Below are 72089 nucleotides of genomic sequence, written 5' to 3'. Positions count from 1 at the left end.
AGCCCATGGTCGACAATGATGAAGAAGGCGCAACGCGCTTCAGGTACCAGTCGGACTAGAACTACAACATGCCACCAGAGTATGAGGTGGAGTTCGCCTACGAACCCGATCAAAGAATGCAGTGTCAACACCATAGTGCCGCTCAGAAAAGTACTGCCATCGCTCCAGAAAGTGGTGTCGAGCTGAAAAGTGCTCGCGTCTAGAAAGAGCACTCACGCACAAAACGCAGCTGAGAGACTACAATATGGCCGTTTTGTCGTCTTGCGTTGTTGCGACATTACTAGCAGCAACATTAAACTCGGAAACGTAACACAGCAGCAATAAACTCGGCAACATTTCGCCGCAACACTAAGCTCAGCGACATAACTCAGCGAGATGTTTACACTTCATAAGAATTGCCAAGGTGCCCCCGTAGGTTTTCTTATTACCGTAGATGAGTTTGCCGTATTTTATTTTTGTCTCCGCGGCTGCGTATTCTCACATTTTCATTTTTCGTTCGCATTTATTTTACCACTATCAGTTTAGGAAAACAATAACTATGGCACTGAGTCGTAGCTTGACGCAACCCGCCGTGGTTGCTCAGTGGCTATGGTGTTAGGCTGCTGAGCACGAGGTCGCGGGATCGAATCCCGGCCACGGCGGCCGCATTTCGATGGCGGCGAAATGCGAAAACACCCGTGTGCTTAGATATAGGTGCACGTTAAAGAACCCCAGGTGGTCCAAATTTCCGGAGTCCTCCACTACGGCGTGCCTCATAATCAGAAAGTGGTTTTGGCACGTAAAACCTCATAATTTAATTTTTTTTTTAGCTTGACGCTGTCACCATAATCAAGGGAATGATCAATCGTGAGTGCGTGTTTATTAAGCGAGCTGGATTGGCCAGTGAAGCCTATCAGCCTGCGTGAATTGTTATATTGTGTGGAGCGCTCAACTGATTTCTTTAAAATGTGGGAGGTGTGAAGTTAAAGTTTCTTTCGCTAATTGGTGCAGCTACTGGGTGAAGCGCAAGATAAACCAATAGAAATGTAATTCAAGCTCACCACAACGCTCGCATTGCGTTCCTCATATAAGAACACTTCGTCGCTTAGCACCAAATGTGATGTAATGTGAAGTAAATTGACATCATATATACTAGTGCACACGTGATCCTCTTTGTTGCTTCTTTGTTCAGCTTCTGCAAACACCTCTTTTATCTCAGAACTTTATGTGAGCCTAGTTGGTGGATACTGCACAAGTTTTTAAAACGCATAAAAACATTGCACATGCGGAATCTATATATGTAGAAGCGTTCTCAGTCACGGCAAGTGTCTTGCTTCTGACAATATATATATATATATATATATATATATATATATATATATATATATATATATATATATATATATATATATATATATATATATACAGAAATATAATGTCAGAAGCAAGACACTTGCCGGCACTGAAACGCCGTTCTTTCATATTGAAGGACACGCACTTCTTCGTCTTCCGCTTCTCCAGCCATAGCGTTCTTCAATCGTCACACGTTTTCTACGTTCCCTCGAGAAAGTCTCAATTCAGTAGGCGCGAAATAACGCCACAATTTGCTGACATGAACAGTGTCCGTGTCTCTACCTAAAGGCATCACTAAGTGGTTGATCATTGACGATACCTTGCGTAGAATCTTGTAAGGACCATCCATGACGGAACTCAACTTGCCGTTGTTGGGATGCCATGGTGTCTCGTAAAGTACTGAGTCACCGACTTGGAAGTCAAGTGGGACAAACTTCCTGTGTTAGATTACATTGTTGTTGTTGTGACAGGTGAGTGGCTTTTTAACCGCAGTTTCCCTTGCTTCCCGAAAAGTTTCAGCTCGTTGCTTTAATATGGCTGGATAAGATGGAAAAACATACATCAGGTACGAAGGTGCGTAACCAGTAACTCCATGAGGAATTCTATTGTATTGTTCAATGACATGCGATAGCAGCTTAGTCCAAGACTTCTTAGCTTCATCGTTGACCTTGCATTTAAGTCTGGGGACTATGGTTTGATTTGTCCGCTCATTTATACCGTTGCATTGTGGATGGTTAGAGGACGAGAAGAGTTGATGTGCTGGGTTATGCTTTAGGAACTGCTTAAATATTCATGCTGTGAACACTGTTCGACGATTTGAAAGGAAATTCCGTGGTTTCTTGGCCGCGAAAATGCTTTTTGAGCATTAAATGTAGGCCTTGCTGCTTTCGTTTTTGTGAGCAAACGCCCATACATAGCGAGTGGCGTGGTCTTTGACCAAGTGAATCAATCTTTTTGTTCAGCCTTATCCTGAAAGTCCTCCAATGGCGTCAGTTGCAAGGAGGTCAAAAGGTTCTTCAGCTGGAGGCAGTGACTCCAAGTGGTCTTTACTTCTTTCCTTTGGTCTTCTTACTTTTCCGGCATGTGTAACAATGTTGAATGTAGTTGGCGACATTGGCTGTTATATCTGGCCAACAGTGTTGTGGAGACATGAGTGACAATGTCTTTTTCCCGCCGGCATGCCCAAGACGTCGGTGAGCGTTCTTAAGAATGGTGAAGCGCAGTTCGTAAGAGACGCATATCGTCCTTAGGCCTTTCTTTCAGGCGATGACTATGCCGGTGGCTGTGCCTTTGGGGCGCTCGTTGTTACATTTCTGAAAATCGGTGGTTGAGAGAAGCTGCACTACAGGATCTGGAAAGTGCGTCAACTTGAACATTGTTTATCTCTTCCTGTCCTGTTTAATATTCGCCTCATACATTAACTTTACTGACCACGGACAGAGCCGACCTTGAGGAATCTTGACGTTATTAAACCAGTGTAGTGCACGGTGATCCGTTAAAACATTGAGCGGTTTCCCACGAAGATAATGCCACTTATCAATCGCATCTACGATGACAAGACATTCTCTCTCTGTGATGACGTAGTTAGCTTAGTGCTTGAGTAGTTTACGGAAATAATAGGCAACAGGATGTTCATTGCCTTTGCATCTGGCTGCTTCAGCAAGTCACCGATCCCTTAACCAGATGCATCGCAATATGCAGTACAATGCCTTGAAGCGTCGTATACGCGACGCACTGGTTCTTCAGATCTGTATTTCTTGAGTTCCGAAAAGGCTCGTTAGCATGCTTCGGTCAACGTCCATTTAGTGTCTTTGTGGAGAGTTTTGTGAGAGGAAGAGTGATATCGCTGAAATGAGGGATGTACTCGTGGTAAGTGCTTACGGTGCCGACAACACGCTCGAGGTCTTTCTCTTGTTTAGGCTGTCAAAATTGAGTGTCGCAACAACGTTGCTTTGCTTAGGTGTCGTAGTTCCTAGCGAAATATTGTGGCCCAAATACTCGATGCTGAACTTGGCAAATTGACACTTCATGCATTTTTGCTTTACATTCTCCGCTTTAAAAGTTTTCAGTAATCCCTCGAGCTGTCGGAGATGGTCGTCAAAGGCTTCTGAGTATAGAACACCATGGTGAAAGCTGATTACTTTATTGAGACGATGTTTCGTTATTATTGACTTCATGCTCTTTCAAATATAGCAGGAGCGTTCTTTGAACCGAACGGCATCACCAGCCGCTCATAATGGCCATTAGTCGTGAAAAATGCAGTTTTCTGTATGTCGCCGGGATGCATTCGGACATGCCAATATCCGGAAGTTACATCCAATGTAGTAAATAACAGAGTTCAGCTTGCGGTAGTCAATACGCAAACGAGTGCGGCCCTCGCATTTATTTTCCCCTAGAATGACCGGCGCGGCGTAAGGGGGACAATGAAGGTGTCACAACACCTTGCTTAATAAGCATGTCAACTTGTTTTTAAATGCGAATCATTTCTTGGCGAAGATTTGCCACTGTGACCGCATCTATCTAACCGCATACGTCTTGGTGCTCTCATGGTCACTCCGTTACCTTGGCATGTACCACAACTGGCATCTATGACAAGAGTGTATGGCGAACATAAATGATACGTCATGACATGAGTATGAGGACATGCGTGCCATGTAGGTCATGAAACTGCCGCCTACGTCTTGGTGCTCTCATGATGTTTTCGTTAACTTGGTATGTACCAAAATTGGCATAGTGTGACAAGAGTCTATGACGACACAAATGATAGGTCACGACATCACTGTCTTGACCTGTGTGTCATGTAGGTCATGAAAAAGCTGCCTACGTCATCGTGCTGTCATAATGGTTTCGTTAGTTTGGTAGGCTCCCCGCACACTGCTTCGCATACGGCCGGTTTTGACAAGGCATGGGATCTACCGGCTTTTTTTTTGTTTCTGCCTCGTCTGCATGCGAAAATCGGTGTAGTGCTCGGTGAATTAAAACAGCATTGGTATATGCGATCCTATGTTGCTGAGCAGATATGCATCCAATATCCGTCTGGGATTTCGAGAAGATACCTTCATATTATTTAGAATACATTCGACCATAGACTCTGGTCGTTCTGCCAAATACCCCTTTTTTTAAGGTCTTGATTAGATCGGCTTTAGTGTTTTCCTCGTGGTTCTGACCGCGTGCGTTTAAAGTGTCCCGTGCTTGCGCCACTGTCTTCTTTTCCAAGTTTACAGATAGATTGAAGTTGTTCAAAGAAAGCTGCGAAGGAAGTGGGAGAAAGCTGTGAAGAAGCTCCGAGAAGTCCGTCGAATTATTCGCGAATCAACTGAGTTACTCTAGAAGACCAAACGGTTCCAGCTTTGCGCCCTCATGCCTGTGATACAGCAATCGCCCAAGTACCTGATTTACCACCAGCAAATCTTGAACTTGCCCCAGCCTGCTACTGAGCTGATTTCTATTGGACCTAAGTTTCCGATTGAGCCGAAGTGTTCCCCGCCAGACCTCCTGGCTTAGTCAGGCAGGCCTCCCGGCGTGCTTCCGAGCAAGAACAAGGAAAGCTGCATATATCAGATGGTGTCGGCGTCTTGATCTGCTGTAGGCAGACTGTTTCAAAACTCTAGGTAAGACGTGTTACTAATTCTCTAAAATAATATTCATTGTGTGTGCTCTCAACGGACGAAGAGGGTGGTTTTGCAGCTGCGTCAGTTCAGTTGCATCAGGATTAGTCACGACCCACGGTGTCTTCCTTTTTTTATTGTCCAGCTCGATGGACCAACTTGGTATAGACAAAAATTGCACTAATTCCATTTATGCAAACAATCGCGCACAATCCGGCAATCATCGTTTCCGTGCGAACGTCAAAGTTGTTTTCTCTGCACCGGAAAAATTGGGCAACATGTGCAAGATAACCGTCCCTGCATCTAGGCCCAAAGGAGGGTGTCTTATCAAGCATAAAAATAAATATAGAGAGTGCGGAAATAATGTAGTGTATCAGATTCCTGTGTCCTGCGGTAAATATTACATCGGACGGACAGCCCGATGCGTAAATGAAAGGCTGAAAGAATGCATGTACAATGTAGACCGCGCAAAACAGGGATGGCTTTCTGCCTACTCCAGCGCGGGTGGATGCTGACCAAGATTCACAGAGTGTAGTATCATAGCAAAACACAGAGGTCGCGTCACGTTCAAGCGAAGCGGGAAAACTGAGTGTTTAAAGGATGGTTGCGTGAGCACCCCCACTGTCACTCTCACTGACAAGGAAATGCGAGACGTGGGCTTATCACTATGCTGAATTTTTTCGTGGTTTGTTTTTTCGCTGTGTTCTGCGCATGGCTATTGGGTTTTTGTGTCACTATATAATGGCGACGCTCTCTGAAAAGAAAATAAACTTGGAAGACAGCGCTCTGTTTTCTCTTCTGTCCCCTCTGGTGCCCTCTCTTCTGTCCCCTCTGGTGTTATTAAAATTTGAAAGGCCTTCAAAAGTGAAAAAGATGTGTTGAAGAACAAAGGCTGCTCAAACGGGTCATTACCCAATGCTAAACCATATTGAAATGAAATATGTACCGTCCACTCAGAGGGAAGACTGCTTCGAAAGTGGCCGCCATTTCGAAAAAGTTTACTGCCTTAACATGGCTTCTGTAGATGTAGTTCACCTTGTGTCTGCTGACTCCGGTCCGGCAAACATTATCGCTGATTTCTGTACCCGCGCAAGGAAAAATGAATTTGAGATAAAAGTACAGAAGGCCCGGCTCAACACACGCAGCATCGGCTTCTCCGCAGGTACAACTCAGACTATATTTGTTAATGAGCCCCTCATAGGGGAAAAGAAGAGATGGTTTTCGAAAGCGCTGGCACTGAAAAAAAAAAAAAAACAGAAGCAATTGATCTTTCGTTGGACACATAACTGCCAAATTAAAGCACGTAAAGCTGTGGACAGCCGCGTCTTTCGCATAATGCGCGATGCCGTCCTAGCAATATTCACCTAGGTTCCCTGTACAGGTATTTTCTACAGATTGTTAATGTGGCATACGCTATCCCTGTTCCATTTCAATCCCCGACTTCGCTCATATATTTTAATGCACGCAGCCTTCTAAATGTATTTGATAATATTACTAGTCTGATAACATCTATTCGCCGTCACTTCTCAGTTATCTGTGTGAGTGAACCATGGTTATGCACTCATGGCAATTATCTGCATTGCTTTCCTTCATATCATTAAGAGTACTGTCTCCGCAGTGAAAGCAATCATGGTGGTGCATCTGTTTCCATTTCTCCTAACCTCCAGGATCATCATAGACTCTACCTCGCACTTATTGTTTCACAGCGAAGCGGCAGATGGATATAGCGTTACATGTATTTTTCGTGTTTGTGCGCACACAATAAAAAAGCTGAGTGCAGGCCGATCCCGCCGATAGTGCCATACCGGGCCGACCGGGGGCGGAGGTGAACCATGTTTCAAGCATCATTATCATTATCATCATCATTAGCCTGGTTACGCCCACTGCAGGGCAAAGGCCTCTCCCATACTTCTTCAATTACCCCGGTTATGTACTAATTGTGGCCATGTCGTCCCTGCAAACTTGTTAATCTCATCCACCCACATACCTTTCTGCCGCCCCTTGCTACGCTTCCCTTCCCTTGAAATCCAGTCCGTAACCCTTAAAGATCATCGGTTATCTTCCCTCCTCATTACATGTCCTGCCCATAGCCATTTCTTTTTCTTGATTTCAACTAAGATGTCATTAACTCGCATTTGTTCCCTCACCCAATCTGCTCTTTTCTCATCTCTTAACGTTACACCCATCATTCGTCTTTCCATAGCTCGTTACGTCGTTCTCAATTTAAGTAGAACCCTTTTCGCAAGCCTCCAGGTTTCTGCCCCGTAGGTGAGTATGCTTCAAGCACTCCGCCCCTAATAATACTAGTAAAAAATTATTCAATGAAATAAATAAATCAACATGCATTACTTCAAGTCGATGTTCATAGTGGAATCGTTTGTGAACCGCACACGGGCTCACGAGCAGAAAGCGTTGCCATTGACAAAGGACAAAATGTATGTAACGCCATACACACATGACTCACAAGAGGACAGTGCCAAAGACTGGGGGATGTCTGCTCCGTACAAACGAAAGACGGAATTGTGATATTCACTGTGAGTGTATCTCCAGACATTCAAATTGGATGTCGAGAAGGCTATGGTGTTGGGCTGTTGAGCACGAGGTCGCGGGATTGAATCCCGGCCATGGCGACCTCATTTCGATGCGGGCAAAATGCGAAAACCCCCGTGTACTTAGATTTAGCTGCCTGTTAAAGAGTCCTAGGTGGTCGAAATCATTGCGCAGTCGCCCACTAGAGCGTGTGTCATAATCAGATCGTGGTTTTGGCATGTAAAACTCCCAATTTAATTGGGTATCGAGAGATTTATGACCACCGATTTTGCATGGCTTAGTCGTGATGACACTAGCCCTCTGATCATTGGTGGAGATTTCAGTGTGGAGATTTCATGTCCACACCAGAAATGGTTCACTTAATTCGTGCTTGAAGAGTTTGGTTTGGCGTGCCACACAACTGCAAGTCTCTCACCTACTCAGCAAAGGTGATATATATATTTAACTTTGGCCGAGAATCTGTCTAAGGTTGTGACCTGACCAATCAGTAATCACAGTAACCACAAAGCTATCACTACCATTACGAAATAATGAACACATCTACAGTTTTCTAATCCTGTGTGATGGGCTACAGCTTAGCAGGTCACCTACCTTCACAAATTGGAATGGCTCTACAATGTTAATTAGGTGAATCTGCTTGGATCCAAGTGCACGAATGATACGTACTTTGTCCAAGATATAAAAAACTTAGTTGTGCCTTGTACTTATAGATCGCCCTCATCTTTTGCTAGTGAGTTCAGCTTGACTTCGGGCGAAATATTGCAAAAGCTTTCATTAGAAAAAAAACGTCATTATATTAGGAGACATAAATACTGATAGTTCAAAACGGTCCACCACATCTGTTACTGAATACGCTACCTGCATCAACGGACGTGGTTATCAACGTCTATTAACTGTTCCAAGGTGTTGCACTTCGGACGGACAAGGTACTCTGTTATTACTCCTCCCAATACTGATGTTATTGAAGTACAGTTAATGTACAATTAACTCAGCTAAGTATTCCGTTTGAAACAAAAAAAAGAACGTTTTTTAAGAGGAACCGCTCATTATTTATAAATGTCATCAGCCGCACAGACTGGTCACCATTAACAACGACACAAAATCCAGAAGATGCTTGCCAGTTTTTTAACATTAATATCTAGCGCCCTAACTACAAGCACTAAATTATATTCTTGCAAACATAAGTTTTTGACGGCATATAACCTGCGGATAACCACTAGCCTGTTGAACAGACTAATAAAGAAATACAAGTATTAAAAAACTAGGAATCAGCCATTCAACATTAATTTACATAATCGCTATAAGACCTAATGTAACATTCTAAAGAGTCCTCTATAAGGCACTAAATGTGCTCATTACGAGAACAAGATTCAAAGCGCTAGCAATAATCTAAAACATCTAATCTAAATAACCTAAAATAATCTAATTTGTGACAGGTTTTCACATGTCAACTTAATTATAGAAACAAGCATTTTTTCGAATGCATTAAAAAGGCAAGGTAATTCCTGTTTTTAAGAAAGGTGACGCATCGGTTACCTCGAACTATACTCCCATTTCCACGCTTTCTTTCTTGAGGTAAATGTTATTGAAACAATTATGATTATTCCTTTGACTAATTATCATTATTTATTATTTCTGCAAGTCAATTTTGTTTCGGCTAGGGTATTCCACTGAGCCAGCATTGACATGTTTAACACGACGACATGAAAATTGCATAAGGCGCTGGTAGTTTTGTGGTTGCGTTATTCATCGGTATTTCAATGGCATTTGATTCCATTGTTCACTGCATATTGCTTCAGTGGCTAGAATTCATTGCAATAACCGGCCCAGCTTTAGCTTTACTCCACCGCTACATACATAATGGAGAACAGTTGTTATGCATATCTGGTTCTTACTCATTATATAAAATCATCAACAATATGTGACAGAAAGCTGTATTCTTTGTGCTCTCTTATTCTTAATCTATGTCAATGACCTTCCCTTAGGTCTAATCTCATATGAGTGTATACTCTATGCCGACGACACTACCATACTAACTGCAAGTAAGTGCATAGATTTACTGTTATCCAAAATTAACAAAGACGCCGCCAATACATTGAACTGGTGCATGTGTAATGGACTGAGTGTTAACACTAAGACAAATTTTGACCCTTTACTCGCACAAGTAGGTACATTTCTGGCACTCCGTATATTCATGTTGGTAATGACATAATATTTGCTTTTGACCATTCTACTCTACAGGGACAAATTTGGATGGGCATACAAAATTTACTGCGCATATAGACTAACGAAACAAGAAATCGACGTGGGGCATTCCTATTAAAAAGAAGGCTAATTGATACATTGATAGAAACTCCGTGCTATAACTTTATCATGCATTAATTCCGTCATTACAGTTACTGCATCTCTAGGCATGTGGCCTCATTGCAGCACATTCAAAATCACGGTATAAGAATCATGACACTCACCAATCCTACTGGTAATGCTTCCTTGTTGCTTTGTGATAACACCATAATACCACTGAATCAATTAAGCAAATACTCCCTCGGCATATTATTTTACAAGTCCTTCAGCGGAAAATTCACACTAACCCTGCATAAGCCATATCAATTCACACACATCGCTTCTACGAAATTCACTTCCAAGAACAACATTTTATTGCATAAACCAAAAACGAATTATGGAAAATTCATAGCTAATGTAGTCTCAGCTTCAGTACGGAGCAATTTACCCACAGACAAGGAACAATATTTCGCCTTAAGTTCACATATACCCAAATTGCTTGCGTTCTTCCAATATGTAAGAACTTGGCTTATTCCATTATAAATGTGTATCTTTTTGTTTTGTTTTTATTCGCTTTTATACATAACTTTTTTTCCTTTGGTATCCATTTATGCTGGTATTTTAATTATGTATAGCAATTTTCCGGTAGCCGTAATAAAAAATCTTTGTTCCCTGTTTGTAGGCAATAACAAGTCTGGCCCTTGGTCTTTGATTATGAGACCTACTTCACTATATATTCCTAAATGTACTTATATGCCATAAAAATTGATTCGTAAGCTTTCTGATCGTCATTCATAATGTGTGCTTGTCTTAACCACCTCTTGAAAATATCTCTAGTCCGAGAGGGCACAGAGTTACCCTGCACTTTGCCGCACATACCAGCATTCCCTCTTGCGGTATTTCGAGTATATTCATTAGCTACACTTATGTGACTTTACGCAGGGAAGACCCTTTTCCTTGAACTTTTTTGTTAGTAGGTAAAACATAATGGTCTTGGCGTATTGTGAGGTTTTTGCTTTATTTTGCCGCTGCTGTAAGAAAAAAAAAAGTCATTACACGACGCGTCAGACACAACTGCGGCAGCCCTCTAAACCGAGCAAGAACACGTTTTCAGAAGACCATGCGATCCTACTCTGCTCCACTGTTTCGGGGCATTACAACGTTGGAAAAATACGTAGATATTGTAACAAGAGGCAAATTTTTTTTTATTTAGGGTGTCAAATTTTCGAAATATTGAAGCGTAACAGATTTCGAGAGGCGAGCTCGAATGAAAGGATGGTCCCATCAGTGCAACTTGCATCGCGACTGTTCATCAATAAAAGAGGTGCTAGCAAGAGTGAGCAAAATAATTCTCACCTAGCGGGATGGGACGCGTACATAGCGGCCACTTGAGGAAACGTGCACAGGTTGTCGCTTGGAGCGAGGCCCCACTGTGACGAGGAGGATGCGTCTTCGTCACCGCACGTAGAGAACGCCACGTGAGTACCTGCCAGCGCTTTGTCGTAACAAAGAGAAATGTCTCCAGGGATAATATAGCTGTTCCTGCAAGTGGTGGAATATTTCAATATTGTTTGATAGATTGCTGCCTGACCGGGCAATATAGAAGAGTGTAAGATGACGTCCATCCAAACATCACTAATACACGGAGACATGGCGCAAGTGTCCATATACGGCTGCAGTTCCTCGAGCGTGCGAACGGGAGGCGACACCATGGGAAGGACGCGAATCGCCGTGATGCTGGTCTGGAGGTAGTTTCCCAAAAATAGCATGGCAAGCATCCACGAGACCACGGCAAGATTACGGTAGGCGGGTTCCTGTGCCTTAGGAAGTGCATGAGACCGACCGAAAAACGTACTAACCAAAAAAGAGAGAAAACCTTGCAGGGGAGTTAGGAAGTGCCGCTCGCGAAATAGAATGCGGTTACGCGTATGCACAAATAGTGCGGCCATAGTACCAGCCACAGCCAGAACGAATGCAAACTGCAGAAATGACTTCCAAGAATCTATAAAACTCGTGCCACGGACGATTCGGATTCTAGTGAAAAAGCACAGGCGTACTGGTGAATAGTGCGCATACGGATATAGTTCCCGGTTAAATGAAGATGCAGTGCTTAACGGAAATAAAACCATGTCTATAGACCTGTTGGTAAAGGCTTCGAAGCTTTCGACTTTGGTCACGCTGACGGTGTTGTTCAACGCTCTATACGCGTCTATCAGGGCCAGAATTTCCGGCTTCGTCTTAATGTCTCCGCTGGGGCCTTCGCGAAGTTTCGCGGCTGCCCTGTATTTCTGGTCTTTGGGAAATTTCTTGGGAGATCCTGCAGAGGGAGAGAAAAGGGTAGACGCTGTGACATTTGCGCGCTCGTGACACCTCTTGTAATGGTCCACAGGGGCGTTGATGTCTCGCGAGCTAGCACTGAACACGCTACATAGCGCTTGCGAGAAATTTCGCAGAGTTTGTTTGTGCGACTCCGAAGAAATAATAAACTGGTTCCGTGCCCTTCTCGATAATTTCATTATCAATGTTTTCTCTACAGGAGAGATATTTGAGATGAAGGGCAGATATATTACCCTGCGTAAACCAAAAAAGTCCATGGTCTGTTCGCTGAATATACCGCAATTTTGTCCTTCAAAGAGGGCGTAAAACTCGCATTCTACAGCACGGTGTGTTAACGGCACAAATTTTACAGCGACTGGGAACTCGTTGACTTTGGGATAGACAAGTTCTACGTCGGAGTTGGAGAGCATCAGGATTGGTCGGTACTGCGTCGCCTTTGACGCCGCCATTGCGCTCATCATGTTTGAGTGCATTTGAGCTGCGGCTGGCGACACGAAAGAAAGCAAGTGGATCACAAGAAGTTTGCAGAAAAGCGTCCACAAAACGGCCCTTTCGTTCGGCGCATGTGAATACCGTAAGAACAGCGCCTTTCGATCCATCACGGTCGGCTTGATTTTGGGCCTTGTGTTTGTCGCTGTAGTACCTTCCTCAGTAAAGAAAATGTAGTTGACTGTTGTCCAAATTTAGCTAACGTGCATAACGTTCCCGACAGAGTCCATCAAGCTCATTTTTAAAGCCTGTAGTCGACGTAGATGAAAACTGCCCGGCTTGCTGTAGTTATGTCAATTGCAGTAACATTATTCGTTATCCTGTTATACTGATTAGCACATGGCTTTTCAATAAAGGGCTCCACTCAAACCGGAGACAGCTCTCAAGCAACCGATGTGTAGGGCGTTTTTTGCATTCACGGGAGCACAGTTTCTGTACCGACAGCAACAGGCGATGGAAAACACGTATACATATATAAACACCCATACAAGAAGCATGCTTGTTGCGTAGCAACATTCAACGAATCACAAACTCGTACCACCAAGAGTGGATCTCCAAAGTATATCTAAATTACACTACGTAGACTTCCATTATGGCTTCTGCTTCAAGCAAATAAAACCACGACAACACCCTGGTACATTAGGACGACGCACTTATGTGGCTTCGTTTCCATGCATCGAACACACTTTACAACATCACAAACTGAAAGAAGCGAATCGAGTTCTATCGCGCCACTCTTGCAGTGAATGTACGTATGCCAATGGAGTATGCATGAAGTGTGCATGGAGTATGCATAGAGTTAAAATCTTACGCATAGTATTTCCGTTTAAATTATTATTCTATAGACTGTTCAAGATAATTTTGTGTACTCACACAAATGTACAGATATTATTGAAATTCGCTTTCGCTATAGCTTAATGCCTTATATTTATATGGACCATCTGTCAGAAACATTCCGGCACTAAGTTTTTATTCCTGCATCTATAATATTAAAACAGATTAAATGGATGTTCAATGCCTTCAGGAACACCCTCAGTACCTTAGTGTATCAAAGAGCTCAATACACGAATGTCTCTGTAATACGCTCAATAATGCGATCTAAAATCACGAACACGTCTCGACTATTTTGATTAGATGAAGAAAATTGACTTAACAGAAAAAAATTATGCAGATTCTACGCAGTGCGGGAATCGGTGCACGCGAACATTTTGTCAGCGAGCAAAGGAACATGGGGCATTACGACAAGAGACACCCTGCAGATTTTAGAGGGGAACTCGTAACTCAGCCACCATGGAGGACCATGCACATAAAGCGGACTCAGCCTTAAAGTGTGGCCAATCACAAGGCGCTGCATGCTTGACCTTGTAGAAACTAGCCGCATTGCAACGACACAGTATATTCAGAGACTCACTATGTGTTTTCGGGACAGCTGGCCATATCATGGGGAAGGAAGAAAAACTGATTTTAGCGAGCAGCTTCAGCTTCGAGCTCTCTGCATTTTCGATTTTATTTTTTGTGATCTCTGCAATCAGTAACAAGAAAACTGGGGGACGTCGTTCTCTGCAATGGGGGACCTCGCCCAGCAATTGCGTCCTGAACGGCCAGTTCGTTATGCCGCGGGCATGAGTGACCGCTTCGACCATAGCATGGTCCCAATTGAGTCATCTGATGGCTCCTCTACTGATGATATGGGCTCGGACAGCGATTTTACGTTGGTGTCAAGCCGACGTCTGAAGAGAAAGATACGAAGAACATCAGCGACCAGTCGTCAATGGCAATCAAAAGGCAAGTGGCAAGCAGTCATACACTATTGCATACATACCGACAACGACAACAGACAACCTCAACTCACTGAATAGGCAGAGCCTGTCAGCATATTTCGAACGAACTGCCGATGGTCAAGTAGAAGAAATACGTATAAACGCTCGAAAGAATATCCTCTCGGTGGAAGTCAATACACCGACAATACTGGAAACACTCAAAAACGTCACTCAGTTGGGAAGCATCCCTGTTCGAGCATTCCCCACATACGACAAAGAAGCGATGACAGGCGTAATCTACGACATGGACATTGATATAACAGACACTGACCTGGCGAAACTACTATCATCGTTGGCTCCTGTGCTCAGCTTTAACCGTTTTGATCCCGATGTGTGAAATTAGTGATCCAGTCGGAAACATTGCCAACACACGTCAAGGTTGGATATGAGAGGCATTCGGTGCGTCATTACGTGCGGAGGCTTTTACAATGTTACAAGTGTATGAAACTTGGGCTTGTCTGTGCAGTTTGCAAGCGTACAGTAACATGCAAACGATGTGGTGGACCTCATGCAGACAGCAATTGCATCGTTGCTTCGAAGTGTCCAAATTGTTCTGGTGCCAACAACGCCACGTCAAAAGAGTGCGCAAAGATCAGGAAGGAAATGGCATTCGGAAGAAGATGTGTAGAAATCATTCCACACACAGGGAGGCGGCAAGAACTATCCGCCAGCGCAGACGCCGTTCACGACACCGACATCAATGGGACCGCAGCCTTCCTCGCGTAGAAGGATCGACAGCTCAATTGCAGCTTCCACCCCCTCCTCGTCTGAGGAATGAAGAAGCACATGCCTCAAAGCCTTTGTATTCTACGAAAGTACAAGGCGACTCATCAGTGGCCCCAAACACATCAGAGACTCAGTGGCCCTCGTTACCATCAAGGCCTACGGGAACGCCCTTATGCACCGCTCCTACACGCACTGAAGTTAATGAAAAGATGGATGACATTGACGTCACAAGTATGCTGAAAAATTTGATGGGCTGCATGCGCAGGATTTTTTCCGGCCTGAATACCCCGGCTGCCAAGGCTGCCGTGCAGCTACTTGAAGTGTTGGAACCACTTCTAGTGGCTCTTCACTAACCAAGTATGGCGAAGATGTTTGAAGAACAGGTGCGTCACTCGCTTGTTATTCAATGTACTGCTCGATGTCTACATGGTCGTTTGTCGGATTTCGATAGCGGATATTTAAGTACCAATTTCCAGTTATCGTTATCTGTGAACCTAATATGGATTCTTCTTTCCGTATTTCTGGATATGTCCAGATATGGTCTGGTTACGACTACACCTCAAGCAAAGTGTTGGTTTGTATAATAATAATAATAATAATAATAATAATAATAATAATAATAATAATAATAATAATAATAATAGTTTTATTGCCAATAATCAAATCAGTACATTCATACAGGCCTGCCAAAGCCTTTGAAGGCTTGAGCGGCAGTGCCTGGCAGGCAGCAAAACCATACACGGTACATTGATATGCCAGTTATAAGCAGCGAACTCAAGTATAGAACACCAAAAAAGGTTATTAGAATTTATAGTGTCTATGAAGAGAAATTTCATTGAGCATAGTGAAACACAGAAGTACAGCAATGCGTGTGAGCAAAAATTACCGTGAGATGATGCATAACCATATACCAGACTGACCGTCATGGTGCAAAGGAATGGTACAACCACATGCATAAAACACAAGTATTAACGGTAAATAAATGGAACAAGTACGTCTTTACGAGCAGACACGCCTTAGTAGTCTCTTTAACTTATATTTCGTTTTTGCACAAAATGTGCTGTGCGGTAATTTATTGAAGTAGGTGGGCACATAATGGGCCCGAGCTCTAGTGCCGTACCTTGTGGAACAACGTGGCCTCCAAAAGGGGTCCCTGGGCCTTAAGCATCGGGAAGCTGTGTATGGAACTAGGAATTGACTGCACCAGAAGTGTTTCAAAACAACCGTTTGCATTAAAAGATCATTGAAATTCGGCATCGAAAGTACTTTGAAACGGTCTGTGTCAGCATTCAGGTTCAGATCATAAGATATGTTTTTTAAGAGGGAGTGCAGTATCGCATTTATTCTGTTGTGCCAGCGGACAGCACAGTGCCCGTAAATTGTTATTCCATACCGGAGTAGACTGTAGCCTAAAGCATGTGTTATAGTTTTCCTTACTGATAAGGGCATGTAGTATCTTATATTGTACAGTAAACAGGATACGGCGCGAAGCTTTTTACAAACGTAAGCAAGGTGACTGTTCCAAGAAAGGTCGCTATCAAGATATAAACCAAGATATTTTACAACAGGTGAGTACTTTAAAGGTCTACAAGAACATGCTGAACAATCTGAAGAATGCAAAACAAGAGGATAGTCAAGGGCTACCCTCCTTAAAGGATTATGGAAGCAGATTAATTGCGTCTTAGATACATTTATAGTAATTAGGTTGTTTTGAAACCAATCCATAGCTTTTGTGGCAGCAGACTGTAAAGAAGCAATCGCATCATAGTAGCTGTGGGCGGTAGTTACGATCATCGTATCATCGGTGTATTGATAAAGAGAAATGGGTATCACGCTCGAGAGGTCATTTACAAAAATATTAAATAATAATGGGCTGAGTATAGATCCCTGCGGAACTCCAGCATTAATAATAGAGAATGCACTATGAACTTCCCCAACTGAGACGACCTGACGCCTACCCCGAAGGAAATTTGCTAACAACGACCAGAAAGCACCCCGAAATCCTAACAAGAAAAGCTTATTTAACAGCAGACCATGATGAACACTGTCAAAAGCCTTGCTACAATCAAGAAGGAGCGCACAAGCAACTTTGTTATTATCGAAAGCTATATTGAACTGATCGGATAAATCTTCCAGAAGGGTTTGAGTGCTTTTGCCGGGTCGGAAACCATACTGACTAGGCGACAAAATGCTGTGGGCGTCCAGAAAGCTTGTCATTGTTAACAATAAGTGTTTTTCAAGTATTTGAGCGATAGAAGGCAGAATTGAAATGGGGCGATAGTTTTCGATTTTATTACGTGCACCGCTTTTATAAAGAGGTATAACCTTCGCTGTTTTCAGTTTTACAGGAATTTCACCACTTGAAATTATGCGATTAAGTAGTGTTAGCAAAACTTCTTGGATGTATTCATATGTTCTGCGCAACTCATTAATGGAAATGCCGTCAATTCCAGGAGATTTATTACATTTTAAATTGAATATAATCGATCTCAGCTCTTCCTGAGAAATTGAAGGCAGATATGCCGATTCACTAATGCTGTGACGCAAAGTACAAGAATCTACCTACAGGTTTGCGTTTCTCATTACACGAGAGAAGTGATTATTAAACTCATCAGAAATATTCTGTCTGCCGCTGGATAAATTGGAAGGAAAATAATTCATTATATCAGCTCGCGTATTAGTGCCTCTAAAGCTGTTAATTAACGACCATGTTTTCTTACTGCTGTAACTAGCGGCTTTAAATTTATCTCGAAAATGTATTCGCTTTGCGGAGCGGATCATGGCAGTAACTTTGTTTCTGAGCAGCTTAAATTGGGCCCGTAAGTCTGCACAATTCGGGGCACGCTTGCATTGGGCCCACAGTAAGTCTTTTTCTTTTATTGCTGCGAGTATGACAGACGACATCCACTTGTTATCCACGTTACGTTGTTTGATATGTATTGTTCGGGTAGCACTATGTTTTAAGTTTTTGAACACTTCCACGAGTTTATCATATATGGCAGCAGGAGATTCTATTGCTAAAAAAGATTGCCAGTCATATTGAGCCACCAGATTATCAAATATTTTCGGATCAAGCACTGAAATTAGTTTTTTAGAATCTGTGGGTGCTGTCGCAGTAGCTGGATAACTCATTGAGGCGCAAACGAAATAGTGGTCAGCAAGCTTAATTTCTACAATAGCGGATTTTATGGCTAGATTTTGAGCACGAACGATAACGTGATCAATGCAGGACACAGTGAGCTTACCAGCCAGAAATTCCTCACGAGTCGCTTCATAAATGGCGCATTCCAAGCCCCATTTGGAAAGGCTATCGAGGTAATCTGCGACCAAGCCTACAGTAGGACGCAAAAGGTCAATATTGATATCACCTGTGATACACACGTGTTCCTCGAGCGATAAGGTTGACAATGTGGAATCGAGTTCGGATAAGAAAAGCCACGCATTAAATCTAGGAGGTCGGTACACCGATAACAGAATCACCGAAAAAACAGGTGTGCTCAAGCGCAGCGATATCACTTCAGCTTGGGAAAAGGAAAACGTTAACTGTGAAGCTGCCCATCTGTTACTTATAAAAACTGCAATGCCTCCTCCTTTTCTGCTTGGACGCGTGTACGAGAAGCCTTGGAAACCCGGCAATGAATACTGTGGAATGCTCTCGGCAGGAATATTAATTTCAGTAAGTACAAAAGCATCGAACGTTAGGCGAGATGATGAAATGATGGCATAAAACTGATTCCAGTGTTTCCGAAGGCTGCGAATGTTCACATGCGCAACTTTGAAACTGCTGGTGGAGGCATCAGAAAAAAAACTGTTTACATCCGCAAAATCAGTGCATTTCATACTCTCTATGCCAGCCATGTCTAGGCAATCCTATCCAAATCCGAGAATTTCTCAACTCGAATGAAAGGTGCTCCCTCAGATTTTCTTGCTAGAACCTTTCCGTTCCTCGTCCACACGCACTTATATCCATTTTCCTTTCCTTTAGAGCGGGCCAACCGGAAAAGCTCCTGGTTCAACCGCGTCAAGTGTTCGTTGAAGAACAGACGAGGAAACTTCTCCGGCTGAGCAAGATCCGAGAGACACTTCCGAGCACGAAACCATTTTTCTTTCACTGAAGCGTTCTGTACTTGCACAAGGATAGGAGGGCTAGAGCTGGATTTATTCCCGGTCGGTAAACGGTGTATCCTGCAAATTTCATCTTCCTGGAAGCTACTTAGGTGCAATTGTCCAGCTAAGTCGCACATGAAGGACTTCAAGTCTTCACCAGGCTTCAAAGGGAGGCCATGGATTTCGAAATTGCAACGTCTGCCATATTGATCGTGTTCGTTTAATTGCATCGTTGTTTGGTCTAGGACTTCAGCCTGACGGGCGACTGTGCCGGAAAGTGATTCCACTTGAGCCCGTAGCTGAGACACTTCGGTTTGATAAGTAGTCACAGTGGAGAGCATAGAATCATACTTTTCAGAAAGGAAAGCAATAGAGGCTTGAATGCCGGTCACCGTATCAGCCACCTTTTCACAAGTTGCCTTGAAAGAGAGAAGTTCCTGAACCTTTACCATGAGCGTCTGAACAGTGCTGGTTAATTGGTCAAGTTTGGTATTAATAGACGAAAAGTGGGGGCCGAGTGAGCCATCGCTATTACTGGAACCAGCACCAGAGCTACATGTCTGACACGTCCATGTTTCACGTTTAACAGTGGACATTTTGGTGTAAACACTGTCTGTTATCCCGGAACAGTGTTTCCCTAAATGGAAACTTGCTTTGCAGCCGGAACATACAAGAAACTTGCCCTCTACCGGCTTGTCGCATACCGAACACATAGAAGACATTGCAGAACACACAGAAGGCAGTGCGGTGCAGTCAGCGGCAAAACAGCCAAATGTGTACGTACTAAAGGCAGTTTAAGAAACCTACCTGCCAAGAAACGAAGTAACGTCTTAGTGACACCGGCCGGTTTTGCCGCTGACTGCAGGGAAGCACCGGGGAGGCAGGCCTTATGTACGCTGCAACAGACACCAGGCGGACCAGGTTGAGCTGTCTTGCACCAGGGGATGCTGCGGAGCTGTACACGGATAGGACCGTGAAATGCAGAGGCCGCATGCGCCGCAGAGCGTCCGTGATGCCAGCGACCGACGACAGGGATGATAAGATCCGGGAGATGCCGCCGCGTCCACCCTGTGAAATCTGCCAAGAAACGAAGTAACGTCTTAGTGACACCGGCCGGTTTTGCCGCTGACTGCCTCAACCAAAGCAAAGTGTTGACTGCCTCAACCAACCTCAAACCTCAAGCAAAGTGTTGGTTTGTATACGTCACGATCTGGTGTATTTCAGACATGACGTCCCATCGCGTACTATTAATGATTACGTATGCCTTACCATAAAACGCAGATGGCGCACGTTTACAGTGATTGGAGGATACATCCACCCAAGAGCGAGGATCGATTGCTCGCAACTAATGTCTCTGCTGCAAGCATCTCAAGGTCCTCATATTGTGATTGGTGACTTCAACGCACACCATCCCCTGTGGGGTAGCACTGTGATGAATTCTCGTGGCAAACATTTGGCCGACTTCATGTGTAGTCAGGGACTAAATGTGCTCAACCATGGGTCTCCTATATTTATTCGTGGCACGTCCTACAGCAGTCGTCTTGACCTAACGTTTTTATCAAGGAGCCTTCTGTCTTCAGCAAGCTGGTCGACGGATCTAGAGATTCATGGCAGTGACCACCTCCCAACTTACGTTCACTTTAGCTGGTTTCACCGTTCAGCCTCACGTTGCATTCGTCAAACAGACTGGACTTTATTTAAGACCTCTGTCGACACCACCTGTCAGAGTATGACATCTCCATCCGAAATAGAGGACATCATTGCCTCCACTCTGCAAGACAAAACCAAGAAGTTAGCGTACCGAGGCACAGATCATTGGTCCACATACCATATGAGGCCCTTCCTGCAATCCATCCCCGCGCGGAACGGCGATACAGAAGAACAAAGTCAGCGTCAGATCTTTTGAACAGTCGCGAGCTCAGCGACATGTTCTATGACATCTGGACAAGCTGGACAGACAGCGTTGGAGGACATTCTGTGGATCTTTAGATCCAAGACAGCCTCCCTATAAGATCTGGCGGGTTATACGAAGTCTCCAGGCAACTCCACAACAAAGACACCCATTCCGTGCGGTGGCTCTACATCAACGCCGTACCGAATTGGAGGTAGCAGAGGACTACTGTAAACTCATTGTGTTCGCATCTAATGCAGTGACTTCATCCCTTGTCGACATCGCGCCCCGTCAACTGATCAGCGACTCCAAGTACCTTTTACGATGCTAGAGCTTGATGCTGCAATTTCGGTTTCTCGACGCTCATCAGCACCAGGACCAGACGGAATCACGTGTGCTGCACTCTGCCATCTTGGCACAGAATCACGACGTCTTCTATCTTTTTATAACACAACGTGGGAGACAGAAAACGTTCCAGATAGTTGGAAATGCAGTCGCGTTGTAGCGCTGCTTAAACCAGGGAAGTGCCCTAACGAGCTTTCCTCCTACAGACCGATCGCCTTAGCCAGTTGCGTCGGCAAAGTAATTGAAAGAATGGTCTTGTCAAGGCTGCAATGGTTTCTAGAGAGAAATAATTGCTTTCCTGATTTTATGCACGGATCTAGAAGAGGCCGTTCTTCCATTGACGGTGTTAACGACTTGGTCTCCACTGTTGAACAGGGAAGAAGTCGCCGTCGGTTAGTTGGAGCTGTTTTTCTGGACATTAAGGGTGCATACGAAAATGTACTCTATTATGCAATCCTTGATGCACTGGAAGATTTAGACGTAGTTGGCCAGCTATATGCATGGATTGTTAGCTACCTCAGTGGCCGCATGGTGTATACGTCGACAAGTGATGGAGACACTGGACAGTGCAATATCCATCGAGGTGTTCCAAAAGCGGGAGTTCTCAGTCCAACTCTTTTCAATGTTGCATTGATTGACCTTGCATCTGAATTTCCTAACACGGTGAAGATTAGCACATATGCGAACGACATATGCATATGGGCATCTGTAGCCACCGTCCCCAAATGCATGCTAGGCTTTAACGTGCAGTGGCAATCACAGCTAAGTATCTGCGGCGTCAAGGCTTCTAGCTCTCAACAGAAAAATGCTCTGTCATTGCATTCACGCGAAAACGAATGACCATGTATCCGATAATCGTTAACAGAGTAGCGATACCTATGGTTACGCACCGCAGATTCCTTGGCGTAGTCATAGACCGGGGATTATTTTGGTCAAGACACGTCGCCGCACTGATGTCAAAGCTGAAGAGTTTTGTTCACGTCCTTCGTGCCGTTGCAGGAACAAGATGGGGCCCCTCGGAGTCATCATTACTACAATTGTACCAAGCACTATTCCTAGGGTATATACGGTACAGCATGCTGGCGCTCTCAAGCATGGGACTTAGCTGTGTGCGCACGTTTGAGAGCATTGAAACCCAAGCACTGCGCCCATGTTTGGGCCTCCCACGATGCACGTCAACCAATGGAACAACAGCGGAAGCTCGTGCTTGTCCTATTGGGGTACACCTGCTTTGCGAGCCTCTTCAAATGTACCTTCGCGTGTCGAGGCGACACAGGCACCATTCTCTGTCATCGCTCCCTGCCACCCACCCAGGTTCCAGCTTTTCAAGGACTATATCGCGTCCTCAGAGCGTGCTACCGTCAAGATTTTCTCCCGCCTGTATTTCAAAAATACCCCTGTGGGTTCTGCCTAAACCTTCCGTTACATTGCAGATCCCTGGAATTACTAAAAAGTCATCCGTTACATATATTGGCCTCAAGCAACTTACCCTGTTGCACATTTCTGCCGACTACGGAGATACTGTACATGTGTATACCGATGGCTTTGTCACACCATATGCCTCCACTGCAGCCTTCGTCATTCCACGTATGCTCATCGCTCGGTGGTTTAAACTGGTCCATGGATCAACATTAACTGCCGCAGAACTTGAGGCACTTCGATTTCTCTACGAGGAGCCTCCTCACGCATGGACGATATTCTGCGATTGCAATCCAGCTCTTCAAACCATTGACTGTGTCCTCAGACGGGCCCGTATTATTCTATGCCTATAGAAATTACAGAACATCTCGACCACGCAACTAGAAATAGCCACAACGTCACCTTTCAGTGGATACCTTCACACTGTGGCGTGATGGGAAACGAACAGGCAGACACTGAAGTGAAAACTGCTTTATACAGTGCTTCTGAAGTACGCATTCCGTTCTCACGAACAGACGCAAACGCCCTACTTCGTCGCGTAATACGCAACCGTATGTTGGAACACTGGACCCTACCTGGTCGACGACACCAGGGAGTACACAGATGCGACCGATAATGAAATTTAGTATGCCTCACAAGCTCAAAAGAAGCCAAATGGGCATGGTGCACCGGATTTGCCTTGGTGTCGCATTCACCAACCGTTATAGACATATGATAGGTGGGTGACACTAGCCCAATCTGTGAATACTGTGAGGTGCCAGAAACACTTTATCATACATTTTGCGTGTGTCCAGCGTACGCGCAAGAACGAAAGCAAATGGTCTCTTCCGTTGCAAAGATACATAAGAGGCCGCTATCAGACGAGTTTCTTTTAGGTTCTTGGCCTTATGCAAACAGCGCAACCCTGATAACAAGTGCCACTATAGCTTTTCTCCAAGCCACTGGGCTGGACGCACGGCTTTAGAGATTCTACAACTCTGTGAATTTGTATATACGCACCTTTTCCTTATATCATCATCATCATTCATCAGCCCTTTCCCTCCCCGTCTCTTTTCCCCAGTGTAGAGTAGCAGGCCAGAGCAAGTTATAGCTCAGGCCGACCTCTCTGTCTTTCTGTAAATAAATTTCTTTCTCCCTCTTTTGGGGACAGCTTTCTCCCGCAAACTCTGTGGGGAACCAGTGCTGGAATTTAGAGCTAGTATCTCTGCATATGCTGTGTATATTTATGTATATGCTGTATATGTTGTGTTCCACCTCTGCAGTGAAGCAACTCCTGGAGCGCGCTGGAGGCAAACGCAGCGCGGTGTTCAATTTGCTTTCCTCTCTGATGGACGTGAGCTACATGCGGCAATTGTTCGCAAGCAGTGAGCAAGATGACACTTTTTAATTCAGGCTACGCTCGAACGATTGGCACAGCCGCAGGGTCCCCCGAAATTTTTAGTTTGTATGCACATATACACACGCACATATACAAACACGCACGAACGTACATGTATAAGTAGGACCCCCCTCGATCCCTCGAAATAAAATCCTGACTGCGCCCGTGGCTCGAACAGCTCAAACATTCGCGTGCAAACGCGCATTACTTGCAACAAAAAGTGCCGCAACATTTTTGAGCATGCATATGAAGTTTTCTCACGGAGGCCGGAAGGCAAGAAATGTGGTAATAGAAATGTAGCCTGGTGGACCTGGCCGGCAATTGTTTCGACTGAGCGTCTCTTCCTGTTCTAAATATGTCACCATGTGTATACCAGGCCTGTTTCCTAGCAGAAATGTGAGAAGAATGCGTAACACTTCCGGTGCCATTTTTACGACGGCGCGATGCACGGGAGAGCGCAGTTGCGATTGTTGGCTCAGTAGCAGACACCCCTAAAGGAAAAATGTCAAATAAGCGTGCGCAGTGATTTGCTGTAAAAACATAGCCTCAACCAAATATGCATCACGTGCGATCGCGCGATGAGTTGACCACACCTATTTTATATATTGTCGTTTAATCTGAGCTTTGCTTCCTCCTCGCTCTCATACGATGCCCTAAGTTAAGTTCGCTAAAACTTCGGTTGCACCCTTATCTCAGCGTGAGAACTTTGTGGCTAACATATTGCGCACGAACAGCGCAGCTTAATGAACTCCGTCTTTGTTTTCTTGTGAATGCGAACAAATTTGGAGGATGCTTAAGCTTCGCCTTTAACAGTGGAACGCGATGGCATTCAATGATCCCTGACTGCTTCTCACGCTTCTCAGCAACTTAAGCGTATGTAACCATAATGTTTACCGGGAAACGTTCGCTGTGAGCGCTATGCACGAACATAATGGTAGAAACGGGCCTCTCACGTGGGCCGCGATGCGGTGGAAGCGAGCGCCATCTGGAAGTGTTACAAGGAAACGGGCGTGCCACTCCGTGCACTCCTAGACATTCGCGCGCCGTCGCGCGAAAATGCCGTGCGCCGTGGCCGGTCTCTGCATGGTAGAAACACAGGAAAAGGGGTTTGCTTAAGTTTTGGTGTAACATAATTGTTTTTTCGTATATTCAAATTACGATCCTACGCTATGTCTGTAGGTTGTGCGTGAGTCGTACATTATAATTTTTCTGCGTATCTGAGCTTGAGAAATACAATTAGCCCATTCACTTGCTTGCGCCACATGGAGGGCCTAGGTATGAGTGGTTAGAGAATCTTGCCAAAACGACGTCCAGCCCTGGACGCCGGACACTGTAGCTGGTTTTAGTGGAGTCGCTTTGAAAAGCCATGAGGGGATAAATATTACTGATACCCATAATGTTTCTGCAATCGCCACACCTACGGATGGTGAATGGGTGATTGAATGCAGCGAAGCAAGGTGTGGCAGCTTTGTGTCTCCGTTCCTTCCAGGATTTATAAATGAGCTTGACTGACACTTACGAGAATGCCACGCACGTTAGCTAAATTAGGCAAACACTCACGTACAGTTTCTTTAATCAAAAGAAGTACCTTGGCTGAACTGACTTGAAAGCTTGAAACCTGCACATGCTACACGTATAAAAAAATGCCTGAAGCAGGAAAATGTTGAGATTGTATCAACGTTCGAGAAAAAACAGATAAAGGCGGCATTTGAACTTGTTTAGACCTTGCCAGTCATCCCCCCAAAGACAAGGCAAGGTTGATACTCTGCAATAATATTGGGTCACCACTTGAGTGTCCTAGCAAATAATTTCCCCTGTACGCGCAAACATAAAGCGAAATAGCTTTGAGGAGTAAAATTATGCTACAAGAGACGACAATGAAATGAATGACTAAGTTCACAGCAATCTTAGAAGCTTTAAATGTGAAGCTCGCTTGCTGCTATTTTCGCAACAGTGATTTCAATCGCGAACAACTACGTGTGCTTTCCCTTCATTGAATGTTTGCTTTCGCAACAGAAAAAGATACATTTTTGTCTTCGTTTATCACGCCCGCTATGTACAGGAAAAAAAAAAATCTATTTCAGCAATGATTATTGTGCTAACAAAGATGACATGTTCTTTTTCGACAATTACTGGCAGCAAGTTTTATTCAGAAGGGGTGGAAGTATGTGTTGCCAGAGAAGTAGTTTGGGAACCGACGCAAAACCTATGAAGCGCGAGTTCTCAATCAAAATGCAAGCAAGCACTTCACATGCAAAATGTCGCTGAAACTTAAGGCCATAGGTTGCAAAAAGCTCGGCCATCGTCTTAACTAACAAAGAAAGTTGAGACTAATGATTAGGGAAGGTAGAGAGGGGTGCTTGCTGTAGCGCTCTCTTATTTCGCATAAGTTTTTGGGACAACAAAATCACCTCATGAGAACCAGTTCCTTGACTACCTACATGATGTTAGGAAGTTCTGATCGTGTTGCGACAACGAAAAAAAAAAAGAGAAATAGAGAAACTCTGTCTGATTCCCAGTGGCAAACATGGACAGTGTTCTTGCATTAGCTGCCCTGTATTGCCGTGGATACTCAAGCGTCGCCAAGACCTCTGGAGTAGAAAATTTCGGTGACGGGAGCTGATAATCAGCGTTTTCGCTAGCATGCGCTCCAATGCTCGCCCTATTTAAGCACGCAGGAACTGCCTCGTCTCTTCGGTACTCTATTTTTCTGCGCGGTCGTTGACCACATGAGGGACTTCAAGTTCTTTCACAGTTTGTATGTCTCGATTGAAACTTAAGCAGTATGGTGACCTTACATGACTTAAGACTTACGTGATTTCATGCCCATGAGTGTCACCTAACGAACTATAGGTACGTAACTTATACGTCTTTGTTGAAGCACCCGCTACAGATTGCTAAAAGAAACGTTTGGGGTTAACAGAGTGCATAGGAGCGCCAGTGATGGCGCTCGTATAATTTTCAGTTTCCCTCTCTGCAAGCATGTTTACAGGGCACGCAACATGAGTGGACATTTATTGATAATATCTCCGACCGCGCAATCAGTGATACGTTTAAGATGTGGGTGAAGGCTTGCAGTGACAGTGGACAGTCACTAGGCCGAGTTGGGGACGGATGCAACACGAGTGGCGGTTGGTGAGCGAACGAGAACAACCGATGAGGTGCGTTTCTCTACGGTAAAAAAAAAAAGTTCATTTTGGTAGCTGCAACACCAGCTTAAAGTGCAGAATACGTAAGCATTCACACGTATTGAATGGTACCATTTGGAAACTTGATAAAATGCTCGTGCGATCGGGTTGTCAAGGTAGATGCTACAGTGTACTGTCGATAGATCGGGAGCAAGTTTCACACACAATCAGCAATACAATTGGAAACGAGTTTCATACCGGTGTCACACGTACATTTCTTATCGCAATCGGGACTGATCTGGATCGAACTTGATCCGAATCGAGTGTTGCTACATGGTAATTTGCGATCGGGATCCTGTGGGATACAGATCTGGGCGACCGCTATCGCAGAGTGACGTCAGCGCCCTCTAGCACAGTACTACGAAAACGCTAAAAACAAGAAGCGAAGCCAGCTGAATAAAAAACGTTTAAAAATATTTTACTAGAAATAATAAGCTGTAAAACTGAACTATTGTCCGCATTTAACCCTATTTTGCAAATCTGAATTTGTAGCTAATAGATCATGCAGTTCTGAGAGCTTCTGACGATCAGTAGACGATATTAACTCGATCCGGATCGTTGAACCGTGTAGCAGTGGCCATTGTTAACCGTGATCGGGAAATCCGATCGGGATCATCCCCGATCGTGATCAGAAGTGTACGTGTGGCACCGGTATTATATTGAATAGTAGGTTATATAGAACGGATAGTGGCTCTATCGTTAACGCTAATATTGCCTCTTACGATTGAGTCAAAGCTCTCAAGAAGCTGCGCGCAATTTATGCCAAATCGAAATGCCAAATCGAAACAAGTGACACTAAAGGGCTGCCTGATTAACAAACAGCCTTATAAATGTAAACAAAAAGGACAGCTTCCCTATAGTTGCGAATAACCAGAGTCGACAACACGAGTGGTTTACTCAGCGGCAGTCATCTAAATTTTCTTGTCACGACGCTGCTATCCCTGAAAGAAGGTGTTTCTGTGCGACTTCGTAAACGACTGCGCTCTCTGTAACTTTCGGAACCGCTGGCTTTCTGTTGCTTGGGGCGTTCAGCTGGCGCACGGCGTTCTTCAGTCGGTAGTAGGCCGCAGCTTTGCTGTCTTTGGAGGTCCCACCGTTGACGTGCCAATAAGCTTCGCAGTCGCCCCCATAGTCCTCGAGGTCGACGTCGTAGAAGGCCCAGCCGAATCTCTCAGTCAGCAACGGATCCGCACTATACGTCACAGATTGTATCTGCGTATGTGATTATATATTGAAGCATTTTTACAGAGGCACTTGACAGCATAATAGGAAACGTCATTTTTTTTCAGTGTGTAAAAGCACGAATTGGAAGCTTTTATAGTTGAAATCAAGAACGACACCTTACACGTGTGCAATGCATGCGTTTATAATGCGCATGTTGCCTTATCCATGTAGTGCCAAGGAAGGAAAAGTCATGCAGTTCTAGTCAGGAATATAATTAACATTGTGGGAACAAATAGATTTTCCTGGGTATATGTGTGCTTGAAGACTCGGTTTATATCGCGATCGAGCATGCGGAAGTTGATCCGCAGTTTCTTTGTGCATCTCAGTGTCACCAAACGAGCGACGCTATCAATATATCAGTAGCCTGATCAACATGGTGACTTTCGTTTTATGTTATAGGACAACTTCCCTGATAAACATCACGTATATGCAGTTCGATAGTTCCATATATGTTCCGTGCAATTCCTATGGAAATGTAAAAGAACATACACGAAATTCATAAACATTCTGTATGAAGTATACGAAAAGCGTAAGATAAATAAATATAATTATTGTGTGACATAAGAAACGTTCACAGAGCTTGAAGAAACTAGTTACTGTGATATATCTGCACAAGGCTCAGGCAAACGAATGTGCCTAGTTCCATCACTACGTAAATTTTTCTGAATTATGCGAGAACCTGTCGGTAAAATGCTTCCGCTCTCCTTTTCGAAATGAAATAACCGAAGAGCAGGGCAAACGGGTGGCCCATAGAAAGGAAAGTACGTCCGCCGCCTTGGTCGCGTGCGGCGTTGGCTCACACTCCCAGGACTGGTATTGCACACAAACACCCAAAAAAGCGGCCCGAGGAATGGCGTCGCGGTAGCTGAATAGCCACTGCACTGCGACCCTAACCGGGAGATCGGCTTTTGGTGCCAGCCTGTGGCAAGTTATGTTATCGTGCAATCTGACTTACCTTTACGCCGTTATTTCGACGATTAAATTAAACATAACAATTAACATGTGCACTGCTTCTCCTGGCTTCGTTGTTTGTCACTTAGTATGACTGTGACTAAGAAATATGCAGGTGCTAGCTATATCCTATTTGGTCTTCCTGATTCCTTGGCAGGGATTTTCCGCTTGTACATCTTGCTGCAAGGTACACCAATGCAGTGCGGAAAACTGAGGATTTAAGTTTTATTTGTAACGTCAGCAAACGTTGATGTCAGTAAAGCTTTTTCTCATCACATATGGTCCGACAGTAGGAAATGCATGTCGTCAAGGCGCACGGCGCATCCTCGTCGACACTCGCTGCTGCACCATAAGGAGACATGCGCCCGTATTCATATAAGTTCTTTTAGCTTATCCCTTACGTGCGAACTTTTGCTCTTGAGCTGGAGTTGCTGCGCCCGACAGAATGCAATAGAGAGTGCTGTCATGAAAGTATGATTGTTGGCATGAATGTGAATAATCGACTACATTTTGATAAGAGTTCGCTGATGGCGAGCTCTGAATTTCACAAGATGTTGCAGAATATTTTCAATTCGCTTGCCACGTCATGTGAACCATGCAGACTACAGGAGCACAAGCTAGATTTGTTTTCCAACCCAGCAAATTAATTGCTGTTGATTCCAGCGATGCCACCTGCAGTTACCATTTATTGATTTACGCAATAAAATTGCCCGTGATGAAAAAATATATATAATTGAGCCCATGAGGGTTGTTTCTCGGTTGTGTAGTTCTTGAGAACATTGATAGGACGCTCGTTTCAACAGACTGTGATTCGCTGACTGTACTTTAGGTCACAAGAAACGGCACCTGCCCATAAACGTCATTCATTGAACATGCCAGGGTTGCTTATTGAAGCACATTGCTGTCATGCATGCCAGGCTTTCCATTCATATTCCATTAAAAATTTGCAGGACTACTATCTTGCTGGGACGTTCAGTTCACTTTGCAATCATGGCTTCGCACAGCCGGCTGTAAAAGTTGAACGGATCGAAATTGTTCTCAATAGAATTATATGCTATTCATTGTCACTCTCTAAAAGAAACAAATCTTACTCTATTTGCCAGTATTTTTTCGTCCCGCTCAATAAATTACAACATTTTCTTTGACTACTAATTGGCTTACAATGTCACGCTATTTGTTGATAATACAGCTCGCGAATACCTGAATTTAGCGGGGTGTAATTTGTTAAAAAACACTCACTTCGTTCACCATGTCTACTGCTGTCTTGTAGGTTCGCCAACGCCCGTTTACAGGGTCATCATCGTAGTGGCAAAATGTTGGTTGCGTCCGTCCGCCTTTCAGGTATGTCGAGTTCGAATGGCAAACCTTTGCAGTAAATAGAAAACAACGCACACATTAGTGAACTTCTTCGTCTCGATTAGAAGTGTAAAATGGGGCCCAAGATATTCAGACAATAAGACCATGTTTCATATCAGATATAAACTACAACGTTCGGAAAAAACATTGGTTTTCCGTCATCAGAAGATCACTTAAATGGCATCCTAAAGCAGCTACTACTCTTATCATTGCAAGTGGAAAGGGAAAGCACAGGTACTGCTTTGAAACAATAGGTGCAACTCAAGAAGTTGCCCAATTCTGCTGCTTCGTGTCACCACTTTGAGAGCGCCTACGAAACCTGTACTAAAACAATTGTCCACGTCTCAAGCTTCCAAATACGTAGTATCGCATTAGCCATATTCAAATGAAAAGCCATGAGTTTCTCAAGGTCTTCATGTAGCTTTATATCACTAAATGCACTGTACACACTGGAATATGAAATTCCTTACGGTATCTCTCCTGATGTCTCATGTGGAATATATGAAATCATACCCTTCATAATATGTTATGAGGTACTATAATATGGTTGCTTTTTACGTTGTAAATTTCCTTTAACTGCCGTGTTTTAGGAAATATTATGTACACGAAAGAGAGCCGTCCCTACATGGCACAGATGTCCTATTTTGTAACCGATGTATTCACCCGTCCAGTTATTCATCTTTTTTTCTGGGGACTGCATTTCACCCTTTAACAACTTGATGTTATACCCAGCGCAAAGTGGTATTTGGAACTTACTCGAATGTTATCGGTGATTCTATCTGCCATGTATGTTCTCCCTGGACCTTGTGCAATCTGATTGTACGGGCGACACGATTAGCATAGTCTTTTCTGGAAGGCATGCGGGCGCCGGCGATTACGCTGGAACTTTCGACAGGTCACGCACAAAAGCCGACGCGCTTTACCCGCAGGCCAGATTTTCGACGATCGTCGACTTGGCTCGCCGCCATGGTTGTTACTTGTTCTGCTAGGCACAAGTTTGGTCAATAAGGAGTTAAATGTGCGACTCACAGTTTTGACTTTGTGCCGTTCTTACCCGTCGCTACAATGCCGCAACATTTAAGCAGGTTTCAAAAGCAGTGCCTATTGAAATCAGCAGACACAAATAGTTGCCGAGACAAGAAGGCGCATGTAGGGCCGCAAATAATTTTTTTAAGCGATGCTCAGTGCATCAGATGCTTTAGCCTCTGCATTGTGCGTTCTCCACGTAGCGCTTCGATCAACCAAAGTGTGGATAAATTAATGAGGCATACATAATAAGCATTAGGTAAGCCCAGATAGCTAGATTACCTGTATATACTTCTAATACTTTAGTTGGAGGTATTTGAGATGCAAGGAGAAATTTATAATCAATAATAATTTCTAACCTACAGTTGGCGTTCACTACACGGCATTTGACATCGCTTGCTAAGTGGATGGCAAGCACGCCAATCTTACTAAGTTACTGACTGTACCATTACGGTAATAGTAAGACTCCTTGTTAAACCATGGGCAGAGTTAGACCATGGGCACCACGTGTTCAAAATGACCAAAGCAGCCCCTATCTTGTCAAATTCAAAACAGAGCTGCTTAAAGGCGTGAATATTACCGCATATCACCTCGCACTATCGATATGCGATGTGATCACTTTTACGCTTCACGGAACTTTTTTTAATTGCCTGTTGTAGATAAGCAAATTCGAGTCCTTGATCTGGATTACTCACAGCGGTGGACATTACTTGCGAGAGAAATCGAAGCACATATTCAGCCAATTAGCAAAAGTTCCGTGATTTACTTGTTAATTACTTCAAGACGCATATCAGAATTTACGAAAAATTGCCGACAAGTTTTCAAGGAGTATTCACTTGGAATAAATTTCCAGGAAGACACCACTTAGAGATAAGCGCCATCAAACCCATCGTAAAAATGCACCGTTGTTCCACTTACTTTATTAACAAAACGCTCTTTTATGCATTGAAGCACAAAAACAACTGGACCACCCATGTATTTTGCCACCCATTTCGGAAATTAACTCAAAACTGGCGTCCTCATGGAAATGCATTTGTATTGCATACATCTTGCAAGCTCATCAGCTAGAATTCGTAAGTTATAACGTGCATCAAAAGTACTTAAATAGGAAGCTATTCAAGGAATCATTGTTAATTAGGTAAAGATGTGCTTCAATTTCTCGTGCATGTAATGTCCGCCTGTTCGAATAATCCAGCTCGACGACAAGAATAATGCTATCTGCCGCAGGCGATTATCAAAAGTTCCATAAAACTAAAAAAAATGATCATCCCGTATTTCTCCACTTACTGCGACTCGCATCGTGTCAGGAACAACAGCAACTGCACACGAGGGGCGAGAAAGGGGCGCTTGTGCAATTAGTGCGTAGTACTAAAGTCGCAAAGCAGAGAGAGAGAGAGAGGAACAGAGGAAGGCAGGGATGTTAACCAGTTAAGGATCTGGTTGGCTGCCCTACGCTGGGGGAAGGGAGAAGGGAAAGAGAGAGAAGAGAGAGAGAATGTGTAGATACGTGTACGGACAGTACTTGAGTTAAAGCAGCTCTCGCAAACCAGACGTTCTCAGAAAGCACAAAAGTGCCTTCACTGCCTTCTGAGCCGATGATCGGTGGGGACGGTGCTCTAGTAGTGTCTGTTCACTCAGAGGACGATCATCGAATTTCCTGAATGTGTTGGACAAAGATTGTCCTTGTGCTTGAAATTGAGGACAATGGCACAATAAGTGGTCAATGTTCTCCTCGCATCCGCAAACATCACATGTAGGACTATCAGCCATTCCAATTAGTGCTGAGTAGGCATTCGTGAAGGCGACTCCAAGCCAAAACCGACACAGCAGAGACGCTTCGCGTCGGTGCAGGTCTGAGTTGAAGTGACGGGTTTAGTCTGTGCAGTCTTGTGCGCCTTGTATGTGCGGTATTCCACTCTAAGGGATCTTTCGAACTAGATTGCGAAGTTGTCTCGCGGTGTCGGTCTTTGAGAGAGGAATGGGGACGCAGTGGTGTTCTTGGTTCGACGTCCGAGCTGCCTTATCTGCCTCATCATATTCTATGATACCGCAATGTCCTGGTATCCACTGAAGGCAGAGACGAAAATATTTTAAACGTTCTACTGGAACGCTTGTGCTACTGCGCGTTCTAGACCACCCGACTTCTTTTTCTTCCTAAAGGGGTGTCTATCGAGTGTGAGTACATCTACACCATCTCATCCCTCTGCTTCAACCTGCAGTCAACGCTGCGAACACCATCAATTTAGGGAACCAGCTAACGTGCAGTCTCGTGCGAGCTGGGCCTACAATTTCGCCAGCGAAGTAAGACGGTTATGGCCGAATACTGGTTGCGATGTTGGAAGGCTGAGACGTGCAAGTATCAGTCTAAGGCTCCATAGTACAATCGTTCTCTTGAATTATTGAGAAAAATAAGATCACGTTAATGTGCACGTTGTTCAAATCAACAATATGCAGTGCCATAGCAGCAAAGCATTGGTTCCTTAAATGCTCCAAAAATACCGAAAGGTGCTCCTGTCAGGTAATGTCCATGTTCCTGTCAGGCAACGCTACGTTTTTGTCTCCGGGTTCAATTGCCGCTAAGCGATAGGTGCGCTTCTGAATGTTCTTCGGATTCTGTAATATACGCGTTGCCTCTGTTGCAGGCGTTTTTTTTTTCTATCACTTTTTATACGAAGCCTTGCACAATCTCTAAAGCTGCCTTACATCGTTCTGTATGCAGCTACACGTAACTTTTATTTTTGTGCTAAAAACGAAACATCTAATTATGTTGGGTTGACATGTCAAAACAACACACGCACTATAATAGAGGCGACAGTCAGAAGATCCGTGATAACTGCGACCACATGGCTGTTTTCCCAACGCTTTCCGATTGGCAAGCGGTCTCGATGGCCGAAAATCAATCCCGCGACCTTGTGCTAAGGAGCATAGAGCCATATTCACCATTGAGGTGAATGATTGCTCCAATCGCAAAATTCCGCCCGCCATAAGCGCGGAAGCGTGGCTGTGCAACCCGTGCAATATGTCACACTTTTTCACGCGCGACCACCTAACGAGTCCGCAAGTAGAAATTGCGAAGAATAGCGGTGGCAGTAGTAGTGGGCATATGCACTGTAAACATGGTGCCACTCGTTCAGCGTTTGAAAATTCACATATATCGCACATGTGAACCTAGTGCTGATTGAGCTCTTGCGCGTGATTGATGAAAGGCACAACGAGTGTTTTTTGTATACATCTAGTTCAGTGCTAGCGCCTATACTTAGGAAAAGTATAGAAGAACCTTCGTGAATGATTTTCAGTAATGTCACTTTGGGCATAATTGCATATGTCTCAACAGCTAACATCACAATGTTACGAGAATAATATTGCGAACAATGAAGGTCTAAACAAAGGAACCAGTTTTTTGGTAAACAGACTTTCTCTTGAGTCATCCCGTGAAAGAGCTTGTTATCCAGTTGCGTAGAAAAACTAGGTTCGCATTGAAGAAAAAAGACGAGGTTGAGCATACCATTTGCACAAGATGACTTGGATATTTAATGGAGATAATTGGGGCGCAACGTGGATTTATGAATGATTGTTTGCCACCAACGACACACGTCATATTGAAAAATATGTCGGTTATACCTTTAGAATGTGGAATATTCTAGCACCATAGATATGCCGTGTAAAGCGCTTGCAATGCCATACCGTGCGGAATGGCTGGAGGGAACGTTTGGTGCATTTAAGATTCCGCAGTCGAGGTTGATGTGCTTGGGAGTCCTTATCCACCTCATACTCGACCACGGCCAGCGAGTGGGACAGCAGCAGAGGAACAGTCACGTCACGTTCGAGCCTCGATGAATTCAAGAAACGTGCAGCGTCTTCCTGCACAATTGAAGTTTGTTTCGCCGAGCAAAACGTTACCCACTGTTCATTAGCATCCACCTATCAGTTGACAGTCTCAAAATAAAGTAGTATTCAAAACACGTCAACAAATTAACGAGAAGAAAGGGGGTCAACCGAGGGGCCCGATTTTATTAGTCATATCATGAGATGCCAACAAACACTGACACCAAGCACAACATAGGGAAAATTACTTGTGCTCACAACCTTCGCATGCGGAGTTTGTGGGATCATTCTGCGAAGGTTGTGGGATCGTTCCCCAACTGCGCCAAATTGTTTTTTCATCCGCTTTCATTTCCGTTAATTTATCGATTCTATATTTCATTTATTAAGCCCAAGTAATTTCCCCTATTTTGTCCTTGCTGTCAGCGTTTGTTGGCTTCTCATGATAAGGTGAACAAATTAGGGCGTAGCTGTACCACTACACTAGAATTTTCAGAGACTCGGCACTAAAAGCATTGGGACCTTGCCTGCAGGAGTTACGCTGGTTGACTGTGCTGGATGGGATAACCGCAGCGGGGTTACCCATCCGCTCTCTGGGGGTTGGCTTCTTATGCTATGATTAATAAATATTGGGACCCTCAGTTAATCTATTTTCTTCCCGTTTATTACATAACTAGAATCTCGAATCCGGCAACATTGATCCCTTCAGGTAGCACGTGTGAGTTTATTGACCAGTTGGCTTCACCCAAAAAGATCACGTACTCGTGATGCCTGCGGCAGAAAGGATGTTCCACATCCGCCGTCAAGGTTTGTGAGTGGTGGCACTGGCTAACACTCCCACGGATAGTACTAGTACTAACACATGATTACTCCTGAAAGTGGATGGGATAACCGCGCCGCGGTAGCTCAATTGGTAGAGCATCGCACGTGTAATGCGAAGACGTGGGATCGTTTCCCAGCGGCGGCAAGTTGTTTTTTCATCCACTTTCATTTCCATTAATTTATGATTCCTTTAATTCAACTAGTAAGTACAAGTAATTTCCCCTGTGTTGTCCTTAGTGTCATTGTTTGTTCGCTTCTTATTCTGTAATTAAGAAATATCGGGATTCTAGGTCATCCCCTTTTCTTCCAGTTTAGGCACATCCAAGTGTAATATCGAGAAGTTCATGACCACGCACTTTGTATGGGTTAGCCATGATGACGCTAGCCCAATGATCATCATTGGAGACTTCAATGTGGATATTTCAAAATCATACAAGAATTGGTTCACTCAGTTTGTGCCGCAAAAGTTTGGTTTAAAGTGCGACGCCAATTCAAGTCACTCAACTACACAACAACGATCGTCTATAGATTTAACTTTGACCATGATTCTGTCTAAGGTTGTAACCGCATTAATCGGTGTATATCGCAGTATTCTCAAAGCTATTCTTACTACCATTATCAAATGATGAAACAAAATACATTTACCCTTGTGTGACCCTGTGTGATGTGCTACAGCGTCGCTGGTCATGCACCTTCACAGAGTGGAATGGCTCCTCAATTTTTTGAATAGACGATTCCAAAATGTTGTGTAAAACTTTCCTGACTCAATCTGTAAAACATATTTTGCCGAACAGTGAAGAACTATATTCTTTCCATCCTAAATACGCTTTGCGCACAGTGCCAAATGTGAACTAAAATTGTGCTCCTTCTCATTGTTTGTTGGTCTTATTTTGTTGATGTTGCGTCAGTTGTATTATTTGAAGTTCTGCTGATAATTTGGTGGGGTTCGAAAACCGCGGACAGCTTTTCATCTTGCAGTTTGCCTAACCAGTTGATGAAGAAAATGAAGCTTTCATCGATTAGAAACAAAATTGCTTGAGCATTTCTAATCCTACTGCTGCTTTGCAACCATTCGTATTTTTGACGCCTTGCATTTCGCTGTTGTTGCTATACGTGAAAGATTACTTTCATAATGCCTAAAAACGTACATTTGCCACCCAGACTTATAGTTACTCAAAATATTCCGTATATATTAGGCAATACTAATTAGCAATACCAAGCAGCACGCACCATGCTCAAGAGCAGCTTGTCATTCAGGGAATCTTTCGTCCAGCTGCCGATGAGCTCCACGTGACATTGATTCGATGCCAGGCTTGGTGGCGTGGTTAAGTGCGTCCGGAGAATAAGGAAATCCATGAATCTGTGGAATAACGCCGGAAGGCTTTATTAAACGAATCATGATATATATTGTTCTCGAATATCAAATAAAAGAGATCTCGTATAATCAGCTCTGGAACGAACCAATGCCGTCGAGCATCCACAGAATGGGTCACACTCTACGGTTGTCTTATAGAATACTGAATAATACATAAATGTCGATTCATGAAATGGAAATATGTAGGATTGCATTAGGCGGGGCTTTCCCTTTGGTGGTATGGACGAGTTAAATTCATGTTTTACTAATACCGAAAGCAATGTATTAGGGAAACGTCTTGGCCCCGTGTTACAACGGATACGATTACTTTCAAGTATAGAGGTTCTAATACGGCACGTTTGTGCGTGTATATTGGCCTGTCAAAATATTGACTAAAAAAAAAAAAAAAGAACCTGCGCTCTAAAAAGCTAGAGGCACCCGAGAGAAATAACGAAAGAGAGTAACATGCCGAAGTAGCACTTTCAGCCGACCCGTTCAATCACTTCCTAATAACTAAAGAGTTTTGAAATGCGCTCTATAGGCATTGCGAGAACTTCGTAGGCTTCACGAGCTAAACGTAATTTTTTAAGCATAGCATACCATTACCTATTGCTTTGAGCCGAATATTCCAGCTGCCTGAGACTAACAACATTTATCTACAAGGAAGGGTACAAAGTGGGCTCATAGGTTTCTCTATTGTGATATGCAGAACACATCCAAGTCTTTTCCAGAAGGTAAAACGGTGAAAGCTTAAAATTATATGTTATTGTGCAACGTTCATAATAGCTTAGCGAACTATGGATCGAAACCAAAGTAGCTGAAAGTCGCCATCTTTCGGTTCACTCAGATCAACAACCAGCGTGTCATCTGTTGTAAAGTGTGGAATGAACTGCTTCCCGCGAAAATATCTCCGCTCAGCAATGAACTTTGTACTGTGAGGTTAATGAGCTTACGCAGCTGCTTCCGCCACAAGCCCAGTGATGTAGACGTCCGAGTAGCTTCGCTGGTGATAGAGTTCGAGTCCTAGGAACAGGATGACCGGATCCTTTGACCAATGCTTCAGATTCTGCGCACAAGTTGACGAGTGAAAACATTTGAAAGAAGATGTCTAACAGCGAACGATGGCGTTGCTTAGCATACTACAGACAGCTACTGAACTCACAGGAGACACTGCTGGGTCCTTCTAGCACGCCAAGTTTGCAATCACGGCTTTCACCCTGCCGGATTTACCGCAGCACAACAGTCACACAGGTGTAAGAGAAATATGATTACGTTTTACATCGCACAGAGTCAGAAATTTAGACCATCATATTAGAAGGGGCTTTTTTGAATCCAAATTCACGTGCAACACCCTGAAATTTGTGATTTAGATTTGCTGCGATCACGCACACACTGACATGAACTAGAAACTACTGCACGAAGCATTGTCACAGCGAATCAAACAGTGTCCTTGCACCGAAATCGAGTAGGCAAGCTCATGTTGAAGTTATTGATAAGTTTAGCTTTGCTAGATTAAACCGCTCGACCATTTTCGCAACGAACGTGTGGCTCTTCAAAAAGCACCCTTATAATCTTTATTTACTGGTGAATTTTTCGGCAGTGCTAACAAGGCACGACAAATGAAAGGACTTTTCTTTCAATCGTTTTTAGGTGGCATGGCTGGAACTAACTCAAAACAATGGTTCTGAACTTTTTAAACCGTCTGGAACGCTCAACATCAAGGCAAATGAAGGATTTAACCTCATAAAGCAACTCATGTGCTTTGAGTGACGCTGTACTGGTGGCCTTCAGGTGGGTTTCAACCGTCGAAGGATTCATTACCACATGCCTAAACAACGTGCACGCGCACTGAAGAATCCGCCATCATCGAAATACGCTTGCCGGGGCCGCAGATTGAACTCGCGATCTCATGCTTAGTGGAGTAACGCCAAAGCCACTGGGCTACCGCGGTAGGTCTGGAACATTACGAGCACAACACGAGGGACCCCAACCGTATCACGCGCAGCTTCACCCCCGGAAGCAAGTTCCTCGGTACACGTCGGATTTCTTCCTTGGCAGCTTACTTGTAAAATACAAAAAAAAAAAATTCTGTTTTGAGCCAGCAGCTGTTAGCGATGCTGGTTGTTGCCCCATTCGTATAAGCTTGTCCCTCCAAGCGGGTGCGCTGTTCACTAGGCGGCTTTCCGATAAACTATAATGTGCAGTGCCGTTTCAGGTATAGTGCCCGCGAATCCCGAATTAGGTTCACGCAAATTACAACAATGCATTATTCATTTTATTCACGCGCACGTCAGCATACTATTACGTAATGTTGGTTACTTCACTGCGGTATAGTTATAAGCATCTTTTTAGGTGCTGATATAGTACAGCGTAATGCGTGCGTGCGACCATGCGCAGCTCGGTAAAGGAAGCAGGCGAAAAATGGACGCTATGCGGTAGATGAGCCCCGGACAGGGGGGTCACGTTGAATAAATTTTCCAATCTCTCTACAGTCCTGCGTCACGGTAAAATCGGCGCGACCAGCGGCGTTGGGCGGGCTTCGGTGCGGCCGGCGCAGGCATAGAACACAAGTCCTGTCTCGCGCCAGAACCGGTAGACGGCGGCGTACATCGTGCTGCCTTGGCAGGCCGGCAGCACGCCGGCCTAGAGCGAGGGTGCACTGAAGTAGGTGCGCTGAATACTTTGTTTAGCGCAAAACGACAGAGACAAGAAAAACGACAGGACAAGGCGCTACTCTCAACTGACATCATTTTATTGCGTCACTCCTTTATAGACCGCTCAAACCAGAGGAACATGCGCAGTGAGCACCATGCGGTGGAGCCACCAACATCCGATCCCAAGAGCGCACTCATGCGACAGAATCCAAAAAACCAAATTCAGCGCTGTACAAGGTTAAGGAAGGCACACTAATGCACTGTGACCCCAATGACTGAATGAAAAAAGCTTCCGATAACTCTCGGGCGGTGGTGTCACGGCTCTTTTTCAACATCGTGGTATCACGAAACATGGGTTTGCACTTGCATGTTTTACAATGCTGAGCCAAATGGGAACCTGTGCCTGTTGGTATGGATCGCCCATGTTCTCTAAGGCGCTCGTTAACACAGCGGCCTGACTGCCCTACATACACTTTGCCACATGACAAGGGAATCTTATAAACCACACCGACTCTGCAATCTACAAACTTCACGTGGTTCTTTTCACAATCAGGTTTTTTACTTGTTTTAGAAATACGGCTGCACAACATTGACAGTTTCTGAGGAGCGGAAAGCACTACCGGAATTTGATATCTAGTGGCGACATTCTTTAGATTGTGAGCCACTCTGTGGCAATACGGCACAACTTCAGGCCTCTTCTTTTGTATGATGCGGTTACTTTTGTGCCGCTTCCCTTTCAGTTTCTGAAGCAATACCTCCGAGACTGACGTCACCACCACACTTGGGTAACCAGCAGCCTGCAGCCTATTTAACTGAGCAATGAAACTCATTTTCGCAGAGTGATGACAAGATTTCATTAAGGAAGATTCTAAACACATCAAAGCAATGGCGCGTTTCACAGTCTTTGAGTGCGCAGACGCGTAAGGTAAAAGTTCCTTACGTGCACGTGGCGAATACATCCAACAGGCGTGGCCTGTTTGTAAGGAAAGCTGCAAATCTAAAAACTGGAGTTTTCCGTCACTAGGTGCGCTGAGTTTGTGCCTACGCCAAACTGAAAACGGCTCACTCGCCGATCATGTGCGCGCCTGTGATCCGGCTACAGGTGATCGCCTCACTGTTGCGGGCCACGGACAGGCACGCTAAACTATAGAGCAAAGCTGCCGCACTCCTGGTGTCCCCAGCATGTCATGTTCGACATGGCCGACCGCGGCCTGGCACGCTGGAAACGCGTGACGGTTTCCGCGCTTTTAGCAGCTCTCCTAAGGGAACAGGTGGAATGAGAACACATACATGGATATGCATGGATTCGCCTTGCCCAGAGCAACTGAATATACGCGGTATTTAGGAATATTCTCCTACAAAGGCACATCGAACAGCCACATTAGTTCAATCAAGTATTTAGTTTTTATGCTGTATTGTCTTACAGATAAGAAACAATAACTGAAAAAAAAGTTTTGAATATTAAGTTATATGCGCACTTACTCAAAAGTCTCTACCGTGAGCGGACACACGTTTGAACACAATACAATGTGAGGGATATCTGATCAGAATTATTAGCGCAAAGGACATGCTTCAATAATATTTAGCGGGTCACAGCGATAACATCAGCTCATCCATTGTTTTCGTCACGTCTGCCCTTCGCGGCGTCATTTTTAATGACACATTTCAAGCAAGCACTTGTAAATTTGATTTATAATATATAAGTAAGCGGCTCAATGCCAAACGTCATTGATCACTTCGCTTATTCTCAGAAGACTAAATTCGGCGGAGCGGTGTGGCCTTGTCGCAGACATGGAGATTGGACCCGCGGCAGCACGTTAAAGAAAATCACGTGCTCTCACGCGCTGGGTCCTTTTCTTGTCTCACTGATGCGAAAGGCGAAAGACAGCGTTTAGTCTAACGCAACAAAAGAGATTTAACCCGTTAGGCTCCTCAAAAAAAAAATCAGCAGGGTAGATTTTATTGTTTTATTGTTACCAATGGTTTTTTCACACTAACTGTATCGTTAAAGTTTTATGACTGGGGCTTTATTATTTCAACCGCTGAGGTGGTGCACTTTATGCTGTACACTGCAGGGGGCCTTTTGGGAGCACAAATCGATGCAGCTTGCCTAAACAGCATGATATAGTTTGGAATTTCTTAAAACATAAAACGATTGTTTTGGATGGTGGAATCAAAATTTACACATGCCCATGCATGTAGCCTTCTGATTGCAAAGTTGGTATTTTAGTGCCCATTATTCTTTGTTTTGGAGGTCTTTGTACTACTCAAGCGTGTGACAAGATTTTGGCACGTAACGGGGAAAGACTTTTGTATTGGGCTCCTGAACGCACGCGGTGCTGATATATTGAGATATATTGAGACATATTGAGAAGACGGGGATATTTTACAATTTATGGAGGCGCTTACGAGTAAAGCGTGCGCACATTGTTTCAATGGCGGTCATAATACTCAGCATAACGATGGAATTTCTTGCAATGATAATCAGTTTTGTGCCTTGTACTGTTGCATGATTTGCTTGGCGAGATGTTTAAGTTCCCGACTTATCGTGAAATGGGGCCCGCCTCTGCTTTCCTAACGGGCGTGGCCTTATTTTTATGCCATGGCTCATCTGGTATTGCGGAGAAATATGGGCCTTCACGGTTGTTTTGTGCTTTGTTCAACTTACATAGCAATGTATAACTTAAGCGTGCACGAAACATGACTAATTATTAAAAATGTTCATAACATATTTAAATCGCTTTTCTATTTATACACATTTAATGTAACGTATTTCGCTGGAATGATTGAATGTCAGACAACAGCATTCTCATTTTTGTCGACGGCAGGAAAGGAAGCAATAGAAGAATACTACGTTGGTGGGATCGTTATTTTTTTTTATTTTTGGAACCCTCTTTAAATTTAGCGGCGAGCAATAATGTTTCCTCCAACACAGGCAAAATGTGCTTGCTTTGAGAACTCGAATACTCTTAATGCACATAGGCCAATCGTACTTTAAGAAAGGCACCTTCATTAATTGCCTTGCCACACTTTGACTAATCATTACATATGCAATGTGATGCAGTAATAAACTGTAAACTACGCTGTAAGACTGGCTGTAAAATTGGCTGTAAAATTGGCTAAGCTTATAAAAATCGGCTGCAAGAAGAAAATCCGAAAAGTGTGACACGAAACGATTCAGCTGCTCCCATGGCATTACTTCCTACGTTTAACACTTCTCCCATTTCGGAGATGCATAGAAAAAAAAAAAACATCCCGAAGCTCAAAAAAACATCCTTCTACAAATGTCTCCTAATAAGGAAACCAGTGTATTTGTTGTTTAATGATTTTACAATTCAAAATGGTTCTGTACTCTCAGAAGTTGATTGTGGGGATAATGTACTAATAAACTGACACAAAAGTACGTGCAAGGAATTACTGAGTAATACATTAGCTTAGATGTCTGCATCCTCATAAAATTAGAAAGAAATTGTTATTCTTTATGCATTTATAAATAACTTATAAGCCCCTAGAGGCGTTGCGCAAAGGAGGGATGTACATAAAATGTTAACACATTATTGAAATAAAATAGTGGTAGTAGCAATTCAATAGATTAGTGGCAACAAGAAAAGGCAACCTAATGCACAATATACAAGCTATATATCAGAATAAATTCTGTAAGCAACAGGCTAAATGTAAATAAAATATACATGTGCGTGGCGTGTACATTCAACAAACTCTAAAAAGGTAGGGCTGTGAACATCAGTGTTTCCAGTCAAAAACCTTAAGCAGTTCTTTACATGTTTACATTATTATCAATGTGTAGTCAATAGCACAGTTTGCGAGCCAGTGGGCTGCTTGAAGAAGGAGGAGGGAAAGGATCTTGGCTACGAATTGAGAAAATGGTTCTCAATTTGCATACTTATTCAAAGGTACGATCACCAAAGCTTCTTACCACGTATTTTCAGCGTTAGCCTTCTCATAACAGGTTAAGTCACACGAAAGTGAAGACGCAGCAGTCATATGAACTATCAGAAAAAAGCGAAACACTAGGCGAAATCAAATCAGCAAAGCAATCAGACCCACAACCAAAAAATATGTCCATTTGCACAGAGCACGCTGTGATGCTTCCCGGCAGTGCCGGTCCCTGTGCTGGCCACCAGTGGTAATGCAACGAGAAGTATTTGATGTTCTTTCGCTTTCGTACGCGCGTGAATAATTCAAAAAATACTTTAAAGGAAGGACACCCAAGCTTCCATTACAAAACAAAACATAAGGATGTCATGTTAAACAGTTTCATGAGTGTGCTACTCTGTGGACTACAAAATATCCACGTCAAATAAGCTAGCCGTGTGCTTACGGCGAGCATGCTGTGATGCTTCCAGAGCTTGCCGCTGTCGATACCCGTGCTGGCCACCTGGTAGTGTGCGAACCCGTAACCCCGCACGTTCTGGTCGCGGTACCTCTGCATGATGGCCATAGCCCGGTAGCGAACCTCGAGGCTCTCGTCGTACTCCAGGGCAGTGCTTAGGGAAAGCAGAAACTGTTCCCTTCTATCGCCTGCCGCCATCTTCATGTAGTTGTCAAAGGCCACCTCTGAGATGTGAAGAGGGGAGGAAAGGTACTCTTGTCAAACGACGCACGATTTCATGGAGGTTGCGGGATACTTGCGGCTTTGACCAGAAATATTGTTTTCTTGACCATCCAGTGGTTTTCCTAGCACGCTATTTCGGGCTGATAGGTCCGACTATAATTTTTGACTGAAGCTAAGCAGGTAAGTTGATTATATTTCCGCGCGTAGAATAGTGAATCCGATTTCCGACTTGTCGTGCTTTGCTCCAAGCCGGTATATAGCATTGCCATCTCTCCTGCGCCATCAGAACCGCACCAGGCAAGCTGGTGCGGTTTATTAAGCATTAAATGGTTTTAGCTCCCGTTGTCGGCGACCTCCTGTTACCTTGAGCCAAAAGCCAGAGCCGTTATACGGGGACTCAAAGGAGAACATGCGCGCAAGTTGCGAGAACTGAGATCATACGGGAAACCTGACAAAACTCATGAAAATGCGGATTCTAGTCTCCAACCCTACGTACAGGACTGAATTACATACGCTAGTTAGAGGCCAAACAAGTTACAAAAAATCTTGCATCCGAGTACTACCTATTGTTTGTTCACTCAAGCTGTAACTTCGGGTATGCTGAAGTTATTTTTGTCATTTCGAATAGGCGACGTTCAAAAGGCGTATACAGGGCACCATAGACTTCATTGCCGCCTTTCGGTGCTGAGATAGGGCTGCCTATTCTCTTTTGAATGCCAGCGGTCCGTAAGTTACGCGGCGTGGCTTTCGCGTCGTCTCGAGAGATGGCGCCACGCTGCGTGGCGCCTCCTTCAGGCTATTTTCCTCGTCTGGTTGGGCAGTGCGCCGTCTCCCTGGCGTCTTTCGCTGCCTGTTGAGCCGTTTTCAGCCAGTTTTCTTCTTCTAACTGGGCAGCGTCCATATGAACCAGTGGACAGTATGGCGTGGTGAGGCGGGGTTTTGTGGGGTGGGGTGTGTCGTTGCGAACATGCGCTACCCCCATTTTAACATTGTGGCTAGTATAATCTCCAAACCAAGCAGCTTTGTCGTTTGCCATTTCATGCCTACATCCACCTGCAATAACGGGAGAGCCAGCAATTTTTATACATTCTCTTTAACTGCGCGAAAATAGACAGCACACAGAAAACATGACACACACACAAGCGCCGCTACCAACTGTGTAATGAAGGGAAGGCATAAAAAAAGCAAATAGATTTTCCAGCATGCACGATACATTCACAGTGGAAATGTCGGGTCATGCTTTCCTCCACTTTGCTCATCATGCGTACGTGCGAAGAAAAAGAAACTTACTCTGTAGAATACCGAGTTACTGACGTATCGCTCACACGAGCATGACACTTCTGTTTAAGTACACAGCTTGTTACAGTTCTCGTGCTCTTTGCCCCCTACTCTTTCACAGAATCGTGACATAAGAAAAGCAAGCACCATAACAGTAGGATCTGCAGTGCGTGTCAAGATGCGTACCGTCACAATTTCTATAAATGTTTAGGCGCTCCTTGCGTGCATAGGTCTCTTTGGTCTCATGTAGGATTTTCCGCACCTGAGGGCGATTTTGTACGTCACCGCAACAGGGCAAGGCGCTTGAAGCTTTGCACGCTGATTTGTGGATCATCACTTCTCATCACACATAATGCAAGGGCATAGTCTTACCGACTTGACGGTTACTGAAAAGACCAAAGAAATACCGTTCCCGTTCGCCACTTCCTCGGTGTTATGGCTAGTACGGTGTACATAAGGCACCAATCCTCGTCTTACTTCTCTCCATTGCTTCTTTGACAATACTGCATATTTCTTTTCCATACTTTTCCCCTTGTGAAGAAGGGACTGGGCGATAGCACCCGCGAGCGACTGACAAAACCACGTTATTAGTCTAGTTAAGTATTTGGAAAAACTTCCCTACATAGTGTGGGGTCATTATTTCCGCTGAGCCGAGTCTATGAAAAGCGAGGCGATTTCACGTTTAATAACTTTGTCTGCATGGCACCAGCCATTTTCTGACGCCTTCTTTTCCTGAGGTAGTGGCATCAATGTGTGTCATGTTTTTTTTTCCGCGCTGTGCCTATTCTTACGCCATTAAAAACAGTATAATGTAAACGAACACGACCTGTGTTATCATTCTCACTACAGGTGCAGATATATCCGAAAGGTAAGCTGAAGTTGGTAGCCCATACTGAAAACTGCCCAACATACTGTCCTTTCGGAGGGTATGTTGTTGGGCAACTTTTTTACATTTATTTCGACGTTGTTGAAAACCAGGTGTCTGGTGACTTCACAAGGGTTTGGCGTACGTGGGATTTGGCCATTTATCTGGCCTTATGGTAAAAAAATGGCCCTTGCGCACCTCTAGAACCTTGTAGCGAGTTGCAAAAGGCATGCAAGCGGTGGAATCAACAAGACAAGAAGAGAGAATTATTCGCGGAGTTGGTAAAACTAAAGACGAGGGCGTAATTACGTCAGTATAGTCGAAAATAATCACACTGCACCATACACTTGGCTACCTCTGGCATCGTCCCACCTGGTCTTTCGGTAAAAAAAAAAGAAAAGGTGTGGTAACCAAAGTTGACGCAAAAGAGGACAAGGCTGATTTTCCCGTGCTTAAAAAAAAGATACGAATGAAAAATCGTTACAAGAATGTCAAAAGTAGACAGTCCGGAAAAAAAAATATAACACCTCACAATTGAACATAGAAAATAATGCTGACAATGTACAGATATCACGGAATTCTGCAAGATTGCATCATCTTTATCGCCCACACTTTCAGCACACATATATACATAGACCACACCTTCCTTTTTTTAATCTCTATCTTAACACAGTAGCTCCTGACAGCAATGGTAGGCCTCGAAGACCGGATGCTTTCTGAGCAGTTGATCTTGGAATGCCAGCTAATACGGTCCCACCACCAGAAGGTGACAGAAGGCTACTTTGTTACTTCGTTGAGCTGACCTAGCTGAATGATTTGACCGCTCCCGCGTTTTTTTATGCGAGTGCATGCGTAGGTTTTTTTCTCTGTTCTGTGCGCTTGCTTTTCCTTTTCGTCTTTCTGCCTCCTCGTACTCTTTCCAGAGTGAAGCGCTGCAAACAATATGTTTGACTTCGGGTTTTCGTCCCAACCTTTCGTCTTTCATTCTGTATCGTTCTCAACGCCCTGGATGTTGACAACTTGCGACATTTTTTTTTCTTTCAATAAACATGCAGGTTTACGCGTGATTTCAGCTAACTCGAACTAAACATAAAAAAAGATTGGAGGACGCTTAACCTTCGCATTTAAGAGTGGAACGCGATAGCTTTCAAAGATGCTTCATGGCTTCTAACGCTTCCCGGCAAGTGCAGCGTATGCAACCGTAATGTCTATCGGGAAACGCTGGCGGCGAGGGCTATGCACGAAAGCGAGCTTTCTGGTAGAAACGCAGCCTCAGACGTGAGCCGCGATGCGGCCGAGGCGAGCGCCGTCTGGAGGTGTCGCAAGAAACCGGGCTCACCGCGTTATGGCATTTGAGATTTAAGCGCGCCGGGGCGCGCTAGTTTCGGAGGATGTGGCCGGTCTATGAATGGTAGAAACGCTGGAAAAGGGGTTTAAACGAAAAGGAAGCGGGTTAACCGAGGGGCTTGATTTTTATTAGTCATATAAGAAGCCAACAAGCACTGACACCAAGGACAACATAGGGGAAATTGTGCTTAATAAGTGAAAAAAGAAACGATAAATTAATGGAAATGAAAGTGGATGAAAAAAACAACTTGCCGCAGGTGGGGAACGATCCCACAACCTTTCGCATTTCGCGTGCGATGCTCTACCAATTGCGAAATGCGAAGGTTGTCGGTTCGGTTTCCACCTGCGGCAAGTTGTTTTTTATCCACTTTCATTTCCATTGATTTATCGTTTCTTTATTTCATTTATTAAGCAGACGTAATTTCCTCTATGTTGTTCTTGGTGTCAGTGTTTGTTGGCTTATTATGATATGAGTAATAAAAAATCGGGCCCCTCGGTTAACCTCCTTTATTTGCGGGCACTTGCAGCCACTTGTTTTTTCCTCCACTTTCATCAACATTGATTCATAATTTTTTCATTCGGTTAGTAACTACAAGTAATTTCCCCTGTGTTTTCCTTGCTGTCTTTGCTTGTTGACTTCTTATGATATGATTAACAAAAGGTGGTTCCCTCAGTTCTCGCTCTTCTCCTTCATTACGTTACGAGGGTCTCGAATCCGGCAACATTGATGCCTTCGGGTAGCATGTGGGGGTTTATGGACCGGCTGCCTTCACCCAAAAAGATCACGTACTCGTGACGCCTGCGGCAGGAAGGATGTTTCACATCCGCCGCCAAGGTCTGTGAGTGGTGGGGCTGGCTAACACTCCTAGGGTTCTACTAGGAAACATAAATATCCAAGAAATTGGATGGGCAAACGGCGCCGCGGTAGCTCAATTGGTAGAGCATCGCACGCGAAATGCGAATGTTATGGGATTGTTCCCCACCTGTGGCAAGTTGTTTTTTTCATGCACTTTCGTTTCCATTAATTTATCGTTTCTTTATTTCACTTATTAAGCACAATTTCCTCTATGTTGTCCTTGGTGTCAGCGTTTGTTGGCTTCTTATGATATGAAAAATGGGTTTGTGTTTTGAGCTCCCGCGTAACAAAATTGGGGTTTCCCCTATATCCAAAGTACGTAGAATAAAATGTTATCATGTCTGAAAGGTGTGTGTGTGTAGTACGTAACGGTTTTTCTGACGTATTTTACCTCTAGCAATTCAATTAGTTCAGTAATTTGCTTGCGCTACATGGAGGGCCTGCGTGGGTCAAAATGATCTCTTTGCGGAACGATGGTCGACGCTGGACGCGGGATGACGACACCAGATATTCCGCGACACGAGGCCCTCAATGCTCGAGCATTAAAAAGTCCTTGTTCGAGTTACTAAAATAGAACAAACCCAATATGGTTCGTGGTCCTCTTGGGCAACTCAAAGTATTCTTTATTTTGAGCTCAGGTAACTATTTCGCAACAGTTAACCAACTTTTAAAGCACTGATTTAAACGCAAGATCTTTAATGTAGAAGCTGTAGAAACCATTCAGAAATATCGAAATAGCTTATTTCTATGATGATGGCTGCGTAGCTTAATTTTTTTTCCCGGTGCAGAGAAAGCGCGCGACATTTAAATGTACCACATGTCTACACGCCCAAGCGCAGATCTCATGCCTCGGGCAGGACTAGGGCGAAGGCCGGTACCTCGGCCAAAACATCCATAGAGTCGCGTTATTTTTTCCTACGTGCTTGTATTCTTTCCACTGTTTCGCTGCCGGATCCTGTGATTCAATGCTTCACTGATGTATAGCGTATAGACTCGCGGCATAAGGGCCGCATCCGTGCAAGGGCCGCACCCGCAACTTGGCGGCCCACAATTGGGAAAAAAATATTTACAACGGAGAAGCAATCGCGTTCGGTGCCCCGACGCCGTGCGCTCGCATCGGTGATCTCTCGCGCGCGGCGTACTTCTGTGTGTCGCCACTAGATGACGGGAGCAGCGCGTTGACCTCGGATGCAATGGTACATCCGGTAATTCGGGTTGTGCGCAATTTTGACTAAAAGGATTGGTACCGTTTAGGAAACGCAGCTTGAGAAAATTGTGAAAAAAGAAGGCGACCTTTACACGAGGGTGTTTCAGCTAACTTTAGCCATATTTTAAAAATATGCCGATGCACTACTAAGACAGCGCGACCATACGCAGGCGGCTCAATTTTGTATGTAATGTGTCACGCCATTTTTTGTATTTTGCTTAATTATACAATTAGTCAAGATTAATAAACCAAGTTCTGAAGCAACGAAGCTAGGAAATAATTCCAATTAAAAAGTTACAAAGTGGTTTGCAATACGTCTGAACGAACAGTTTCTGTCTTTCAATCTATTAAGTATTAGTGTTATTGAGCTTACTGCGGATGCACGTGAAATAAAAAAAAAGAAAAAAACACCACATCACAAGCCCGCTTGTACGTTGTGGTTGCACTGCTCCCAAGCGTTCCGCGCACAAACGAACGTAGCATTTAGCCTGGCGTGCTGCCGCTGCGCCTGCTTATCGCTATCATGAACCGGCGCAAGGGAAGCACGTGCTGGCGTAAATCGCACAGCCAACGCCTTCGTCACCGCCCTGTCGCCTTTTAGGCGGCAGCACATATCTGCTCGATGCTATGTTGCTTTGTACGTGGCCAGTTTGGGAGCGCTGCAATCACGGCGCGGAAGCGGGTGTGTCACGTGGTATTTTTTGTATTTCGTGGGCATCGGCAGCAAGCTGAAAAACACAAAAAGTTACTAGATAGAAAGTTACAAACTGTCAAATCGGAGGTTTTTCAAAGCACTGTACAATTTTCTAACTGGATTTTTTTTTGCTAGCCTTGTTGATTCAGAAGTTGTTTAATTAATCTTGACTAATTATCTAATAATCAAAATAAAAAATAGCCACATACGCTACATATAAAAGTTAGCAGCCTGCATTTGGTCGCATCGTCTTAGATTTCATCGGCGTATTTTAAAACTCTGGCTAAAGTTAGCTGAAACACATTATATATATAATGAAATAAGGCAATGACTCAAACATGCCAACTGCCAAACTCAATTATTTTCTTGGGCCACTGAACTCTGCCTGAACAGCTTTTGCGGATGCCCTCAATTAGGGGCGAGCAACAAAAACCGACTCCAGCATTTTGTAGGCTGGGGTTTTGCGTGTCAACCAAACAGTCCTCGCTGATTGGCGAACAGTAAAGGGACACTGCAAACGGGACGAGTTTCGAAAATTCAACACATCAACTCACGGTTGGAAGAGGCAATGAAGTCATGAGATTGCCTTGCAACTCGAACGTGCTCGAAAATCATGAACGCGCACAGGCCATCCGGCGGAGGCATGGTGGTGCGAAGCTGGCCCCCCACTACGCAGACGACTAGCGGACGTCCGGCTTGTGGATGTACAAAAGTAGCTGCACGAGGGGAAAAACACGTGCAATAATTGTCAAACTCAGAATGTTTATTACAGTTGCTTATAATGACCGCTTCAGATCCTGTGACGCCTGCATCGAAAACAGCATCCATTATTTTCAAATTTATTTAGAGAATGATGAGTTAAAATCATCTGTTGTAAAATAAAGCTGCATATCTGGCGACACTATATGTGAAGCTTGAAATAGATTTGATGTCATTGCTTTTCGAGAAAATTGATGCTGTTTGTGATACGTGCTACTGCATTGTAATGGACAACAAAAACTGTAAGTGCAGTAGCTTTCAAATTCCACTAGGTGACAAGGTGATCCGAGTTGAAAAGTGGAGGAGAGGAGTAGCCATGTGATGTTAAAAACGCATTCGTGTATGTTTAGGAAAGCAAGATTTGCATTCATGTGAACGAAGTGAAAAATGGAATCTGGTTTCCCACTTATGGGGGTATCAAGACGAGCATGTTCCCGTGCGACCTGACCAAGCAGCTACTTCCTCAGAATTTTTAGAGATGGTTTGACAAAATGAAGCGACATTAAAAGATTTTATGTCGGTACAATTTTGTAGGGTATGTGGCAGTAAAACACATTTCGAAGAAAATAAGATTTTTTTCCCGTTAATAGCCAGCGGTGTGAATTTATTTATTTCGTTATGGAAGTTCCAGCAATGGTAGCACTTCTGAATTAGAATCGTTGTTTCCGACGGACATTATTTTGACCACTTCATTCCAATAACGGTAGACTTCATGAAAGATATCTATTGATGTAACATGAAGTAGCACGACGATAATCTCTTGACTTGTGTTCGCAGGATGAAGCAAATGGTTGTTATGTCGTCGGCATGGAGATATGTTATGCACGAAGACTAGGCATTGTATATACAGGGTGGCCAAACTATCATGCACTAAGATTTAAAGATGTGCAAGTGCAACGTAGCTGGACAAAACCAAGGTGATGTTGTCTGTCATCACTTGAAGATACTAAGGTTTCTTTTTTGCATTTCGACTGGCCGCTCGAGGCACTTTGCGTGTATTCGCGGGATTTTGCAAGCTCGGAAATACACTTTCATGTAGCACGTACTGAGCTGCAGAAAACTGTATCGGGAGTATTTCACTTGGCTCTGCAATATTCTCATTGATATTTTTCATCTAACTATAATATTTGAGAACTTGCTTAAATAATTAAGAATAATTATGTAGTGATGCGGAATGCAAGAAATAATCTGAGTACCTTCAATGGATGGCAAACATTGCCTTAGTTCGGTCAAGCTACGTAGCATTTGCATATTTTTGAATCTTGGGGCATGAGAGTTGGAAAACCCTGTGTATATTTAGCAACACTTGACCGGGGGCTTGATGCTTACTTTTTATTTATGTTGAAATAATTATTTACTAAAGTGCCGCTAAAAAGTTGCAACGTGGGCAACGTTCAGAGGATAGACATTATAGGTTTTAGAAATATTCCAAATGTTTTTGCAGGTGGTGATTATGCGGGTAATAAAGTATCCGTGATATTCAGCGCATCTGCACGATGATCATTCAGAGTGTCGTAAAGTTCACACATCGATACTGGCCGACCTTTAGCTTCACCATACATTAAATTTGCTAGGTAATCCATCACCAGATCTACAGGATTTGTCAATAAAATGTTTGGATTGATAGTGGTACCTGCCAGGCGGAAGTCACTGCCGCAAGCCGTGTGGAGGTATGTTTAATGCAAGCTTTAGCATATTAGATCCACAACTTTTTCCCACTTCCGGATGTCTGTAAATGGCTTTTAAAGTAATTTTCTAGAGTCGCCTGGATTTTTACTGCGACAAATTGCTGCAAATCATGAACAATATTGAAAAGCTGCCCTATGAGTCGCAAATTGAGTTTGGGGAACAGGAAGCAGTCGTAGGATGCCAAATCTGTACGAAAGGTGGACGGGTGAGCCTGGTGAATTCTCGTTCTTTCAAGAAGACTGTCCTAATTGAGTTCCTTTCAGGATAACTGTTGCCACCAAGGAGAAATGAGCTGCCGCGTTCTTGCAGGTGTGATCTCCTGCGATGGACGCGCTCCATTAGTCAACAATGAACGCAGTAGCCAAAGAAACCGATGAATTTTGTGCCCTCGGAAATCAGGTTCATAGGAATTGTACCTTTGCGGTCAAGAATAGTCATCACAGCCTTTTTAAGCCCATCGCAAAAAGAACGCGCCCATTTAAGTGCAAGACCAAAATACTCTTGCTGTAAACAGTTCTGCTCGTTTCGGAAGTCTGTGTAGCTGATTTCCCCTTAGCGCAGGACTTCATGTTCACAGTTCCTTTCACTTGAGAATTCATGACAACGGGGAGAAGCAAGCCTTCGATTAGCGATGTTAGGAAGCGTACAGATACTTTTTTAGCAAATCTTTACACGTCCTGGAAAAGGAAAATATCTTATTGCCACATCCTATAGCTTTATTATGACGCATTAAACGTTTGTATGGTATCGGCCGTAAGAGACTATACCAAGATCACCCCTGAAACTTAATTCGCAAGCCTTATATTAGACGAGAAGGAAACGCCAAATATGTGACTATATCGGGAGAGTACGGAGAGAAAATACGCATAAGTCTGCTTTCGCAAGCTTTTACGCACCGTTCACGGCTGCTGTGGAGGAGAGCACTTGGGGTATTTGCGGCGTCTTTCTTTTTGAAAAGACCATTTCCGTCGTGGGAGGGTGTGGTGAACTAGGCACCGATTTTGGTTCTCGCCTGGCAGTGGAGGAACGTAGGCTTTGCGATGTCGGCTTAGTGCTTCTTTTTGCTGCCCCCTCGGCGGTTGATCTGGAGGGACGCCGCGACGATGGAGCTGGAGGCTTGGGCAGCGCTGTAGACCCGTTGGTCTTGTTGTGCGCAGTGGATATCCTTTTGGGAGGCAAGGTTGCCGCACGGCCCGAACCTGCCTGTGAGTATGGCGACTATGTGTCAGGGTGCTTCTTCTGAGGAAAAGAGTGAGCAATGGCTATATGTTGATAATTACGATATAGAGCGATTAAATGCCCCAATTACACTGTCTTTAGAACATTTTCGGGAGTAAGCTGGACGAAATGACGATGGATTTAAAAAGTAGAAAGAATTAAACCTTTATCAGAGTATTTCTCAAATATTGCTTGCGGTATAGACAATTATCTATACTAGCCTTCACCATGTTTTTCTTCTCATCGTTGCCTTTCAGTCAGCACTCATCGCATTCTTTCAGCCGTACGTCCCAAGTTAGTGAACATCTTTCAAGAAATATCAGTATGCGCCAGTGATAAAGCACTTGCCAATCAGCAGCGGTTCCGTAGTTCTTTGCAAGTAAAGTTTCGTAGAATAAAGTTCAAATTGGCTAGAGCGTTGCCAGGAAATATTTCTAAAAATGAGAGACAAGAGTTATGAGCAACAAGCTCATACAACAAGCTTACAACAACAACAAGCCTACATACAACATACAACAAGCCTTTAGCTCTGAATTAGCCAGCTCTCAGTACATGGATGGCTTGGCGTTGCTGTTAGCAATTTGGATCTGCCTGCTTCCAGGAAGTTGTGCAAGTTCAATGCACTGCAGGCTACGCGTATTAAAGAAAAAAGCAACTTTCGGACGCGACACAACTCAAACGGGAAAGCGCTAATTCTTGCTGGTAAAAACATGTTGTCGCAATTAAATACATCCGGTTTTAGACCTCCACAAATGTTTTTGTCTACTACTTGTAAGCATGTACAGAGGGCTGGACATAAAAGCCGTGGGACAGGATTTACAAAAAGCTATTACGCTAAGTTGCTCCTAGAAGTAAATTCCAGCCAACCCCGACGCTCGACAAATTACTAGCGAAGGCCGCCGCCAAATGACAAAAACGCACGTCAGAACCAAAAGCTGTGTGAATGCGGCCAGATGTGGGGATGCAGCTCCTGCTCGATAGCACTCACATTTGAACTAAAGCGATGCTCTTGAAAAGCGCATAAACACACAGAATTAGGACACAGAAAACACTGAAGTTTACCTAGTGATATTTAATTCTATATTTGATACCCACAGCACAAAAAAAAGCAATGCAGTGCTGGGTTTATGTCAGAAGTTTGCAGTACACTCATATTTTAAATATAATTTCTACAAGTGCCGTTCTTGAGCCGTGTTTCTATTTTACTTCTTTCGGAGCATACAGCTTGGGAATATAACTTATTGTTTCTTACCTTCTTGTACTCGGGTAACGTGTGGAACCAGACTTCCTCTTCGGTCTCTGTGGTGGCGGCTTGCTGTTCGTACTTTCGCTCCGCTGGCAAATAACCGAAAGATACATGTGAATACTACATCAGCGAAGCTATGTTGTGTGACAATTTGCGAGTGAAGAAAGTGAGGGCGAAAATCACGTTATCACATCGCATGTTGCTTTGCAGCGCCACTATATTCAACAGTGTCGCACCTTATTTGTCGACGGGAAATGACACGCGTATTTTACATTTATACAACAATTTAAAATCCCTTCATAACTATGGAAGCGGCAAATATGGTTTTCAGAAGCTTTTCTTACCTCTCACATTCATCGTTCTCTGTCTTTTTTGTGGAAGGTTGTCGCGACAATATCGCTTGCTAATCTCAAATAAGAAATTAAAATCGGATATTTCTCTTTGTTGCGTCGCAAACCGACAGATTTTACGGGGCTTTCTTGTCTATATTTAGCTGCTTTTTGAGAAGGCACATGGACATTACTGCTTGGGAAGAAATACTGGAGCTGAATTTATTTGTCTCAATATAGTTGCATGCGTGTTGCACTCTCACATATCTGTTGAATTCATCGGCTTCTGCGGTTTATTTAACAGAAACGATATACTATCTAAACTTTATTTTCGCTGTCAATAAATAAACTTTAAGCATCGCACGGACGTATTACAGCAGCAGCGTTCAGAAAATAATAAGCCGGAATGTGCCGTGCAATTTCGGTGTTCATATTCCATAACCAGTTACAAGTGCACGTTGGCAAAGCGCGCGAGACCCATTAAATATGTCGAATTTGATATTAACAGACGGTGCGTAATAAGTTGCAGTCTTTTGACGATTTCCTGCAACATCGCATGTGTGACAGATGTTTCGATCAAAGCGCTTGCGAGGATTATCTAAGGGAGGAAATAGAGCTGCACCTGAGAGGGAAGACTCCTGGAAGAATACTTTCAGTCACATGCTGCGATCTTACAATGCGGTTTGCACTCCCATTGTTAAACGTAATACTACCATGTGTGGATTTTTTTATTGCATTTGGCCGATGATCATTCTTCATCGGAATATCGTTCTAACCAATTCCTCGCTCGGCGCTATTTGCGCGCTGCGATCTGAAGTATCTTTAATGCGACAGGGCACTCGGCGCAGAAGCGCCTTCATACTGACAGCATAGCCAGATCACCTTACGTAGTGAGCTGAGCAATAATATATTGCAGCGAATATTCCGCATTGGCGATGCCCTCAAGCCATCCTCGATAGCGAGGAAAGCGTTTCCACATTCTGCACACTATTACATATATGCGTGTATATACGTGTCCATGGAACTGGGCATATCGTATGTGTTGGAATGCTGTCATGATAACCAAACTCGCTTATCAACTTAAAGCAAGCATTAAGCGTTCGCGCGTCTGTTGCTCTTAGGAACGGTGGCTCATTTCGGTCGTATTCCAAATGGGTAGCATCGACATATTTTACAGGAAGCCTCAGCAGCCTCAACGTCGTCTGGCAGGGCCCGGTGCCTGCACCAAAATACTTGTCTAATCAGATAGCAAGCTACGTAAATGGTGTTGTACATTCTGGAATGTGCGCAGATCTGCGATTACCCAGGAATGTGCGGTAATAACGCTTACATATTAGAAGGACATCACTCGTGAGTTTTGATTTCTGCGAACAACTGCAGCGCTCTGCAATAATTGTAATGATTCGACCGGTACCTTGTTTTCCTGAGCACAAGTTTGTTCAGGAAAGAGCTTGTAGTTTAACTCAAACCTTTGAGAGTATTTCTGGTTTCTTAGCACCACTACAACATGACATTATATTTTTTTCAGTGAATTATTCATTTATATGTGAACGAGACCTATATATGACGAGGCTTAAGGAAATCTTGCTAAACAGTACAAAAGCTTACTCGAAGAATACAGTGCCACATAATGGCATATTATATAAGATAAATTGATAATAAAATGAATACATAGCATATACTGACGAAATAAAATTTATACGAAAGATCAAGTAACGAAGGGCACAAGGATAATAATGGGCACACCGAAAATTGAATATAATTCGATAACAAAACCTTTAAATCCTCGCACACATGAAACAAAAAAAAAAATACCTTTGTTTAAGGCCCGATAATCACGATCAAAACATTTTTCATACCTCAGCCTTTACGTGCCAAAACCACGTCAAGATTATGAGGCAAGCCGTAGCTGGAGACTGCGCATTAATTTTGACCATCGGGGGTTCCTTAACGTTCACCCAATACACGGTACACGGGCATTATTGCATGTCATCCTCAACGAAATGTGGCCGCCGCTGTGCGGATTTGGTTCAGCACCCTCCGGCGTAGCAGTGCAGCACCAAAGCCGCCACGCCATCACAACGCATAATGATGATGGTTTTTAATACCCAATAGTACCTTGTTCCAGAACTCATTCGTTGCAATGGATGCGGTATGTTTGCTATGGTTATTACGTGCCGATGGTAAGTACTAATTTGCAAGCAAAAAATTACAATATGTCTAATTATCTGCACTGTGTCGACCTGAAAACACGCGCTGCACTCGCGTCTTACTTCTCGTGCGCATAAAAAAATACGGTTTATTACCTAAACAAAAATAGGAAAAAACAAAACGGACATATTACCGGCACTCTGCCTTTCCATAAGCAGCAAAGCAGCGATGGACATCATCAGCACAAACAGGACTGCTCCTACCACGTACACCTTTGCTTTTGACCTGTAGGAAAGGGGCGACGTAGACAATACACGAGGTAGTACATGCCTTTTTGCAGACTAAAACGTGAATGTTTAGAAAGACCATATTTCACTTAGACGGGCGAGCTTTCTGAGGTAATGGAGGTGGCATTAGGTGTAGTCACGCTAGAAATTTCGGCATTACACGTTTTTTTTAGATCATGCAGAATTTTTTTTAATTGCTTGTGGCAAACAGCGTATAGTCCTTGAGCTGGAGCATTGGACGGGGCAGACAGCACTCACACGAGAAATTGAAATGCGTAATTGCCAAATTACCAAAAATCCACTAATTGTCTTTTGGAATAATAAGTTTACAGCAAATATTGCAATCTACGAATTGTAACCGATGTGTTTGCAAGGCCAATCCACTTGGAACGAATTCCATGGATTGCACGGGCTTTGATATATGCGCCGTAGAAGTTGCGGTGAGAATGCGCTATTCCATCTACTTGTTTAAGAACCCGTTCTTTTATGCAATGAAACGCAAAAGTAACTGAAACGCCCACGTATTTCGCCGCAAAGTTTTGGAATGAGTATCTTGAAACCGGCGTCATCCTGCAAATTTCTTCCACGTGGATACGCCTTGGAAACTAGCCGACTAAATTCGTAAATTGGAATATGTGCCGTGAAGTAAATAACTGAAAAATTATTTAGAGCATAGTTTCAGGTTAAGAATATCATACCTCAAAATACACGGACATGAAGTGATGCAACCATGCCTCGTCGCGTCACTTCATGCCCACGTATTCTTAACCTTGAATTACGTAGTAGCTATAGCAGAAAGATTTAATAGATAATGCGGTTTTGTTAATTAGCGGAAAATGCATTTTGATTTCTAATGCAAGTATCAAAATAATCTGAGTAATCCAGCTGAGTGACTACGATTGGGTCGTCTGCCACAGGCGATATTTTAAAAATGATGTATGTCCTATAATAAAAGCAGCCTGTAGGCATGGCGAAAGAAAACTTGAGCCATCTCACTTTTTGTCAACGCAACGTAAATTTTACTATGAAGACGAAACAATCCATGCTTTTCTTACAAGGTTAGCTCTCTCTCCTCCCTGTGAAATGCACAGTCTTCACAAGAACTTAGGCGCACTACAATTCAATTTTTTTTCTTCGTCATCGAAAACGAACGCAAATGGCCTCTTCTCTTTGACACAATCTCAATAGCTTTCTGGCCATACGTTGCCTGTCGCAATTGCTTTCAGTCTTCTCGGCCTCCTTAAGCTAAGCATGTGCCATCAATAAAAGACAGTTTACACGTGGGAAAAAATGTTAATTGATTGACAGAATAAATGATTTTAATGGCCCAAAAACCAGTTATGGGCAAAGGGCGTCAGAGAAGGTATATTGCGGTCAACTTCTGGGATAAATTACTATTGTCACTTTCATTTTAGAGCTGCCATTTAGAGCGGCCATCTCTGAGGTGTTCGCGACAAGAGATAAAACTATATGGGGCAGAACTGAAGCCTCCCGTTCGCAAATGCTATCTTTCTTTTATTTACCGGTTACCTTCACTCATGATATGTCAAGAAAGAGGAGTGGCTGTAACTTGCTCTCACGATGTGTGAATACGTACCACAGTTGGTAAACTATGTAGGATGCTTTGTAATAACCGTTTCAACTGTGATTAATTATTCTGGTAGCGGCGGCACTGTGCGCAATGACGGTGCTCCTTCATCATCCTTCTCACAAGAAACCCCCTTTCCTAGCCGGAGAGTGACGCGCCGTGCTCAGGCGCACAGACTGCACATTTTATACCAATAAGCTGGCCTCATATTCACGAAAAAGTCCTTAACGCTGTCATTGTTCGTAAGAGAAAATTCTAGCAAATCATAATACTGAACATATCATCGAAGGTGGCCAGACAATCGCAAACAGGACTTACGAGGGACAAGCTTTGCAAATACTTCTCCCGTTGTTCATGTGTGAGTGAGTAGGCAACAGCTATATTTCCGCTGGGGCGACTAGTTGTTTTGTTCCGCGCTCCGTCGCTTATAGTAAAAATGTTGCACCCGTCAGTATGCATGTTTGTCCCAGAACTAACATCCTTGCTCCTAAGTGGTAGCATTGGACGTACAGAGGGATAAATAAAGGTTTATTTCTGGTGGCACCTTGTGTGGCATCTAAACTCGATTGTATGAATATTCGTGACATATGGCACGAAAAAAAAAATGCGTGAAATTATTTATAGTAGTCATCGCTGTCGACCTTTCGCGTCAGGCATTTTACTACGCCCCGGCACTGAGAATAAACTCCGTTATTAAAGTAACACTTCGTGTGCCTCTCCCCACCCCTCCCTCCTTGCTGGCCGATGATCTCTTGACGACTACTCATCTTTGTCCAAATACACGACTTGAGCCACTGATTCGTGCAACTGGGCATCACAGAACACTGGCTATCTGCAAGTTCCTCTTTATGGTCTCTCAGATCGGCAAAGACCCCTGCATGGCTATGTGCTACTCTCCTAGAATAGGTATGAACAAGCCGCAGCGCGCTGAGTCGCGTACCTCAGGACCTTATTAAAGTTTTGCATCCATCCATCCATTCTACAGTGGAGTGATGAAGTCACCAACAGAACCAGCCGATCGTGGGGAAACACGTGAAGTGAAGAGAATGCGACCACAGCGTGCATTGTGCGATGAGCGCTGAGATACATAGAAGTGTAGAACGAGAAGTCAGGACATTTTAGTTACTATCAAAGAACGCTTCGCTTGAAAGCAATTCAAACGTGCGTGCGCTATGTGGGAATTTACGATAATGCGATCATCTTGACCTATGGCTTCTCTCAGATAGCTAGCAGCCACGTACGACAACAAGGTTTATAGCCCTTCTGGTAAGGGTGTTAGCAAGCCGACAAACAGGCACCTTTAAGGGTACAAATTTTTTTCTTTGGATAGCTCAACAGTAGTAATAAAGACGTACCGCTTCATATTCCGTGCATGTTGCGAATTGTGAGAATGCTTTTTCTGCTTGGTTACCGAGGCGACGCTACTCATGCTAGGATATTGATGGTTGTGGAAGTGTTACGGAGAGAAAACACTTACGGTGCTGCTGTAAAGGAGGAACAACAAACATCAATATTGCACACGATCATACTTGTCAAATTGATTGGTGCAAATTCTAATTTGCCCATGGTTCTGCAGCAAATGTAACGTAGGAACTCTTCTTCTGGTGGTAAGGAGATCTGTTGTGACGTCGTATGTTTTTATACTTGCCAAAAGTGCAAAATACCAGGACATATGAAGGAAAGCATGACACGACGAGCGCTACTTCAAACTAAATTTTGTTCTCGGAAGACCACGCTTATTTATCAGTAGATACGGATATCAAAAGCAAAGTACATTATTGTGCAAGCGCGCCCCCAAGCGCCTCGAAAGGTGTAAGGTAGAGATACCAAGATAACAGACACATCTTTGCTAATAAAAGAGCACGAAAACCAATGTTCAAAAAACGTGAGACTTATATAGACGCGCTCTCACTCAAGCCTTTGTCATGTGGCCACTTATATAACGTTGTATTTGCACCGGAAAACGACTTATCGTTATATGCTATTTCACTCGTCTGAAGGTTTCTTGAGGGATGGCTGACACATGTGCAACCATCTTTTTTCAATGTATAGAGCCTCTAAAACCTCCTTAGTTGTCCTATTTTTGTGCCAGAAAAGGACTGATGTGCCTTGCAGAGCGGGCTTGTATGCGCATTGTCGGCAGTATACTGTAAGATCAGAATATGGTGACCCTTGTGGTGCTCGCTAAGTCTCATCTCTAGGCAGTGGCCTGTCGATCCTATGTATTTTCGTCCAAATGAAAAGGAATGTGGCATAGAGCACTACGGTAACAAGAAACGAAGGTTATTCAGTGTTTTGTGGTACAGTGTGCTTGTTTTCGTGTCCACTTGCTGTGTATGTAGTTTTTAGAACATCAGAATAGTAGTGAGAGAGTGAAAGGCAATGTTTTTTAGACGACGTGAAGGCCAATGAATATACGGTATTGCCGTATACTTATTTCCTTTCGCCTTTCTTTTGGTGCACACTCCGTTCCTACCTTGGTCGCCAAGAGGCACTTCAAGCTGGCAGTTGTAATAACAGCTTAGAGGTAGCCAGCTTCACCGAAATTTTCTGACCTGTCCATCCACGATATATTTTATTATGTGTTGAAAATGCGATACCATTTTCGACAAGTTTGGACTGCATTGAACGAAAGCTCATGAGGGCATTTACAGATCGGGGCGTGCATTTCCAGAATACATGTGATCCCCGCAACAGAAGCTGCAGGTCTAAGAACCAGATCTTGTGACCATTCGTGGTCTCAAAAGGAAAGTAAAAAGCCTTAGTACTTGCGTCTTGGAAAGGTTTCGCACATCCACTACCTTGCGGCTGAGATTCATTCCACTAGCAAAGAATACGTAATGAACCACGTACCTCATAACTTTATGAGCCAAACCACACAGGTTCTGATCTATGAGTCTCTCCACCTTAGCCAAAAAATGTGACTTAGACAAAGGCGCTACTTGATATCCTATGCGTACACTTGAATATTGAGCATAGACGCCCCCTTTCTAGGAAATGAACGTAGAGAGCAGATAAAAGCACAACAATTTGAAGACAGCTTCTATCGAAACAGCACATCGGGAGGTGAAAGCCGCCTTAGAGTTGTGTTAGCAAATGCATTCTTTTACAGTATGCATCAAAGGCGTAGAGTGGCATGGCATAATATAATTCCTATATGTAAATACTAAAGACACTAAAATCTACATGGTTCTCATGGGACCAAAAATATACATGAGAAGTAGAACAAGGAGCAGAAAAAGGGTCTTTAATGTACAAAGATTCCAAATGTTTCGGAAGGAATCCTGACACCGAGTGCAATCAAGTGATCCTTTCCAAAACCATTGCTCCAAACGGAACCTCAGATTTGTGTTTTTTGGCGGAGAAGAACACTACCATAAACAGCCAATTGCATTGCCTGTCACCACTTGCTAGTTTCCCTATCGAAAGTTCTCTACCGAAGTTGTTGTTCACACCTGCCGCCCACGTTCTGGAAAAGGTATCTTCCTTCATGACGACGACCCCTCTCTGTCTGATACGATGGCCACGAAGCCGAACGTAGCTAAGGCACTCCCATGAGTGAACTATGACCATGAATGAACCAGTGCTCCCGGTGCGAGATGACTGTTCGCCAAGCTATGAAACGGCAGTCACGCTCTCGGCTACGCATGAACTCCTGTAATCCTCTGTAACGCGAGCCAGAATTTCGCTTGACAACGTCAGCAACTATGCGGGTGGAAGACGTGGCGTTAGGTAATACTTAGGTCCAGGACACAGCAAATTTTCTCTCCGGAGCGATGGGCTGGCCATTCAGAATAAATATCCAACCATGCATTGTGCCTGGCTTCTTCGAAGGCAAACAGAGACGTGTCTGGCACCAGAGCAATTTAATAGTTTGACTGGACGCGTTTATCCAAATTTCATAGCTTCGTAGTGATCTCATTTCGCCTGTCTGCAGACCACATGTGGATAATTCTTGAAGAAACGTGCTTGGCTTCCTAACTGGGCATTGAACATCCGGCATGTCCTCCTTGAGTGACCCGCGGAAAGCGGCAACACGCCACAAAGAAGTTGTACTTCTGGGAAACACAACGGAGCCTTAGCATACGATGAAGCTGTTCTTCCGCGGCAGATGTAGATTGCGATCAGCGAGAATAGAGCAGCGGGATTTGAGAATAGAAGTTTAGAACACATAAACATGCTTAGAACACTTGGCTTCGGTACTTATTCCTGTACAAAGCCATGGCAGATGATAAGCATGTATGGCAAACGTGGAGGCAGAACTGCGGTGTGCAATACACTTGGGCTGTTAAGAGGGAATTGAGTTGCTGAAACCCAAGCTTAGGTGACGGAACCTGCATGAGCCGCCCCGACCTGAAGACTCTGCACATAGGCTTCAGCTACCAGAGGGAGATTACGGCGAAGGGAACAGACACACGGGGTGATTAGAGCGCGCGTATACCATCGCTGAAGAAGCTTTCGGGCAACGAGGCTGAAGTGGCGGTCAAAATGATTATGTGAATCAGATAGGGAATACAGATAAATAAGGATAGCTAGTGATGTTGTTTGCTAGATAATTATAGAAGTTTTGAACAGGTCTGTCCACTCAATGGACTTTAGTGTTTTAAGTAGAAGGCCACTGAAGTCCCTCTCTGTATCTCTTACAGAGAGATAAGTAATGCTTTGGCAACATATTTCAGCTGCTTCGAAGCGCTTGTGGAGGCAGTCTAGATGTGCAGGTCGTTCTTCAACGTTATTCAAAGAGCTGACTAATTTGATCGCATGTTGTAGGGCCTCCGCCGCCAGTTATAAAACACCTAAGGCCGGATTGAGCAAGTTGTTTTTTGACGAAAACAATTTGTCTCAAAGCTGACGGCCCTCGATGATTACGTGGTCGATGCTGCGGTTCACTGGCGTATTTCCTTACGAACCGATTTAGCGTACAACCTTCTTTGTGACTACGGGACCATGGGCCTCTTACGTGCGAGTCCCTTGAATACTGCATAGGTTTCGTTAGGCGGGCTGACGAAGGTGATTCTTCGCATGTGAATGAGCCTCTGCGTCTCAGTAGTGTAGGTCACAGCACGTCCTCAAGCGACAGTGATTTCTGATGTGGCCAGTTACATCTGCGAGGCTGTCTTGTTCCGTAGTTGAATTAATGTTGTTCGACCATCTGCCACTAACTCTAAAAGAAAAATAACTTTGTCCATGGTCATTAGCGGGTTATAGAAAAGGGAATTGATGGCTTTAGAAGCGTACGGTGAGGGGCTAGTTGGTATGACATTATGCGAACAACGAAAAACTGCGCAAAAAAGAACAAAAAGCGCCTGTGTCGTGGGGTTCTTTCTCTGTGTTGTTCTTTTTTGCGCAGTTTTTCGTTGTTCGTGGCTTTAGACTTCTTGCGAAAAATAGCTTATGTTCATACGAAGTGTTTGTGCATTAGCCAACTATCACATTCCCTTAGATATCATAGGTTCTAGATGTGTTTTTAATGTTCAAATTTGTTATATATAGTTTTGTAATTATGCGTTCTGCTACGTAGCTATGTGTAGACACCAGAGTCGTCTTGTGATCAAAACTTATTTTCGGGGCGTGCTTCAGGACTTTTATTTGTGTACGTTCTTTGTTAACGTAGCTATGTCTATCTTTGAGTGTTTTTTACGCTGTTCTTTCCACGAAACTTCGCAAATGTCCGCGATAATTGACTGTCTCCAGTGTTTTTCATTGTATGTTGTTCTTTTAGGTCATGTTTGATCTGTGAAAAGGAGCTTCTGGCGTCACCAAATGCGCTAACTTCTCTTGTAAAGTCTTATGAACAAAAGAAAAAGTTGGCAATAAGTGCATCGCATCATGTCGAGAGCGCAATAGCCTGAACGCGGCCTCTTCAAGGTTCAGCGCCAACAATCGTAAAATAACTTGCCAGCAATGAAGTTGAAGCGGCTGAGATGAATTTCGCAGACATTTTACCAGTAGCTTATTTTTTTTCTTTTACTTTCTACAGTTTGGCTTTTTTTATCTATGCAAAGTTTTGGAGTCTGCTTTTTGATAATGTTAATTTTCTTGCACAGTTCTTAGTGTATTCTTGCGTTGTACGGTAAGGTCGCTGTTTGTTTGAAATGTTCTGCAACTATGCTCGCACGATGAAAAGAGTACATTACAATACACTGCAAGAGCCATATTTACTATATTCAATTTGTATGCTAATATAAACAGTGCTGTAGGTGCGTCTTTCTGCTTGTCTCGCTTTTGCTTATGCTTATGCTTCTATTCAATTAAAGTGCTCTCCTCCAATTCACGTGTTTGCCGAGAGCTTTGTGCTAGGCTTCCTCGAAGTTTTTTAATGTTCCTAAAAAATCAATAAAGCTGAATTGAACGAAATGAGAGGTGCAGATGTCGCATTGTTCTATATCCTAAGTTGGTGATTCACTTTAAAATCAGACAATTCATTCTTGCGTCTTTGCAGATTGCGATCAGTGAGGACACAGCGGCGGAATTGGGGTATAGACCTCGTTTTTTGGCGCTTTGATCAGGTATGTATTATTACAGACGAGCACAGGGGCCCTATAACGTAAAACTATTCCAAAATGTTTTTATTCCAATCTCCTGATGTCAAGTTTGCGTAACCGTTGACGCAAGCATCGGGTGGTCACCCGCAGGATTGTCTGAACAGACCAATCAAACCCTCTCCTCGTTTATAGGTCACTTTTGTTTAAACGAATAACATTGACTACACTGAGCGGCTTGTCTTATCTAATTGGCTCACAAGAGCCGAGGAGCACGCTCAAGTGGAGAGTGATTCGATTGAGCAGGGCCAGTGCACTGAAAATCGATAACCGGATGAAGAAGGTGGTGCCGGCGTCTGCGATTGATCCGCTTTTCCTTACTTATCTTGCAGTGGCTGGTCGAAAATCGCGACGGCATGCACCGTAAGGTTAAGAATGCCGCTAAATGGATCCTCAGCAAAGAAGAATTAAACATGCCGAAAGTGCTCGAAAATGTTACGCGGCCACGCAAAACGCTTTATTGTGTGCAAATAAACCCATGCTCTCCGGTAGGTGCGAGTAGCTAGTGCCTGAACCATCGGCGGCAGCCATCTTTTATTCCTTTCGGAACAGGCGAGCCCGTGGCTATTCAGAAGAAAACTGCATATTCGGCATATTAATGCATCTTTAACGCGTACACGTCACTTTGACGGGGTGACCTCTCGCGATTTTGTGACGTCACGTGACAGGCACGTGAAGTGGGTGTCACCCGAAAAGTTTTGACCAATAGCGGAGCTGCTGATGGTGAAAAGGCGTCGAATCATAAATAACTAGTTTTCTTTTGTTCTTTCCGATCACGCATAATCAGTGTATTCACCTCATAACAGTGGGGAGCTATCGCGGTTTTCGTGACGTCGCGTGACAGACAGGCGAAGTAGGGGGTGGTGCAAAAAAGTTTTGGACCAATGGCGGAGGGCTGATTGCAGAATTTGAATAGAAAATGTTGGAATAGTTTTACGTTATAGCGCGCCAGGTTTTAGTTCCTGCAGACTTGATGTCTAGTAAAAAGGGCTATTTTATGTGTTCTAAACTTGTATTCTAGACTTCTACTGCTGACAACGCCAGTAGCATAGCAGCTTACATTGTCAAGGAAAGTTGCGGCTCACGTTCCTTGGTATTTAAGGACTGCACGTGTCCTCAAGTGCGGGAACGCCACTTCGCACGTGGTGCTTTCTTTTTTCGTTCTTATTTTTTCTTTCTTAACAAACAAAATGCCTCACAAACTAGCCCCGCAACATGGTTGCTTAAGCGAATTCATGGTCTTAGCTACGCGTCCACCAGAAGCTTATAAGTCTTGCCAACATCTAATAGAACAAATCTTCCCTCCCCCCCCCCCCTCCCGTGAATGGTCTGGTAACAAAACTTCGCGAAGTTGGCTATCCCGAAGCTGTTATTACAACAGCCAGCTTGAAGTGCCTCAAGGTCACCAACGTAGGTGCGGAATTTGCACCAAAGGAAAGGGTAGAGAACGAAAATTAGTATGCTGTAGTACCGTGTCTTTCTCATCTTCCGAGAAAAGTGGCCTCTCGTTCCATTGTTGTTCTTTGGACCGCTAAGAACAGGCTAGGCGCTATTTGTCCAGCACTTCTAAAGCGCATTCGCAGGAAGCGCATGCCGAAACAAGCTTAATGTACCACGAGATGCATAACCTTCGCTCCTTGTGCCTGTGGTGTGGTGCACCAGATTCATTTTTTCATGTGGACGAAAATACACCGGGCAGGCTGACCGATGCCTAAACATAGGCCTTAGAGAGCAGCACAGCTCCCTGAAAGGATCATCATATTCACATCTTTCCGTACACTTTCGATTATTCGCATGCGAATCAGTTCTACAAGGCACATCAGTCCTTTTCCGACACCGAGACAAGACAGCTATAAAGGGAGATTTTAGAGGCTATCTACGTTCAAAATAGTGGTTCTACCCGTGTCAGCTAGCCCTCCAGAAAGCTTCACCCAAGCGAACTAGCATATCTCGATAAGTCGTTTTTCGCTGCATATGCAGCATTACCAGTGGCCGCATGATAAAGGCCTGAGTCAGAGCTCGTTTTTATAAGATTTACTGTTGATATTTTGGTTTCGGTATTTTTTTAATGAGCGTAGCAATGTCAATTATCTTGGAATACCTATCTAACACTTTTCCCGAAGTTTGGGGGTGCGCTTGGACAAAAATGTACTTTGCTTTTGATATCCATGTCCACTGACGAATGAACGTTTTTTCAAGAATAAAGTTTAGTTTCAAGTAGCGCTCGTCCTGTGGGGTTTACCAACCTGGTTCCTATATTTGTCGCATTAAGTGCAATATGAATTCTTAGAAGTCTGCCAAAATTTCCGTTCTTGTAGTAGTTGTTAGGGCAGGCGTTATATTACTGTCATGTCAAAGTTATTTTCATAACAATATACGCGTTCGTTACGTCAGTGGACGTCATGTTGTTTAGAAAAAAGGAAAAGATAGGCTTTGCCGCAGAATATTGTCGTGCGGACTGGGCTTTTGTCGCTTTATAGAATGAATTACGGAGGACGAGGAAAATAGCAGTGACGGAAGGCGGCGCCGTGTGTCACCATTTCTAGAAATTAAAGATGAGCAGTAATTGCAAGTGGGCTTAGTAGGTATACAAAGGGGAAACTGTTTTGATCATGTAGGTATTTCTTAATTTTCCGAGGGCTCATTCAATAAGTAAGTTAGATTCTGGTGGAATACCGATGCAGCACACTTCCAATACCTTCTTCACGATTCGTAGCAGAAGAGCTGCGGGCATTCATGACAACTGATTGCGTGATCTTTTTTTCAGCCTCAACGCTCATTGTTTTCATCTTCTATCGGGTTCTCTTCAAAATTAATGGCATGTTTTGTTCAAATCTAACGGCAATTTGTCTAATTTTGCGTCCTACTTGCGATGATACGAGGATCGCCGTAGCGGTAAGCTTTATACCAACTCAGGCTCCTTAACACGAACCAAAGACACGGTGCCTGTTACGAGAGACGGTAGAAGCGATGGCGACTGCGAGCAGTTGAATCCGCGACTTCTTGCTTTATCTGGCAAGGTTCGTACAGCTAAAGTAACCCAAGCATGTAGCCTACATAAGGTACTCACGCGCGTCATTGAAGGAAGATGGTGACATGGACGAGCCCGCTGAGTCAGAACCCTTGGTCGTTCTGCTGTATCCTGAGGAGGACGACGACAGCTCGGAAAGCTCTGCGTGAGGTGCCGAATGGTAACGCGTGTAACAGAAGATTCACAATGATATCCACGAAGAAATTTCGCTGAATATTTCACCCCCGTAACATATGTGACAGTCACAATGTGGAAGTTTTGCCCGAACGCGATAGCCAAGTATTAGACAATCAGGCAAACTAAGAATAATAGTTCATGAGACCGCGAAAAATTGCAGCACACATTCACCTAATGACTAAACAAGCATAGCATAACGCGTGTACAGAAAACCATGAGTGTATGTCATTCGATGACCACGAACATTTGCTTTCACAAGGTAGCCGGGATGATGAGCGCCAGGACCGTGGAACGTGCCAGTCTGTCCCAAAGCGAACATTTCGTCCTTCCACTCGCTTCACCATTTCAACTCCTCCGCGTCTACAAAAACTCCTATATTTTAGGGGTTCAGCTACCTTCCCTGTCGTGTCACAAAACTAGGGAAGTCTCAATTATGCACAAGACAATTAGCACTTCGTATGAATTTATTTGCTCGATGCAATTCCGACATTTCCTTCTTCTTTAAACACAGTAATGCGAAGAATACAGCAATGTGAGCTTTCTGGCCAGACACGGATATCTCTCCAGAACAATATGTATTGCCCATGTACATGCAACATGCAATGGTTTAGCGTTATAGCGCGCGAGATGAACATAAAATAAATTAACATGAACATCTAAACAGTTTCGCTACCCTGTTGCCAAATTACGCTGTCACATATAAAAAGAACACGATTTTCACAAGACAGGGAGACCTCATGAGTTACTTCACGGACTGGACAAAACGTTTTTTGTTCGGCGCGTAACATAGTTCTGAAAGAATACGCTGACATCATAGATCTTATGACAAGATTACAGCAACTCTAGGTTCACTTACTTTTCCGGTTATCAACGATCGAGTTTTGTTTTATTCTTATGCCGTCATGTTCAGCACCACGTGTAAGTGACATCCGGTGAGATGACTTTTTTAAGCAAAGCTTCCTCCCGTTTTTTCAAAATTTTCACCCGTGAGCCGATAACATTCATCTCACATTTGCAACGTTTAATGGATGCCGAAGTATCATGAATGACGGCGTTCAGCTTTAAAGGAGAGAAAGACCTGACCGGGTGGCGAACGTTAGCGAAAGCTAAATGAAAACTCCGACAACGGTTGGTTTTATTCACTTCAAAGAAAGATATTTACCTGTTTCCATCACTGAGAGACAAATTGGCAGACCTGGGGCCAGCGAAAGCTTCGTCTTCTTCCTTCTTGATGAGCGCATGAGACGCGGCAACCTTTGCTTTGTCGCTACTTCTGAACCAGGAAAAGCGGTCCGTTAGTGCGTAGAGGATGCAATAGCATTGAGGAACGATGCACTCGCAACTGTCGCATTAGATGGTCCGGCCACGCTCGGTTTCAAAGACAGTCTTTATGCTATATATATTGACAATTACTTGCAGTTCTTAAAGGAATTGAAATTGAATAAATAATAAATAAATTGCAAATGAAAGATGATGAAAAAACAACTAGCCGTAGGTGTGATGCGAATCCACATTTTCGCATTACGCGTGCGATGCTCTTGCCAATTTACCCACCACGGCGCCATTTTCC

The 72089-nt window shown here is 43.9% G+C and overlaps 3 long non-coding RNA genes across 3 annotated transcripts; all 3 read right to left on the bottom strand.

Annotated features, from left to right (window-relative positions):
- Positions 1–28333: 28333 nt before the first annotated feature.
- LOC140218814 (uncharacterized) lies at positions 28334–31007 on the bottom strand. The gene is made up of 2 exons (XR_011895003.1): positions 30888–31007; positions 28334–28685 (listed from the first exon to the last, which is right to left on the bottom strand). It is a non-coding gene; the product is annotated as an uncharacterized lncRNA (long non-coding RNA).
- Positions 31008–35723: 4716 nt separating this feature from the next.
- LOC129382638 (uncharacterized) lies at positions 35724–39212 on the bottom strand. Its single transcript, XR_008610679.2, has 3 exons — positions 38982–39212; positions 37905–38034; positions 35724–35891 (listed from the first exon to the last, which is right to left on the bottom strand). It is a non-coding gene; the product is annotated as an uncharacterized lncRNA (long non-coding RNA).
- A 15640-nt stretch (positions 39213–54852) lies between these two features.
- On the bottom strand, positions 54853–59173 carry LOC140218813 (uncharacterized). Its single transcript, XR_011895002.1, has 3 exons — positions 59088–59173; positions 56421–56503; positions 54853–55153 (listed from the first exon to the last, which is right to left on the bottom strand). It is a non-coding gene; the product is annotated as an uncharacterized lncRNA (long non-coding RNA).
- Between the last annotated feature and the right edge of the window lie 12916 nt (positions 59174–72089).

The sequence above is a fragment of the Dermacentor andersoni genome, chromosome 6 (assembly GCF_023375885.2).
Source record: "Dermacentor andersoni chromosome 6, qqDerAnde1_hic_scaffold, whole genome shotgun sequence".
In the NCBI taxonomy this organism is placed as follows: Eukaryota; Metazoa; Arthropoda; class Arachnida; order Ixodida; family Ixodidae; genus Dermacentor; species Dermacentor andersoni.
Note: the sequence above shows the minus strand (reverse complement) of the source record. Positions and strands in the feature narration are given on the sequence as shown.